The sequence below is a fragment of the Trachurus trachurus genome (genome assembly GCF_905171665.1).
Source record: "Trachurus trachurus genome assembly, chromosome: 15".
In the NCBI taxonomy this organism is placed as follows: domain Eukaryota; kingdom Metazoa; phylum Chordata; class Actinopteri; order Carangiformes; family Carangidae; genus Trachurus; species Trachurus trachurus.
Window position 1 is genome coordinate 1397501 of NC_139906.1, and position 70000 is coordinate 1467500.

The 70000-nt window shown below is 43.8% G+C and overlaps 7 protein-coding genes across 7 annotated transcripts; all 7 read right to left on the reverse strand.

Moving 5' to 3' along the window:
- Window positions 1-15972: 15972 nt before the first annotated feature.
- On the reverse strand, window positions 15973-17634 carry LOC310998538 (tripartite motif-containing protein 16-like; the record flags this gene model as incomplete). Its single annotated transcript, XM_083988646.1, has 1 exon — window positions 15973-17634. One exon carries the CDS (start codon window positions 17632-17634, stop codon window positions 15973-15975), a length of 1662 nt encoding a protein of 553 aa, XP_083844772.1.
- A 1358-nt stretch (window positions 17635-18992) lies between these two features.
- On the reverse strand, window positions 18993-20542 carry LOC310998328 (tripartite motif-containing protein 16-like; the record flags this gene model as incomplete). The annotated part of the gene is made up of 2 exons (XM_083988312.1): window positions 18993-19094; window positions 19220-20542. The coding sequence occupies 2 exons, from the start codon at window positions 20540-20542 to the stop codon at window positions 18993-18995; spliced, it is 1425 nt and encodes a 474-aa protein (XP_083844438.1).
- A 1027-nt stretch (window positions 20543-21569) lies between these two features.
- LOC310998539 (uncharacterized protein) lies at window positions 21570-25932 on the reverse strand (the record flags this gene model as incomplete). Its single annotated transcript, XM_083988647.1, has 2 exons — window positions 21570-23321; window positions 24277-25932. The coding sequence occupies 2 exons, from the start codon at window positions 25930-25932 to the stop codon at window positions 21570-21572; spliced, it is 3408 nt and encodes a 1135-aa protein (XP_083844773.1).
- A 1026-nt stretch (window positions 25933-26958) lies between these two features.
- LOC310998540 (tripartite motif-containing protein 16-like) lies at window positions 26959-28632 on the reverse strand (the record flags this gene model as incomplete). Its single annotated transcript, XM_083988648.1, has 1 exon — window positions 26959-28632. Exon 1 carries the CDS (start codon window positions 28627-28629, stop codon window positions 26959-26961), a length of 1671 nt encoding a protein of 556 aa, XP_083844774.1. The 5' UTR covers window positions 28630-28632.
- A 2204-nt stretch (window positions 28633-30836) lies between these two features.
- On the reverse strand, window positions 30837-35177 carry LOC310998541 (uncharacterized protein; the record flags this gene model as incomplete). Its single annotated transcript, XM_083988649.1, is given in 3 exon segments — window positions 30837-32525; window positions 32528-32578; window positions 33531-35177. Coding segments are annotated over 3 exon segments (3387 nt in total).
- Window positions 35178-36211: 1034 nt separating this feature from the next.
- On the reverse strand, window positions 36212-43090 carry LOC310998542 (uncharacterized protein; the record flags this gene model as incomplete). The annotated part of the gene is made up of 2 exons (XM_083988650.1): window positions 41446-43090; window positions 36212-37884 (listed from the first exon to the last, which is right to left on the reverse strand). Exons 1-2 carry the CDS (start codon window positions 43076-43078, stop codon window positions 36212-36214), a joined length of 3306 nt encoding a protein of 1101 aa, XP_083844776.1. The 5' UTR covers window positions 43079-43090.
- A 10301-nt stretch (window positions 43091-53391) lies between these two features.
- Window positions 53392-55011, reverse strand: LOC310998329 (tripartite motif-containing protein 16-like; the record flags this gene model as incomplete). Its single annotated transcript, XM_083988313.1, has 2 exons — window positions 53392-53563; window positions 53689-55011. 2 exons carry the CDS (start codon window positions 55009-55011, stop codon window positions 53462-53464), a joined length of 1425 nt encoding a protein of 474 aa, XP_083844439.1. The 3' UTR covers window positions 53392-53461.
- Window positions 55012-70000: the final 14989 nt, after the last annotated feature.

Consider the following 70000-nt stretch of genomic DNA (forward strand, 5'->3'; position numbering starts at 1 on the left):
ATTTTATTTGTACAGCCCATTTTTACCACCAGTTTGTCTCAAAGGGCTTTACATCCCATCATAACAACATCCTCTGCCCTTAGACCCTCACATCCACTGAGGAAAAACTCCATGACAACCAGATCATTTACTTAGAGTCACTCACTTTAACTGAAGCTGCTTCCCTGTCCAGATTTACAATGAGCTCTACTTTACATTCCAGTGTTGCAGGCGACACACAGGTTCATTAAAGTGTCATTCTGCCAAAAAAAATGAAAAATTAAAGACAGAGAAGTAATTAATGAGGTTTTAAAAGGCCGAGGAGCCCAGAGTCTCAGGAGGTTTTCAGACCTGACAGTCTGAACTCTGATCCAAGGAGTTTCTGCTCCATCGTCTCCATCTGATCCAGTTGGTTCTGGTCTCACACCACAGAACTGGTTATGACGTCCTGTCCTCATCACCTGCTGCGTCTCCCTACACTTGGCACTGATTGGTTTGTCAACAGGAGTGCGTATGACGTCTGAACCAAGGTTTAGTTTGGTCTGGACTAGGGGTGTTCAGCCAGTGCAGTATTCAGATTCGGATTCTGGCTTTTAAAAAAAACTTCGGATTCGGATTCGTTAAGAAACCGGAAGTCGGCGCACTGACTTCAGCCGAGCTAGTGCTACGCTGAGCTAGCCGGCTAACTTCCGCTTTAGCTCTCGGCTAACTAGAACGGGAATAATATAATTTAATCGTGCGGCTCTTCTAGACTTTCCAAACGTAATCGGACTGAATGGATCAAACTCTGGTAGAGAAACGAGTCGTTTCGCGGGGGTTGTGACACTCAAAAATAATTATCCAGCGTTATAGCCGCTTCTTTTCCCATCTTTTTGTGATGCAATGCATGCTGTTTCTTAGTAATCCTAACGTGAACTAGACACAAATGAAACAGGGTGACTCGGCGCTGCAGCTGGTGTTTGGCGCTCTACTCGTGTTGTGCTTCTATGGCGGTTGCACCAACGTTACGGTGCATTAGCGCCACCTGCTGTGTTGGTGTGTGAACCAGAACCACCTGGTTATGTTGCTGCTGCTGATCCAAACGTTTCTTTTTCTTTAGAAAAAAGCTCCCGAATAATGAGGAGAAACTTCGAACAGAAAAACTGTTCAGGATCAAAGCATTATTCGTGTACATCCGAATTTGTATTCGGGTTCGGGTACACCCCTAGTCTGGACTACGACCACCTCCTTTGGTCGGACCAGATTTCTGGTCTTTGGTCCAGTGGAGCTTTCACACCTGTAAGTCTGGTTCGGATCAAACAGAAAAGTCTGAAAGTCGGGACCAACGAGGTCAGAGCCAAAGACTTGTAATGACACCAAAGTTATCTGGGTGAGGAAATGATCATATTTTATGCTAGAAATAAGGTCCAGATTGTAAAAAAACCCCAGCAATTCCCCTTTAAATTCACTTCAGTAACCTGAGCATTACGTCACCTCCATGAGAAAGTCCTGATGGTGTTTGTTGCTGCATATTACACACACACACACACACACACACACACACACACACACACACACACACACACACACACACACACACACACTCTCTCGCTTGTGTCTCGCTGGATAAAAGACTGTGAATAATGAAAGATGATGAATTTTCATGCTGAGCCACTTTACATGCAGGATGGAGCAGAGTTTCATATAAAATGCTGCTTCTCCATTAAACCCTGAGTCCATAATGCACGTCTTTAACTTTTGATGTGTTGAGAGGAGCTCCTCTGCTTTCTAGGTTCCTGCAGCAACACTTATTCCAACATGACAGTCTTTACCCCGTTTACCCCATATGCTGCTTTCTGCCCCTTCAGCCTCTGTTTTAAGAACATTTTTATCTCGTGTGGCAGCAGCAGCAGAATAAACCCTCGTCTCTCAGGCCGCTCTGTGAAAATTGCGACCTAAATATGTTGTGTGATGTGGTTTCAGCAGCGTTTTTCTTTGCCTCTGGTGGTGATTTTGTGCGTCCCCATGTAAAAGCCCGATCCTGTCCTCTTTGTTCCTCTCATTCACAAAAATACCCTCCGTTTTCATTCAGGTTTCATCTGTCGCTCTGCCACCGTTTCACTTGATCCTCCCGTTCTGTTGCTTCCACACGAGTCTCTATTTTTGGGTCTGTTTGCATGCTTTTATTTCTTTTTTTATCTATTTTTTCTTCCATTCACACTTCACAGCCCGTGATGCTGCTGCTGCTGCTGCTGCTGCACGTGGTCTGGTTTCCCTCCTCCTCCTCCTCCACAAACCAAACCTCCAACTCTGACACTCGTCCTCCTCTTCTCCATTCACAGTATCTGGTTCCCTCTCATCGTCTTTGTTTCTCCAGCTCACAGTCGTTCATTCACACGTTTGACCCCTTTGTCTGCTTCAATCTCCTCTTTCTCCGTCTCCTTGTGAGTTTCATTGCTCAGTATTAATCCATCCCAGTCAAGGCTCAGATTACTGGGAGGATTGGGGGGGGTGAGGGGGTTGGGGGGTCCTGACCTCCACTGATTGAACCCACATCCATCCAAAAGAGGTAAAAACAACAGTTTGGGTCTAACCCTCTTAGAAGGAACTGTAAGAAATCTCTACAAATCTCTTAATACCATTCCTCAAACCCCTGACTTTGGACTGTACCATTTCTTAACTTTGATGTTATTTGAAGGACTCGTCCACCTGCCTGGTTGCTTCCTTAAATCTCTGCAGTAGATGATGATCGAGCCTGTTTCATAAACTTTGTTACCCTCCAGGTTTAGAAACTAGATAGAAAAAGAGGGAGATGAAGTTCTCTTTGTCATAAAAGGACCTGATTAAACTAAAGTTGGACCAACATGACGATAGATGGACATTTATTTTTGGGAGCTGTTTGGTTACAGTTAGTAAAGTGCAGACTCGAGCGTGGTGCATGGACGTGAGCTTGACGTACGCAATGATGCACAGCACACCAAACACACTTATATCATCCTGAAATCATGAGAATAGCGAGAGAAAGGGTTAAAAATAGGGAAACTCCCGCGTCAATCTGGAGTGTTGACAGAATGGATTCTGTCAAGCATCTGTAAACACTAATGTCAGCTACTGTAGTTTCAACTTTAGCCTTAAGTTGCACTTTGGCAAACTAAACTAGTCTGTAGCCGTAGCCTAGCTGGCAAATAAACAATAAACTAAACTAAACGAGCTAGTTTTTAGCTTTAGCTTTAAGTTACAGTTTAGCTAACAGGTGTTAGCTCATTTGCTACTGTAGTTGAGGTCTTGACCCTGTAAAGTAGCTGCCTTGAGGTGAAGTGTAACATAATTTGGTACAATACAATTAAAATTTAATTAAAGGTATAATGTGTAGGAATTCCCCCCATCTAGCGGTGCAGTTGCATATCTGAACGTATTCTTGATGTTGCATTCAGGTGAAATGGGGCAGACGTCAGACAGACAACAGACGCTGCATGTAACAGGATAAACAAGCGTCTATGTAAACAAGTGGCCTGACAACATGTTGTCATGGTGATGTGGTATTGTTTTAGTAAAATGACATCCGGTTGGTTTGCCGACGGCCGTCTGCCTGACTGCACCTGAATGCAACACCGGTGCCTCCGTCCTTCCTCACACTACACAGTGGTGACAGTTTTAACAGGCCGTTTCCGTGGTTACCTACGGTCACGATGCAACATGGCCGCCTCGGTTCGGTGCGTCGCCCACTTATGTATTTGTAACGACTTGTAACAACTCATTCTAAGGAACCAGAAAGCTTTCATTTGTAGCAGCTGTGATTCACCTTCAGTCAAATACGGATTTATGAAAGACAGGTTTGATTTTTGCTGATAAAAAGCCAAATAAGTTACATAGCTAAAGCTTAAACTGGCAGTTAAGATAACTAGCTGGTTGTACGACCCTTTTCCACCAGCGTGACTCGGCTCGACTCGCCACAACTCTACTCATCTATGATGGAAAATGACTTGAACCGAGTTGAGTAGAGCTCTAGTTGTGTAGTGGAGAAGGGCCGTTAGATTTTAAGCTGGTTAGCTGTTAGCATCCTTTCATTTCCAGTGTTTTAATTAATTAATCTTATTAACTGATGCTCAGTAATGAGAGGTGAGAAAATGGATGATTAGTTGTTGCAGTAGGCTACACGTACATAGTTTAATATTTCATTCTGACAGTATTCTGTGTCTGACCTCTGAGCTTCTATAACAGACAGCGTCTATAAATCTCTCAGGAATCCATGAGTTCTATCTGTTGTGCGTCTTGTTTCTCTCTCATGTTTTATTTCACATCTACATCCTGTTCACATCCTCATCATCACATATGCAGCAGTCATGTAGCTGCTGTCACGCTGAGCAGAGGACTCTGTTAGAGGAATGACATGGTGGATTCAGTCGGACTAATCCCATTAACCGCCGGAATAAAATAAAAAAAAACTAGAGCCTGAAGAAAGAGGTGACATCCGGATAAATCACACGGAGAGTTCTCTCACTGCCATGTTCCTGTAATAAATTCATAAGTTCAGAATAAGGAAAGGGTTAATAAAATGAGTCCAGTGGGAGCAGCGTCTGGCCGTCGCCTGCAGAGGAGATTTTACAGAGCGAGGTCGAGTGGAAGTCTGCAGGAGTATTAAGAGTTTGACATGCAGACGATCCCTAAATAAATATGTCTTCAGTCGGAGCTGGGAGGAAAGTGCTTATGAAGCAGCAGCAGCAGCAGCAGCAGCTTCAAAGTGCTCACAAAGCTCTGATTTCCAATTAAAAGGCAGAATCCTTTTATGTTCCTCTGCTCAGAGCTCACGCTGGGATGTCAGGCTGAAGGAGTTTCCTCCTCTATACGTGAGTTTATACGCTCTAAATGAACGGTGATGCAACGACGGTGACTCACGTGGTGAAACACCGACTGACTGAAGGTCTGTAGCTACACACCGGGGACTAGAGCTGCACAGCACCATTCATCTTATCTTCATCTTCATTGTCATCGCAACAGAGATAATAACACAACGTTACCACACAGAGTTGTTTTAGAGGGAAATACATACAAAACCACTGATGCACGTTGCCTTCAGGGACAGTTTTTCATCAACAGTCTCTGTATTTCCCTCTAAAACAACTCTGTGTGGTAACGTTGTGTTATTATCTCATAGCGTGGTGAATGTGCAGCTCACAACTTGTCCACCAGAGCGTTGTGGAGTTGTTGGATTGTGTATTTGATGAGTTTGATGATGAGAGAAACCAAGAAATCCCATAATGAGCCTCCGTAGCGTAGCTCTGAGCAGCTCACGGCTCTGCTCCGCCGTTCTAAAAATAGCTTGCACCGACAATTAAAGCAGAAGTAAGGTGAATGTTTGTGTTAATATAAGTCTTAAATAGTTATATCTTCCGACAGCAATCACTTACATAGAGTGTTTGGTCTGAAACACGGGTCTGTCAGTCACTCTGCTCTGCTCTGAGCCAAGGAGAAAACTTTCCTTGTATCCTACAACCTTTATCCAATGAGGAGAGAGAACGGCATAAAGGGGCAGTCCTCTCTCTGTGTGCAGCCAAGGGATGCGCGTGAATGTGGTGACGTAGGGACGAGGACCAATAGATCCATGACGAGGGCGGGGGCTGCTAACTCCATCGGCTGTCAGGAAGTTAGACAAAACCACCGGATCGCTTACTTCTGCTTTAAAGGTAACGAACCTACTGCTATGACTATAGGGGTTATGGCAATGGGCCAATTTGACAAAATGTTGAACTATCCCTTTAAGTCTAAAGTAGCACATTAACCATATGACATCCTCTGCATGAATCTCCCAGTTATAAACAATGTGTGGAGCTCTTTAAAATCCTCATTTACATATGAACAGACCCTCGAATACCTCCACACAAATCTAGTGATTACCTTCTCCTCATGAGGAGGAGGAGGAGGAGGAGGAGGAGGAGGAGGAGGAGGAAGGAGCTCCTAATGAACATCATTTCATCTTCCTTTGTGACGCTGCCGGTTGCTCATTAGTGGAAATATTCAGAACTTGAATCCCACTCACTGAGACTTCCCCAAAAATATCACAGAGCTGATGAGATGCAGCTCAGATCAGATCAGATCAGAGTGAAGCTGTGTGATGATGAGGAGTCGGTGGAGTTTTCAGCTTCTCTCAGACTTCAAGGAGGTTTTAACCAGAGTAAACAACGTGTTGCCGTGGCGACTCAGGACGTTTCTAGGTTCAAGGTGTTTCTGCTGATCCGGTTGGTTCTGGTTTCACACTAAAGAACTGTTCATGTTGACGTCCTGTCTTCATCACCTACGTTGCTGCGTCTCTTGACACTGAGTGGTTTGTCAACAGGCGTGCATGTATGTATACAGTATATAGCCTACAGTAGTATATATGTTGGAATTGCAGACCTGCATGAATTTGATTTAATTATTATAGTTGAAAGGCCTGGTTCAGGGTAAACCCTTTGAAGCCATTTAGTTTTCTTTTATTGTCTAGTTAGCTGTTATGCTGCACACAACTGGAACAAACTACCAGCAGACCTGAGATCAGCCCCAACCGTCAGCACTTTTAAATCCAGGTTAAAAACATTTCTCTTTTCACGTGCTTATAGCTGAGCTCTTTTAACAACTTTAAACTTTATTTATTTTCTATTATTTTACTTTTATTTGCTCTTGCTTTTAACTCTGTTTTTAGTGTTTTGTTTGTTTTTATTCTGTCTTATGCTTCGTTTAGTCTTTATGTAAAGCACATTGAGTTGCCTTGGTATGAAATGCGCTATAAATAAAGATGCCTTGCCTAGTTTGTCAGTCAGACACAACTGAAAAAGAACATTATGTAGCCTAATCTAAAAGATTGACTGAAAAAATACATGTGGTAGGCTATGTCATGTTTACATGAGTCCTGAGTGTAAAAATGAAACTCTGAGAAGCAACGCTAAACTCTCACAATGGAGACACGCATATGCAGTCCACAAGTACGTGGGTTATTTGTAGCGCTGGTCATTTGGTTTTATAAACGGACCGGTCCAGAGCTAACGGAGCTAAGACACACCTGGTCTCTCTGGTCTCTCTGGACTCTCTGGTCTCTCTGGTCTGGCCTTGTGTCCCATCAGCTGAACAATGGAAGATAACGGTGAACATTGTGAACATGGCCGGTCTCTTTGCATCTTGTAAATCCTCATATTTATCATTCTAACCCAGCAGAGCAGATGACAGATGATCCCTACAGGCCGGTCTCGCCACTTGGCAGCCATCTTGGCAGCCATCTTGGCAGCGCTCCCAGTGAAGTCATGTCGAACTAACAACAACACTCAGCTCCTGTTTAGATGAAAACAAACAGAGACTAAACTTCACTTTCAATCATAATTACAACAACTGGGAGATTTAAAAAGAATCACATGTTTAGAAGCAGCAGCTGCAGTTCCTCTCCTGACCACTAGAGTGAGTCTCATCGTTTCATTTGAATATTCAGTAACACTTTATTTGACGCCTATAACACATTATAACCATACTTAATGAGTTATAATGCAGTTATAGCACTGTATAACTATAGTTATAAACACTCATAAATGATCATAATACTTTATAACAATAATCATAACACACTTTAAAGCATTTTATCATGACTTATAAGGTCAGGTATTATAATAGGTTATAATTGTTAGTAACTCACTGACAATGACCACATCGATAATACATTATTAATATAATTATGTGTTATAACTGGCTTATAAACGTGTATAACTATCATTATCAACACTCATTAATTATCATAAGGCTTTATAATAATAAGCATCACACATCATAGAACATTTTATAATGGTCTATAAGGTCTTAGTATTATAATAGAGTTATAATGCTCTATAATGTGTTATACTCATTGTTATAAAGTCTTATGATAGTTTATAAGTGTTTATAATGATAGTTATACACGTCTATAAGCCAATAATAACACATTATAACTATATTTATAATGCATTATCGATGTGGGCATTGTCAGTGAGTTACTAACAATTATAACGTATTATAATACCTGACCTTATAAGTCATGATAAAATGCTTTATAGTGTGTTATGATTATTGTTATAAAGCATTATGATCATTTATGAGTGTTTATAACTATAGTTATACAGTGCTATAACTGCATTATAAGTATGGTTATAATGTGTTAAAGAGATAGGCGTCAAGTAAAGTGTCTTTATTATTGTACATTTTGTTACAGAAAAATATAACTTTATCACAAAAAGCAATGGCTCATTATTAAATATCAAAGATTAATCACCAACGTGACCGATACTGTTCTATCCACTGTTCCCTCTAAGGTGTTTTACTGCGCAATTGCGCACTGCTCCCCACCTCTTTGCGCAGAAGACAAAAAAGTTGCGCACTCGAATATCCCCGACTAGTTTACGGTTTATTTCTCCCTAATGTGCGCGCTTCGAATTGTGAAATGTATGACCTGTGGGCGTTTATCACTGCAATGAGTGACAGTAACTGTCAGCCAGTCATCATTAAAAAAACATGCCCACGAGGCGCTGCCCAGCCAATACGCAGCGGTTGTTTAGCTTGACAGCCAATCAATGTGTTATGACGAGCAGCCGCTGTTGTGGCGTTTTTGTTATTGCATAGCAATTCAGCCATGGCTAAACGGGAGGGTTGTGAGACTGCCGGAAGGTAAAGAAAAAACGCGCATCGTTGAAAGTGGAGTGGCTGTCACAGTCTGTGGTCACAGTACAAATACGGACGAGGGAACACCGGTGAAACTCGGCGACATATTTTTCTTTTTCAACCGAGACTGGAGTCGTTTGCAAGACGTGCAGTGACGCAAAAGTAAAAGGCGAGTTTTCAGATGGGAAAGTGTGGGCAATGTTTCCATCCCTCTCATTCAGCCTAGGTAATGTTGTCAAAATAATCTGTTATTAACTCATTGAGTGCCAACCACGTAATTTCTCGTTTTTCGTTCCCATGCGTTGAGTGCCAAAAACGTAATTAACGTCTTTTGCAAACGGAGTTCTGTATGTGGATGCAGCAGCTGCTCCGCTCTCACCCGCGAGGCTCCAGCTGCTCGGAGCAGAAACAGGAAGCTCTCAGCTGACTGTCCCGCCCGGTCTTCATCTGGAGCAACACCGTGTCCTCCCCAAAGTCCTCCCGCGGTAAAATCTGATGATCCCTCGGTCAAAGCAGGCCGCCGGCATCACCGACCCGTACCACAGAAGGACCGCGACCACCGGCGGGACCGGTGTTCCTGAGCCGTTGTGGCTGACTGACCCTCACGCTCCGCGGGGAGAAGCTGTGACACGGCACGGTGCGTCTGTGTTATTGTTGTTTAGTGGCGCCCCCCCCCGCCCCCGATGGTGGTTTTGTGAATAGAACAACAACTGTTGTATATATTTATCTTATACGAGCCCTTTGATCCAGAAATGCGAGTGTCAGAAGAGCGACAGACACAAACAGAGCACCTTTCATAAAAGACGCTCTATCTCCTTTTCTAGAAAAAAAGGAGGGATTTTGGTGAAACCCAGCCATGTTTAGCTTGACTTTTCTCAGGAACAGAGGCACGTAGAAACAAACGGTTTGTGGCCACTTGAAGCAGAAAGTTAAACCTTTCAACAGTACAGTATGTAGTACACTTGACTAAAACTTTGGAAAGGAGCGCGACACTCAATGAGTTAATCATTATATTATACATACATATACATATAGCTACATTGTGTGTGTGTGTGTGTGTGTGTGTGTGTGTGTGTGTGTGTGTGTGTGTGTGTGTGTGTGTGTGTGTGTGTGTGTGTGTGTGTGTGTGTGTGTGTGTGTGTGTGTGTGATATAATGATTATAGTGTGGCGCTATATATATATATATATATATATATATATATATGCTTGAGCTTTCGCTCACAGTCGCTCAAGCAGGTCCTCAGGGGAGTTGAATTTCTGCTCAGGAGTTTTGAAAATTAGAGGGAACATTGGTTCTATCTGTATGTTTTATTCTCCTCTAAAAGGTGTTAAATGTTTCTGTAGCACAAGACAAAGGGAGCTGATGATAATCTGGTGTGTAGTATAAATCAACCCCCCCTCAGTGCCTGTGATGGGATGTTAAAGCCGTCCTGTATAACTCATCAGGCTGCAGCAGCGTTTCCTATAATGACATTTTATATTTCCTGTTGTCTTTGTGTCTAAGACAAAACCAACCAACCTTATGGCAGCAGATGAATGTGGAGCTCAACAATGAGCAGCAGCCGTCCAACAGGAATCAACCAGAGGAGCTGCACTGAGCCATGTAGGACATCAATACACACACACCTGTACACACCGGGGACAGGAAGATTAACTGGACACACACAGGCCAGATGTTAGTGCATCGGTAGAACAGCTGTGAATGGATGCAGTTTTGGAAAAAAAAATGGAGATGCAGCAGTTTTTAAAGGTTTGCATCGGTAAAATTCAATATCATTGATCACTGAGTCTTTTCTGCATTAATTTGTACAGGTATCCAACCAAATAAGATGTTATTTGACATTTTCACTTTGCCTAAATAAGATCTATGTTACATTAACATGCACAGCGGATGCATGTGGTCAGGGTTGGTTGGTACTGAAGCTGTTTCCACTCAGGCAGAGATAATGAATGAGGCTTTATTAGTAAAGATATCCAGCCTGAGATGCTGTTTGTTCACAACAGCACTTAATATGACTGAAACTAGTTTACATGTTTATGGACGAGCTCTCTCTGTGAGACAGAGATTTATTTACTCACTGGTGAGTTTGACCTGCAGCATAAAGAGTGCTAAGCTCATACAGATTGCATTTAAAGGGACAACGAGGAGTTTTAGAAAAGTGAAGTGTTTCCTACTACATTTATGAGCCTCCGCACCGTGAAATTCTTTGACCGGTGCAAGACAGACTCATGTTTTTATTCATCAAGAATTAAAGTCAGAGGTTGGAAGACGATCACATACCGTCGTAGTTCCCACCATAAACGGAGATTCGGCGGCGTTATTCTCATGACTCGCCACGAAACCGAAAGTAAAGAAACGCTGGTCGGCTCGCCCAGCATTTCCACCACCACTAATAATAACAAAATAACCATAGAGACAAAACCATATATTTATCTAAAATGGACCATTAACAAGTGGTAACGGAGATTCATCCACATTAATATGAGACTTTTTTATAACCAAATAGAAACTCCTCGTTGTCCCTGTTCTTGTTATTAATGAGCATCCTTAACTCTGTGAGCTAGGATGTGTTTAAAGTCTCATGCACTGGAACATTTAACCATTTAAAATGTTGTAAAATGTATACAGAACTTGTGAACAAGGCCAGTTTGTGAGAAGTCTTATTTGATTAATAAATAATCAAACTCATTGAACTGTCAGTGCATCGGTCGGTGCTGCATATTCATCTCAGATGCATCAGATTGTGGACAGTGTAACAAGATGTTTATTGTATCGGCCTCACGCCAGAGATGCCCAACCCCAACACACACACACACACACCTGACGGACTCTTTAACACAGCCTGTGTGTGTGTAATAAACTGGACGACTGAGGCTCTGGATTCTTTGCCCAAATCCGTCTCTCTGAACTCCCGTTGCCCTTGAAGAGGATCTGACTCCCAGAATATGAAGCTCATCCTGAAAGTCGTTTCTGGAGCGAGACCAAGAGAATCTCCTCCTCCTCCTCCTCCACCTCTCTCCCTCCTTCTCTATCTATGTCCATCTCTCCTTCTGTCTCCTGCTATTTATATCTACCTCTCCCTCTCTCTCTTTCTTTCTTTCTGTCTCTGGGGGGAAATGGATTTTAGGCTTTTCATTCTTTTATGAACGAGTGTGTGTGTGTGTGTTTGAGACGCAGCTTATCTGAGTCTCATCATCCATGATGGATGTGTCGTTGCAGCAGCAGCAGCAGCAGCAGCAGTGTTGACTTTTTTAAGTTTGTGATTCATCGACTCGAACAAAACAAAAAGAAGAAAAACTACAATAAAAACCACAGCCAGTTAAAATCTTTTCTGTGTCTCTGTCTGTTTGACTCATCGGTGCTGCGTTCAAAGACGCCGTCAAGCATCACTTCCTGTTACATGAGCAGCATCAGATCGGAATGAGTTTCATGTTGTTGATGCTTCAGCATCACTGATAAACTGAACAATCCATCCATCCATCCATCCATCCATCCATCCATCCATCCATCCATCCATCCATCCATCCATCCATCCATCCATCCACCTACCTATCTAAACTTCAAACTTTATTTGTATAGCACCTTTTCATACATATAAAAATGCAAGTGCTTTACAATGTTAAAAGATATCTATCTATCTATCTATCTATCTATCTATCTATCTATCTATCTATCTATCTATCTATCTATCTATCTATCTATCTATCTATCTATCTATCTATCTATCTATCTATCTATCCATCCATCCATCCATCCATCCATCCATCCATCCATCCATCCATCCATCCATCCAACCATCCATCCATCCATCCATCCATCCATCCATCCATCCATCCATCCCTCCCTATGCTCTCAGAAACATGGGATGGAGCTCTTTCTTTCACAGTAAAAGCCTCTGAGACGTCTCTCTCCTTCAGCTGCTGCCGCGTTGAGGAAAAACTCAATAAAATGGAACAACCAGGTTGTAAAAGTCGGTTTTTACAGCAGCGACTGAACTGAACCCCCCTCAACCCCCCCCCCCCCCACCCCCCCCCCCCCCACCCCGAGGGGACCGGCCGTCCTCATCACTGTCCCACAGAGACCCAACGACAATATGCTAACGAGACAGCTGTCGTCCTGTCTGTGTCATGTGTCAGTTTGTCATTTTCACTGTCGTCATGTCCTTGGAGAAAGTCAATTAGTCACCGGTTAACGTAGCTCCCCACCTCAGCCCCCACCCCCTCCACCTCCACCACTGACACTTTTATCTGTGAGCTGCTTTCAGGCTTCACCAACACAACCAAGAGCTGATTTAACATCAATAAATCACTGAGGTTTTATACAGTGTTGTTTTATCCATGACATAAAAACAGGACAGTTCAGATTTCACTGGTTAGAGACTGATTTAGATGAGATGAGGGATTTCTGTCCTAAAACTGCTGGACAGAAGTTTAGTTATAGCTATAAGTTTAAGAGTTTTATATCATCACAGATGTTAAAGCAGAAGTAAGTGATCCGGTGGTTTTGTCTAACTTCCTGTCAGCAGATGGAGTTAGCAGTCCCCGCCCTCGTCCCTACGTCACCACATTCAGGCGCATCCCTTGGCTGCACACACAGAGAGGACTGCCCCTTTATGCCGTTCTCTCTCCTCATTGGATAAAGGTTGTAGGATACAAGGAAAGTTTTCTCCTGGGCTCAGAGCAGAGCAGAGTGACTGACAGACCCGTGTTTCAGACCAAACACTCTATAGAAGTGATTGCTGTCGGAAGATATAACTATTTAAAGGGACAACGAGGAGTTTCTATTTGGTTATAAAAAAGTCTGATATTAATGTGGATGAATCTACGTTACCACTTGTTAATGGTCCATTTTAGATAAATCTATGGTTTTGTCTCTATGGTTATTTTGTTATTATTAGTGGTGGTGGAAATGCTGGGCGAGCCGACCAGCGTTTCTTTACTTTCGGTCTCGTGGCGAGTCATGAGAATAACGCCGCCGAATCTCCGTTTATGGTGGGAACTACGACGGTATGTGATCGTCTTCCAACCTCTGACTTTAATTCTTGATGAATGAAAACATGAGTCTGTCTTGCGCCAGTCAAAGAATTTCACGGTGCGGAGGCTCGTAGTGTAGTGTGGAAACACTTCACTTTTCCAAAACTCCTCGTTGTCCCTTTAAGACTTATATTAACACAAATATTCCGCTTACTTCTGCTTTAATTGATGTCTATAGTCTAGAGTTGTTTCCTTCAGAACAAAGATGCAGCTTTGGAACTTTTAAAATGTAACACAATAAAATCATCAGTTGTCAACATTAGTCACACGTTATCGGTCCTAAAGCTAAAGCTTGACTGAAAGAGTCACTGGTTTGTAATTTACGGTGAAAAAACGCAATAATAATGGGTTTTTGGACTCACAGGCTCCTCCTCTTTGTCCCTTAGGTTTCTGCTGGTGACAGATACCATCAGCTGCTGTCAGTGTGAGCCGAACCCTCTACACATTAGATGAATGTCGGCGTCAGACGTCGGCTTTACTCTGCTGATCGGTGTCTCTGTGTCTTTGAGGTTTCACACCAGACGGCTGAGATTAAAGAAAAAGAGGCTTTGTGGGTAAAATGTCAGATCAGTATCAGGTTGTGTAGATGTGAAGTGTCAGGTGTGTTTATCAGTCACCACAGGTTTGATTCCTCCACACTCTCAAAATCCTGAACCACTCCGACGACACAGAGAGACTGAAAACACACACACCAACAAGAAGCAATCAGTACACTGCAAAAACTCAAAATCTTTCCAATAATATTTGTCTTATTTCTAGTCAAAACAATCTCATACTTAAAATAAGACTCATCACATTAAAAGCAGCTTGTATTTAGACACTTTGTACTTCTTTCAAGCAGATTTTCACTTGAAACAAGTAGAAAAATCTGATAGTGGAGCAAGTTTTTCTTTCTTATTACAAGCACAAAAAAACCTGCTTTCACTGGCAGATTTTTCTACTTATTTCTAGTGAAAATCTGCTTGAAAGAAGTAAAAAGTGTCTAAAAAGAAGCTACTTTTAATGTGATGAGTCTTATTTCAAGTAGAATGAGACATTTTGACTAGAAATAAGACAAATATTCTTGGAAAGATTTTGAGTTTTTGCAGTGTAAACACACACACTGACACACACACCGTTTGTTCCAGCCTGTAGCTGTTGGTCCAGATGTCTGTCAGTTTGTGTTGAGCTGCTCCTGAATGTGCAGTTCTCAGCGCTGCACAGCCGTGAACGTCAGGATTCAGTCTGGCTTTGACTCCGCCCCCAAAGGCCAGTTCATCCAAATACAAGTGTAGTGTAATATCCACCTGAACTGTTTGTTTTACTGTAACATCATGCATCATGTTCTTCTGTCTTTCTTGGAACTGAAGGAAAGTGTAAGTGTAAGTAACAGTAATAGATAAGACATGAGTGACTCTTGTGAGATGTAGGCTACCCATAGGAGAATGTGTTTTTGTTGTTCACAGAGCCTTAAAGCAGAAGTAAGCGATCCAGTCGTTTTGGCTAATGCTGCGTTCCAGGCAGGCTTTTGAAACCGTAAATTACAACTTCAAGTCACGACTTGCGACTTTGTAGCGTTCCAGGCAACCCACTCGTGTTTCTCCGACCTGTTTTACCTGTGAAAGTCACTATAACGGCAACTCACAAGTCTGGTTGTTTTATTCTTACCTTATAGACTCAAGAAAACATCCATTCCAGACATGGAAGATGTTGCTCAACATATTTATTTTCAGTTCCCACACAACATATACATACAAAGTGCAAAAATATATATCACACAAAGTTTATTGTCAACAACATTAACTATATATTCAGACATTTCAGTCAGAGAATGCAAACATTGGTCTGTTAGCTGTCATACATCATTCTCTGTAGTGTAATGATCTCATCTATTGATACCTGGAGTTCAACATACACTGATTGTTTCTGTAAAGTTGGAACAAGAGCAACAAAAGGCTGGAAAAGTAAATGATAGGAATAATAAACAGCTGGAGGAGCAACTAGTTAGGTTAATTAGTAACATGGGTGTGATTATAATCATGATGTTTACACTTTGATTAAAGCTCATAGACCTTATTAGTGAGTGGATTCTAACAACAACAACATTTTGATCCGACAAACACGTCAATGTAAATGTGATTGTAGATTTCTTAGTTTGAAACATCAACGCAAGAAGAAATAACAACTAGAGGTCAAAGTCCCGCCCACAATGTTTAATGATTGACAGGTGATCTCTGTGCAGTGCAGAGACACGACAGCAATGAGCTTTTAGCAACAAACATGGAGACTAAAGAAAGTGATGAACTAAAATACAGATTTAAACCAACTGCACCTTCAATGATCTTTGTCTATTTGAGTTTACACAACTCTGCTGTGACTCCATTAGACGGGTAAAGCCAAAGTCCAGCATGTAGAGGCTGAGTGAATGTGGTCTGGACTCTGTGGAGGAGAGTCATGGTTTCAGAGACGCTGTAGAAGGACAGAATACCTGCTCTGTGATCCAGGTACACTCCTACTCTGGAAGACTGAGGACCTGAGACTGGAGTCTGGATGCTGTTGAACCAAAATGTGAAACTGTTGTTGTAACAATCTAATGACCAAGATTTGTCATTACGTCCAAACAAACTTTCTCTGCTGATATTCTTGTATGCGACTGCTACAAAAACTCCTCCTCCTCTCTTCTCCACCTCCCAGTAACAACGTCCAGTCAGACTCTCTCTACTCAGGACCTGAGGATCCCAAGTGAATCTGTCTGGGTGACTAGAATAAGACTGTGGTTGACCCCATGTCACTTTCCTGTTTCCTTCAGATAATAAAAGACATGTGTACGCTGTGTTTGGTTCCAGAGTGATTTCCTGTGAATATCTTAAGAAGTCAGCTCTGGTCCTGGGCTCTGGTGGTGGTGACAGTAAAACATCCACTTGAGTCTCAGTCAGTGAGATGTTTGTCCATGTGTCTCTCAGAAGGTCCTGTAGTTTGTCTCTGAGCTCTGACACAGCTGCTGTCACGTCCTCAAAGTGTCTGAGAGGACGGATGTTGATGCTGGATGAGTGTGTAGATGGACTGAGTGCTGACAGTGAGGGGTAGTTGTGTAGAAACTGGGTGTGATCCTCTGTGTGTGACAGCAGCTTCAGCTCAGCGTCTTTCCTCTTCAGCTCAGTGATCTCCTGCCACAGCTTCTTCTCAAGCTCTTTGACTCCACTCACTTGAGTTTCCTGCTGGGATCTGATCTGCTGCTTCAGCTCAGAGCTTCTTTTCTCCATCAGACGGATCAGCTGAGTGAAGATCTTCTCACTGTCCTCCACTGCTTTATCAGCAGAGCCATTGATGGCCTCCACCTCCTGTTGAAGCACCTTCACGTCTTTCTCTCTGAGCTGGATTCTCTGCTGGATGTTCTGTCGACTCAGCTCCAGCTCTCTCTGCCTCTCAGTCCTTTCTGCTGCAGCTGAGACTGTGTCGTGGCCTCTATGTTCATCCAGGCAGAGGTGACAAATACACTTCTTATCAGTGCGACAGAAAATCTTCAGCACCTCATTATGACGAGAGCAGATGTTCTCCTGGAGCTTCTTGGAGGGCTCCACCAGCTTGTGATTCTTAAATGAAGGAGATTCATAATGAGGCTGCAGGTGTTTCTCACAATAAGAGACCAGACATTGCAGACAGGACTTGACAGCTTTGAGTTTCCTCCCAGTGCAGAAATCACAGGCCACATCTTCAGGTCCAGCATAGCAGTGATCAGCAGCAGCAGCAGCTTGGAGTCCAGTCTTCTTCAGCTCCTCCACTAAAGCTGCAAACATGATGTTTTTCACCAGAGGAGGCCTCGGTGTGAAGGTCTGCCTACACTGAGGACAGCTGTAGATTTTCTTCCCATCCTCTGCATCCCAGTGGGTTTTAATACAGTTGAAGCAGTAGCTGTGTCCACAGGGAATAGTCACTGGGTCCTTCAGTAGATCCAGACAGATGGAACAAGAGAAGGTCTCCTGGTCCAGATGAACTCCTTTCTCCGCCATTTCACCTCTCACAGATGACGACGACGACTGTCTGAGTTTCTGTTGCTCAGAAGTGAAACTAGTCTGAGCTCTGATCTCAACATTATGTGTCTGTGCAGTGAACGGGGCCTGTCAGCTCCTCCTCTTCACCACATGTTGGTTCCACCCATCTTCAAACTGTAGATCTGAAGGGGAGGGAACAAGGTGTGTTTCCTTGTTCCCTCCCCTTCAGATCTACAGTGAACAGGGTGCAGCAGCTCGGTGTGTTTGACAGCAGATAATCAGATATTTCCTCATTCCAGTGCGAGGAGCAGCAGCTGTAAATCTCAACTTCTCCTATTTACAATGAAGTCTGGTTATATTATTGTTACCTTATAGACTCAAGAAAACATCCATTCCAGACATGGAAGATGTTGCTCAACATATTTATTTTCAGTTCCCACACAACATATACATACAAAGTGCAAAAATATATATCACACAAAGTTTATTGTCAACAACATTAACTATATATTCAAACATTTCACTCAGAGAATGCAAACATTGGTCTGTTAGCTGACATACATCATTCTCTGTAGTGTAATGATCTCATCTATTGATACCTGGAGTTCAACATACACTGATTGTTTCTGTAAAGTTGGAACAAGAGCAACAAAAGGCTGGAAAAGTAAATGATAAGAATAATAAACAGCTGGAGGAGCAACTAGTTAGGTTAATTAGTAACATGGGTATGATTATAATCACGATGTTTACACTTTGATTAAAGCTCATAGACCTTATTAGTGAGTGGATTCTAACAACAACAACATTTTGATCCGACAAACACATCAGTGTAAATGTGATTGTAGATTTCTTAGTTTCCACAGTGAGAACAGACCTCAGAGATAAAGGAAGGTCTGGTGATTTCTCTGTTAAGGCCAAAACAACAACAACACACAAACACATCAACACAAATATCCAACAAACATTTAGAGCTCAGAGAAGTTTCTTTTTCCATGTGGAGAAATGTGAGTTCAGGTAAAGAAACGTCATCATGAGCAGTGATCTCCTCCACGGCTCCAGCTCCACCTCAACAAACTCAAACATCAACACAACAAGAAATAACAACTAGAGGTCAAAGTCCCGCCCACAATGTTTAATGATTGACAGCTGATCTCTGTGCAGTGCAGAGACACGACAGCAATGAGCTTTTAGCAACAAACATGGAGACTAAAGAAAGTGATGAACTAAAATACAGATTTTAACCAACTGCACCTTCAATCATCTTTGTCTATTTGAGTTTACACAACTCTGCTGTGACTCCATAACAGTAAAGATAAACTCCAGCATGTAGAGGCTGAGTGAATGTGGTCTGGACTCTGTGGAGGAGAGTCATGGTTTCAGAGACGCTGTAGAAGGACAGAATACCTGCTCTGTGATCCAGGTACACTCCTACTCTGGAAGACCGAGGACCTGAGACTGGAGTCTGGATGCTGTTGAACCTAAATGTGAAACGGTTGTTGTAACAATCTAATGACCAAGATTTGTCGTTACCTCCAAACAAACTTTCTCTGCTGATATTCTTGTATGCGACTGCTACAATAACTCCTATTCCTCTCCACTCCACCTCCCAGTAACAACGTCCAGTCAGACTCTCTCTACTCAGGACCTGAGGAAATGAAGTGAATCTGTCTGGGTGACTAGAATAAGACTGATCTTTACTCATGAATGTTACTTTCCTGTTTCCTTCAGATAATAACAGCCATGTGTATGCTGTGTTTGGATCCAGAGTGATTTCCTGTGAATATCTTAAGAAGTCAGCTCTGGTCCTGGGCTCTGGTGGTGACAGTAAAACATCCACTTCAGCCACTGTCAGTGAGATTTTTGTCCTTGCGTTTCTCAGAAGGTCCTGTAGTTTGTCTCTGAGCTCTGACACAGCTGCTGTCACATCCTCAAAGTGTCTGAGAGGACGGATGTTGATCCTGGATGAGTGTGTAGATGGACTGAGTGCTGACAGTGAGGGGTAGTTGTGTAGAAACTGGGTGTGATCCTCTGTGTGCGACAGCAGCTTCAGCTCAGCGTCTTTCCTCTTCAGCTCAGTGATCTCCTGCTCCAGCTTCTTCTCAAGCTCTTTGACTCCACTCACTTGAGTTTCCTGCTGGGATCTGATCTGCTGCTTCAGCTCAGAGCTTCTTTTCTCCATCAGACGGATCAGCTGAGTGAAGATCTTCTCACTGTCCTCCACTGCTTTATCAGCAGAGCCATTGATGGTCTTTACCTCCTGTTGAAGCACCTTCACATCTTTCTCTGTGTCCTGGATTCTCTGCTGGATGTTCTGTCGACCCAGCTGCAGCTCTCTCTGCCTCTCAGTCCTTTCTGCTGCAGCTGAGACTGTGTCGTGGCTTTTATGTTCATCCACAAGGCAGACAATACAAATACACTTCTGATCAGTGCGGCAGAACATCTTCAGCACCTCATTATGACGAGAGCAGATGTTCTCCTGGAGCTTCTTGGAGGGCTCCACCAGCTTGTGATTCTTAAATGAAGGAGATTCATAATGAGGCTGCAGGTGTTTCTCACAATAAGAGACCAGACATTGCAGACAGGACTTGACAGCTTTGAGTTTCCTCCCAGTGCAGAAATCACAGGCCACATCTTCAGGTCCAGCATAGCAGTGATCAGCAGGAGCAGCTTGGAGTGCAGTCTTCTTCAGCTCCTCCACTAAAGCTGCTAACATGGTGTTTTTCACCAGAGGAGGCCTCGGTGTGAAGGTCTGCCTACACTGAGGACAGCTGTAGATTTTCTTCCCATCCTCTGCATCCCAGTGGGTTTTAATACAGTTGAAGCAGTAGCTGTGTCCACAGGGAATAGTCACTGGGTCCTTCAGTAGATCCAGACAGATGGAACAAGAGAAGGTCTCCTGGTCCAGATGAACTCCTTTCTGCGCCATTTCACCTCTCACAGACGACGACGACTGTCTGAGTTTCTGTTGCTCAGAAGTGAAACTAGTCTGAGCTCTGATCTCAACAACATGTGTCTGTGCGGTGAACGGGGCCTGTCGGCTCCTCCTCTTCACCACATGTTGGTTCCACCCATCTTCAAACTGTAGATCTGAAGGGGAGGGAACAAGGTGTGTTTCCTTGTTCCCTCCCCTTCAGATCTACAGTGAACAGGGTACAGCAGCTCAGTGTGTTTGACAGCAGATAATCAGATATTTCCTCATTCCAGTGCGAGGAGCAGCAGCTGTTAATCTCAACTTCTCCCATTTACAATGAAGTCTGGTTATATTATTGTTACCTTATAGACTCAAGAAAACATCCATTCCAGACATGGAAGATGTTGCTCAACATATTTATTTTCAGTTCCCACACAACATATACATGCAAAGTACAAAAATATATATCACACAAAGTTTATTGTCAACAACATTAACTATATATTCAAACATTTCACTCAGAGAATGCAAACATTGGTCTGTTAGCTGTCATACATCATTCTCTGTAGTGTAATGATCTCATCTATTGATACCTGGAGTTCAACATACACTGATTGTTTCTGTAAAGTTGGAACAAGAGCAACAAAAGGCTGGAAAAGTAAATGATACGAATAATAAACAGTTGGAGGAGCAACTAGTTAGGTTAATTAGTAACATGGGTATGATTATAATCATGATGTTTACACTTTGATTAAAGCTCATAGACCTTATTAGTGAGTGGATTCTAACAACAACAACATTTTGATCTGACAAACACGTCAATGTAAATGTGATTGTAGATTTCTTAGTTTCAAACATCAACGCAAGAAGAAATAACAACTAGAGGTCAAAGTCCCGCCCACAATGTTTAATGATTGACAGCTGATCTCTGTGCAGTGCAGAGACACAACAGCAATGAGCTTTTAGCAACAAACATGGAGACTAAAGAAAGTGATGAACTAAAATACAGACTTTTACCAACTGCTCCTTCAATCATCTTTGTCTATTTGAGTTTACACAACTCTACTGTGTTTCCGAAGTCCCAGTAAAGACCAACTCCAGCATGTAGAGGCTGAGTGAATGTGGTCTGGACTCTGTGGAGGAGAGTCATGGTTTTAGAGACGCTGTAGAAGGACAGAATACCTGCTCTGTGATCCAGATACACTCCTACTCTGGAGGACCGAAGACCTGAGACTGGAGTCTGGATCTTGTTGAACCAAAATGTGAAACTGTTGTTGGAACAATCTAATGACCAAGATTTGTCATTACGTCCAAACAAACTTTCTCCCCCTGCTCTGCTGATATTCTTGTATGCGACTGCTACAATAACTCCTCTTCCTCTCCACTTCACCTCCCAGTAACAACGTCCAGTCAGACTCTCTCTACTCAGGACCTGAGCATACATAGTGAATCTGTCTGGGTGACTAGAATAAGACTGAACTTCATCCCATGTCACTTTCCTGTTTCCTTCAGATAATAACAGACATGTGAGTGCTGTGTTTGGATCCAGTGTGATTTCCTGTGAATATCTTAAGAAGTCAGCTCTGGTCCTGGGCTCTGGTGGTGGTGACAGTAAAACATCCACTTGAGTCTCTGTCAGTGAGATGTTTGTCCACGTGTCTCTCAGAAGGTCCTGTAGTTTGTCTCTGAGCTCTGACACAGCTGCTGTCACATCCTCAAAGTGTCTGAGAGGACGGATGTTGATGCTGGATGAGTGTGTAGATGGACTGAGTGCTGACAGTGAGGGGTAGTTGTGTAGAAACTGGGTGTGATCCTCTGTGTGCGACAGCAGCTTCAGCTCAGCGTCTTTCCTCTTCAGCTCAGTGATCTCCTGCTCCAGCTTCTTCTGAAGCTCTTTGACTCCACTCACTTGAGTTTCCTGCTGGGATCTGATCTGCTGCTTCAGCTCAGAGCTTCTTTTCTCCATGAGACGGATCAGCTGAGTGAAGATCTTCTCACTGTCCTCCACTGCTTTATCAGCAGAGCCGTTGATGGCCTCCACCTCCTGTTGAAGCACCTTCACATCTTTCTCTCTGTCCTGGATTCTCTGCTGGATGTTTTGTCGACTCAGCTCCAGCTCTCTCTGCCTCTCAGTCCTTTCTGCTGCAGCTGAGACTGTGTCGTGGCCTTTATGTTCATCCACAGAGCAGAGATAACAGATACACTGCTGATCAGTGCGGCAGAAAATCTTCATCACCTCATTATGACGAGAGCAGATGTTCTCCTGGAGCTTCTTGGAGGGCTCCACCAGCTTGTGATTCTTAAATGAAGGAGATTCATAATGAGGCTGCAGGTGTTTCTCACAATAAGAGACCAGACATTGCAGACAGGACTTGACAGCTTTGAGTTTCCTCCCAGTGCAGAAATCACAGGCCACATCTTCAGGTCCAGCATAGCAGTGATCAGCAGGAGCAGCTTGGAGTCCAGTCTTCTTCAGCTGCTCCACTAAAGCTGCTAACATGATGTTTTTCACCAGAGGAGGCCTCGGTGTGAAGGTCTGCCTACACTGAGGACAGCTGTAGATTTTCTTCCCATCCTCTGCATCCCAGTGGGTTTTAATACAGTTGAAGCAGTAGCTGTGTCCACAGGGAATAGTCACTGGGTCCTTCAGTAGATCCAGACAGATGGAACAAGAGAAGGTCTCCTGGTCCAGATGAACTCCTTTCTGCGCCATTTCACCTCTCACAGACGACGACGACTGTCTGAGTTTCTGTTGTTCAGAAGTGAAACTAGTCTGAGCTCTGATCTCAACAACATGTGTCTGTGCAGTGAACGGGGCCTGTCGGCTCCTCCTCTTCACCACATGTTGGTTCCACCCATCTTCAAACTGTAGATCTGAAGGGGAGGGAACAAGGTGTGTTTCCTTGTTCCCTCCCCTTCAGATCTACAGTGAACAGGGTGCAGCAGCTCAGTGTGTTTGACAGCAGATAATCAGATATTTCCTCATTCCAGTGCGAGGAGCAGCAGCTGTAGATGTCAACTTCTCCCATTTACAATGAAGTCTGGTTGTATTATTGTTACCTTATAGACTCAAGAAAACATCCATTCCAGACATGGAAGATGCTCAACATATTTATTTTCAGTTCCCACACAACATATACATACAAAGTGCAAAAATATATATCACACAAAGTTTATTGTCAACAACATTAACTATATATTCAGACATTTCACTCAGAGAATGCAAACATTGGTCTGTTAGCTGTCATACATCATTCTCTGTAGTGTAATGATCTCATCTATTGATACCTGGAGTTCAACATACACTGATTGTTTCTGTAAATTTGGAACAAGAGCAACAAAAGGCTGGAAAAGTAAATGACACGAATAATAAACAGCTGGAGGAGCAACTAGTTAGGTTAATTAGTAACATGGGTATGATTATAATCATGATGTTTACACTTTGATTAAAGCTCATAGACCTTATTAGTGAGTGGATTCTAACAACAACAACATTTTGATCCGACAAACACGTCAATGTAAATGTGATTGTAGATTTCTTAGTTTCAAACATCAACGCAAGAAGAAATGACAACTAGAGGTCAAAGTCCCGCCCACAATGTTTAATGATTGACAGCTGATCTCTGTGCAGAGCAGAGACACGACAGCAATGAGCTTTTAGCAACAAACATGGAGACTAAAGAAAGTGATGAACTAAAATACAGATTTTAACCAACTGCACCTTCAATCATCTTTGTCTATTTGAGTTTACACAACTCTGCTGTGTCATCAGGCAAGTAAAGACCAACTCCAGCATGTAGAGGCTGAGTGAATGTGGTCTGGACTCTGTGGAGGAGAGTCATGGTTTTAGAGACGCTGTAGAAGGACAGAATACCTGCTCTGTGATCCAGGTACACTCCTACTCTGGAGGACTGAGGACCTGAGACTGGAGTCTGGATGTTGTTGAACCTAAATGTGAAACTGTCGTTGAAACAATCTAATGACCAAGATTTGTCATTACGTCCAAACAAACTTTCTACCCCTACTCTGCTGATATTCTTGTATGCGACTGCTACAATAACTCCTCTTCCTCTCCACTCCACCTCCCAGTAACGACGTCCAGTCAGACTCTCTCTACTCAGGACCTGAGGATCCCAAGTGAATCTGTCTGGGTGACTAGAATAAGACTGTAGTTTACCCCATGTCACTTTCCTGTTTCCCTCAGATAATAACAGACATGTGCATGCTGTGTTTGGATCCAGTGTGATTTCCTGTGAATATCTTAAGAAGTCAGCTCTGGTCCTGGGCTCTGGTGGTGGTGACAGTAAAACATCCACTTGAGTCTCAGTCAGTGAGATGTTTGTCCTTGTGTCTCTCAGAAGGTCCTGTAGTTTGTCTCTGAGCTCTGACACAGCTGCTGTCACATCCTCAAAGTGTCTGAGAGGACGGATGTTGATGCTGGATGAGTGTGTAGATGGACTGAGTGCTGACAGTGAGGGGTAGTTGTGTAGAAACTGGGTGTGATCCTCTGTGTGCGACAGCAGCTTCAGCTCAGCGTCTTTCCTCTTCAGCTCAGTGATCTCCTGCTCCAGCTTCTTCTGAAGCTCTTTGACTCCACTCACTTGAGTTTCCTGCTGGGATCTGATCTGCTGCTTCAGCTCAGAGCTTCTTTTCTCCATCAGACGGATCAGCTGAGTGAAGGTCTTCTCACTGTCCTCCACTGCTTTATCAGCAGAGCCATTGATGGTCTCCACCTCCTGTTGAAGCACCTTCACGTCTTTCTCTCTGTCCTGGATTCTCTGCTGGATTTTCTGTCGACTCAGCTCCAGCTCTCTCTGCCTCTCAGTCCTTTCTGCTGCAGCTGAGACTGTGTCGTGGCCTTTATGTTCATCCACAAGGCAGACAAGACAAATACACTTCTGATCAGTGCGGCAGAACATCTTCAGCACCTCATTATGACGAGAGCAGATGTTCTCCTGGAGCTTCTTGGAGGGCTCCACCAGCTTGTGATTCTTAAATGAAGGAGATTCATAATGAGGCTGCAGGTGTTTCTCACAATAAGAGACCAGACATTGCAGACAGGACTTGACAGCTTTGAGTTTCCTCCCAGTGCAGAAATCACAGGCCACATCTTCAGTTCCAGCATAGCAGTGATCAGCAGGAGCAGCTTGGAGTCCAGTCTTCTTCAGCTCCTCCACTAAAGCTGCTAACATGGTGTTTTTCACCAGGACAGGCCTCGGAGTGAAGGTCTGCCTACACTGAGGGCAGCTGTAGATTTTCTTCCCATCCTCTGCATCCCAGTGGGTTTTAATACAGTTGAAGCAGTAGCTGTGTCCACAGGGAATAGTCACTGGGTCCTTCAGTAGATCCAGACAGATGGAACAAGAGAAGGTCTCCTGGTCCAGATGAACTCCTTTCTGCGCCATTTCACCTCTCACAGACGACGACGACGACGACGACGACTGTCTGAGTTTCTGTTGCTCAGAAGTGAAACTAGTCTGAGCTCTGATCTCAACAACATGTGTCTGTGCGGTGAACGGGGCGTGTCAGCTCCTCCTCTTCACCACATGATGGTTCCACCCATCTTCAAACTGTAGATCTGAAGGGGAGGGAACAAGGTGTGTTTCCTTCAGATCTACAGTGAACAGGGTGCAGCAGCTCAGTGTGTTTGACACCAGATAATCAGATATTTCCTCATTCCAGTACGAGGAGCGGCAGCTGTAAATCTCAACTTCTCCCATTTACAATGAAGTCTGGTTGTATTATTGTTACCTAATAGACTCAAGAAAACATCCATTCCAGACATGGAAGATGTTGCTCAACATATTTATTTTCAGTTCCCACACAACATATACATGCAAAGTGCAAAAATATATATCACACAAAGTTTATTGTCAACAACATTAACTATATATTCAGACATTTCACTCAGAGAATGCAAACATTGGTCTGTCAGCTGTCATACATCATTCTCTGTAATGTAATGATCTCATCTATTGATACCTGGAGTTCAACATACACTGATTGTTTCTGTAAAGTTGGAACAAGAGCAACAAAAGGCTGGAAAAGTAAATGATACGAATAATAAACAGTTGGAGGAGCAACTAGTTAGGTTAATTAGTAACATGGGTATGATTATAATCATGATGTTTACACTTTGATTAAAGCTCATAGACCTTATTAGTGAGTGGATTCTAACAACAACAACATTTTGATCCGACAAACACGTCAATGTAAATGTGATTGTAGATTTCTTAGTTTCAAACATCAACGCAAGAAGAAATGACAACTAGAGGTCAAAGTCCCGCCCACAATGTTTAATGATTGACAGGTGATCTCTGTGCAGTGCAGAGACACAACAGCAATGAGCTTTTAGCAACAAACATGGAGACTAAAGAAAGTGATGAACTAAAATACAGATTTTTACCAACTGCACCTTCAATCATCTTTGTCTATTTGAGTTTACACAACTCTGCTGTGGCTCCATTAGACGGGTAAAGACAAAGTCCAGCATGTAGAGGCTGAGTGAATGTGGTCTGGACTCTGTGGAGGAGAGTCATGGTTTCAGAGACGCTGTAGAAGGACAGAATACCTGCTCTGTGATCCAGGTACACTCCTAGTATGGAGGACTGAGGACCTGAGACTGGAGTCTTGATGTCGTTGAACCTAAATGTGAAACTGTTGTTGGAACAATCTAATGACCAAGATTTGTCGTTACCTCCAAACCAACTTTCCCACCCTTCTCTGCTGATATTCTTGTATGCAACTGCTACAATAACTCCTCTTCCTCTCCACTCCACCTCCCAGTAACAACGTCCAGTCAGACTCTCTCTACTCAGGGCCTGAAACCAGTCAGTGAATCTGTCTGGGTGACGAGAATAAGACTGATCTTCACCCATTGCTGTTACTTTCCTGTTTCCTTCAGATAATAACAGAAATGTGTCTGCTGTGTTTGGATCCAGTGTGATTTCCTGTGAATATCTTAAGAAGTCGGCTCTGGTCCTGGGCTCTGGTGGTGGTGACAGTAAAACATCCACTTGAGTCACTGTCAGTGAGACGTTTGTCCACGTGTCTCTCAGAAGGTCCTGTAGTTTGTCTCTGAGCTCTGACACAGCTGCTGTCACGTCCTCAAAGTGTCTGAGAGGACGGATATTGATGCTGGATGAGTGTGTAGATGGACTGAGTGCTGACAGTGAGGGGTAGTTGTGTAGAAACTGGGTGTGATCCTCTGTGTGCGACAGCAGCTTCAGCTCAGCGTCTTTCCTCTTCAGCTCAGTGATCTCCTGCTCCAGCTTCTTCTCCAGCTCTTTGACTCCACTCACTTGAGTTTCCTGCTGGGATCTGATCTGCTGCTTCAGCTCAGAGCTTCTTTTCTCCATCAGACGGATCAGCTGAGTGAAGGTCTTCTCACTGTCCTCCACTGCTTTATCAGCAGAGCCATTGATGGCCTCCACCTCCTGTTGAAGCACCTTCACGTCTTTCTCTCTGTCCTGGATTCTCTGCTGGATTTTCTGTCGACTCAGCTCCAGCTCTCTCTGCCTCTCAGTCCTTTCTGCTGCAGCTGAGACTGTGTCGTGGCCTCTATGTTCATCCAGGCAGATATAACAAATACACTTCTGATCAGTGCGGCAGAACATCTTCAGCACCTCATTATGACGAGAGCAGATGTTCTCCTGGAGCTTCTTGGAGGGCTCCACCAGCTTGTGATTCTTAAATGAAGGAGAGTCATAATGAGGCTGCAGGTGTTTCTCACAATAAGAGACCAGACATTGCAGACAGGACTTGACAGCTTTGAGTTTCCTCCCAGTGCAGACATCACAGGCCACATCTTCAGGTCCAGCATAGCGGTGATCAGCAGCAGCAGCTTGGAGTTCAGTCTTCTTCAGCTGCTCCACTAAAGCTGCAAACATGATGTTTTTCACCAGGACAGGCCTCGGTGTGAAGGTCTGCCTACACTGAGGACAGCTGTAGATTTTCTTCCCATCCTCTGCATCCCAGTGGGTTTTAATACAGTTGAAGCAGTAGCTGTGTCCACAGGGAATAGTCACTGGGTCCTTCAGTAGATCCAGACAGATGGAACAAGAGAAGGTCTCCTGGTCCAGATGAACTCCTTTCTGCGCCATTTCACCTCTCACAGATGACGACGACGACGACTGTCTGAGTTTCTGTTGCTCAGAAGTGAAACTAGTCTGAGCTCTGATCTCAACAACATGTGTCTGTGCGGTGAACGGGGCCTGTCGGCTCCTCCTCTTCACCACATGTTGGTTCCACCCATCTTCAAACTGTAGATCTGAAGGGGAGGGAACAAGGTGTGTTTCCTTGTTCCCTCCCCTTCAGATCTACAGTGAACAGGGTGCAGCAGCTCAGTGTGTTTGACAGCAGATCATCAGATACAGCGGGGAAAATAAGTATTGAACACGTCAACATTTTTCTCAGAAAATATATTTCTAATAGAGCTATTGACATGAAATTTTCACCAGATGTCGGCATCAACCCAAGTAATGCACACATACAAAGAAATCCGAACATTAATGTCCATAAATTAAGTTATTTGTAATAAAGTGAAATGACACAGGGAATAAGTATTGAACACATGAAGAAAAGGAGGGGCAAAAAGGTATGGAAAGCCAAGAAAGTAGCTGGAGTTTGTCAGTATTTAGAATGTAATCCTGTCTCCTATCAGTGCAAAGTAATATCTGCTGGTTTAGTCCTGATTGATGCCTTTTAAAAAGGTTTCTCACCACCAAGGTGTCAGACAATAAGTATTGCATGGTGGGCAATGGCAAAGGGCTGTCTAAAGACCTACACAACCTTACTATTGCAAAACAGGAGTCAAAACAATAATCAGAAGGGTTCCCTAACAGTCCAGGACACTGGTGGAGAGCTTCAGAAAGACCTGGGATCAGCAGGTACAGTTGTTTCAGAGAAAACAATAAGTAATGCACTCAACTGCCATGGCCTCCATGTCTTGCATGGTGTGTGTGCATGGAGGCCATGGCAGTTGAGTGCATTACTTATTGTTTTCTATGAAACAACTGTACCTGCTGATCCCAGGTCTTTCTGAAGCTCTCCACCAGTGTCCTGGACTGTTAGGGAACCCTTCTGATTATTGTTTTGACTCTTCTGTCTGAAATCTTTGGTTGCGTAGGTCTTTAGACAGCTCTTAGACAGCTCTTTGCCATTGCCCATCATGCAATACTTATTGTCTGACACCTTGGTGGTGAGAAACCTTTTTAAAAGGCATCAATCAGGACTAAACCAGCAGATATTACTTTGCACTGATAGGAGACAGGATTACATTCTAAATACTGACAAACTCCAGCTACTTTCTTGGCTTTCCATACCTTTTTGCCCCTCCTTTTCTTCATGTGTTCAATACTTATTCCCTGTGTCATTTCACTTTATTACACATAACTTAATTTATGGACATTAATGTTCTGATTTCTTTGTATGTGTGCATTACTTGGGTTGATGCCGACATCTGGTGAAAATTTCATGTCAATAGCTCAATTAGAAATATATCTTCTGAGAAAAATGTTGACGTGTTCAATACTTATTTTCCCCGCTGTATTTCCTCATTCCAGTATGAGGAGCAGCAGCTGTAAATCTCAACTTCTCCCATTTACAATGAAGTCTGGTTGTATTATTGTTACCTTATAGACTCAAGAAAACATCCATTCCAGACATGGAAGATGCTCAACATATTTATTTTCAGTTCCCACACAACATATACATACAAAGTGCAAAAATATATATCACACAAAGTTTATTGTCAACAACATTAACTATATATTCAGACATTTCACTCAGAGAATGCAAACATTGGTCTGTTAGCTGTCATACATCATTCTCTGTAGTGTAATGATCTCATCTATTGATACCTGGAGTTCAACATACACTGATTGTTTCTGTAAAGTTGGAACAAGAGCAACAAAAGGCTGGAAAAGTAAATGATAGGAATAATAAACAGCTGGAGGAGCAACTAGTTAGGTTAATTAGTAACATGGGTATGATTATAATCATGATGTTTACACTTTGATTTAAGCTCATAGACCTTATTAGTGAGTGGATTCTAACAACAACAACATTTTGATCCGACAAACACGTCAATGTAAATGTGATTGTAGATTTCTTAGTTTCAAACATCAACGCAAGAAGAAATGACAACTAGAGGTCAAAGTCCCGCCCACAATGTTTAATGATTGACAGGTGATCTCTGTGCAGTGCAGAGACACAACAGCAATGAGCTTTTAGCAACAAACATGGAGACTAAAGAAAGTGATGAACTAAAATACAGATTTTAACCAACTGCACCTTCAATCATCTTTGTCTATTTGAGTTTACACAACTCTGCTGTGGCTTCATAAGCATAGTCAAGACCAACTCCAGCATGTAGAGGCTGAGTGAATGTGGTCTGGACTCTGTGGAGGAGAGTCATGGTTTCAGAGACGCTGTAGAAGGACAGAATACCTGCTCTGTGATCCAGGTACACTCCTACTCTGGAGGACTGAGGACCTGAGACTGGAGTCTTGATGCTGTTGAAGCAAAATGTGAAACTGTTGTTGGAACAATCTAATGACCAAGATTTGTCGTTACGTCCAAACCAACTTTTTCTGCTGATATTCTTGTATGTGACTGCTACATAAACTCTTCCTCTCCACTCCACCTCCCAGTAACAACGTCCAGTCAGACTCTCTCTACTCAGGACCTGAGGACATGAAGTGAATCTGTCTGGGTGACGAGAATAAGACTGAACTTCTCTCATGAATGTTACTTTCCTGTTTCCCTCAGATAATAACAGCCATGTGTGTGCTGTGTTTGGATCCAGTGTGATTTCCTGTGAATATCTTAAGAAGTCAGCTCTGGTCCTGGGCTCTGGTGGTGGTGACAGTAAAACATCCACTTGAGTCTCAGTCAGAGAGATGTTTGTCCTTGTGTCTCTCAGAAGGTCCTGTAGTTTGTCTCTGAGCTCTGACACAGCTGCTGTCACGTCCTCAAAGTGTCTGAGAGGACGGATGTTGATGCTGGATGAGTGTGTAGATGGACTGAGTGCTGACAGTGAGGGGTAGTTGTGTAGAAACTGGGTGTGATCCTCTGTGTGCGACAGCAGCTTCAGCTCAGCGTCTTTCCTCTTCAGCTCAGTGATCTCCTGCTCCAGCTTCTTCTCAAGCTCTTTGACTCCACTCACTTGAGTTTCCTGCTGGGATCTGATCTGCTGCTTCAGCTCAGAGCTTCTTTTCTCCATCAGACGGATCAGCTGAGTGAAGATCTTCTCACTGTCCTCCACTGCTTTATCAGCAGAGCCATTGATGGTCTCCACCTCCTGTTGAAGCACCTTCACGTCTTTCTCTCTTTCCTGGATTCTCTGCTGGATGTTTTGTCGACTCAGCTCCAGCTCTCTCTGCCTCTCAGTCCTTTCTGCTGCAGCTGAGACTGTGTCGTGGCCTTTATGTTCATCCAGGCAGAGGTGACAAATACACTTCTGATCAGTGCGGCAGAACATCTTCAGCACCTCATTATGACGAGAGCAGATGTTCTCCTGGAGCTTCTTGGAGGGCTCCACCAGCTTGTGATTCTTAAATGAAGGAGATTCATAATGAGGCTGCAGGTGCTTCTCACAATAAGAGACCAGACATTGCAGACAGGACTTGACAGCTTTGAGTTTCCTCCCAGTGCAGAAATCACAGGCCACATCTTCAGGTCCAGCACAGCAGTGATCAGCAGGAGCAGCTTGGAGTCCAGTCTTCTTCAGCTCCTCCACTAAAGCTGCTAACATGGTGTTTTTCACCAGAGGAGGCCTCGGTGTGAAGTTCTTCCTACACTGAGGGCAGCTGTAGATTTTCTTCCCATCCTCTGCATCCCAGTGGGTTTTAATACAGTTGAAGCAGTAGCTGTGTCCACAGGGAATAGTCACTGGGTCCTTCAGTAGATCCAGGCAGATGGAACAAGAGAAGGTCTCCTGGTCCAGATGAACTCCTTTCTGCGCCATTTCACCTCTCACAGACGACGACGACTGTCTGGGTTTCTGTTGCTCAGAAGTGAAACTAGTCTGAGCTCTGATCTCAACAACATGTGTCTCTGCAGTGAACGGGGCCTGTCGGCTCCTCCTCTTCACCACATGTTGGTTCCACCCATCTTCAACCTGTAGATCTGAAGGGGAGGGAACAAGGTGTGTTTCCTTGTTCCCTCCCCTTCAGATCTACAGTGAACAGGGTGCAGCAGCTCAGTGTGTTTGACAGCAGATAATCAGATATTTCCTCATTCCAGTGCGAGGAGCAGCAGCTGTAAATCTCAACTTCTCCTATTTACAATGAAGTCTGATTATATTATTGTTACCTTATAGACTCAAGAAAACATCCATTCCAGACATGGAAGATGTTGCTCAACATATTTATTTTCAGTTCCCACACAACATATACATACTAAGTGCAAAAATATCACACAAAGTTTATTGTCAACAACATTAACTATATATTCAGACATTTCACTCAGAGAATGCAAACATTGGTCTGTTAGCTGTCATACATCATTCTCTGTAGTGTAATGATCTCATCTATTGATACCTGGAGTTCAACATACACTGATTGTTTCTGTTAAGTTGGAACAAGAGCAACAAAAGGCTGGAAAAGTAAATGATAGGAATAATAAACAGCTGGAGGAGCAACTAGTTAGGTTAATTAGTAACATGGATATGATTATAATCATGATATTTACACTTTGATTAAAGCTCACAGACCTTATTAGTGAGTGGATTCTAACAACAACAACATTTTGATCCGACAAACACGTCAATGTAAATGTGATTGTAGATTTCTTAGTTTCAAACATCAACGCAAGAAGAGATGACAACTAGAGGTCAAAGTCCCGCCCACAATGTTTAATGATTGACAGCTGATCTCTGTGCAGTGCAGAGACACAACAGCAATGAGCTTTTAGCAACAAACATGGAGACTAAAGAAAGTGATGAACTAAAATACAGATTTTAACCAACTGCACCTTCAATCATCTTTGTCTATTTGAGTTTACACAACTCTGCTGTGTCATCAGGCAAGTAAAGACCAACTCCAGCATGTAGAGGCTGAGTGAATGTGGTCTGGACTCTGTGGAGGAGAGTCATGGTTTCAGAGACGCTGTAGAAGGACAGAATACCTGCTCTGTGATCCAGATACACTCCTACTCTGGAGGACTGAGGACCTGAGACTGGAGTCTGGATGCTGTTGAACCTAAATGTGAAACTGTTGTTGGAACAATCTAATGACCAAGATTTGTCGTTACGTCCAAACAAACTTTCTCTGCTGATATTCTTGTATGTGACTGCTACAATAACTCCTCTTCCTCTCCACTCCACCTCCCAGTAACAACGTCCAGTCAGACTCTCTCTACTCAGGACCTGAGGACATGAAGTGAATCTGTCTGGGTGACTAGAATAAGACTGTGGTTGACCCCATTTCACTTTCCTGTTTCCTTCAGATAATAACAGGTATCTGTTTGCTGTGTTTGGATCCAGTGTGATTTCCTGTGAATATCTTAAGAAGTCAGCTCTGGTCCTGGGCTCTGGTGGTGACAGTAAAACAGCCACTTGAGTCTCTGTCAGTGAGACGTTTGTCCATGTGTCTCTCAGAAGGTCCTGTAGTTTGTCTCTGAGCTGTGACACAGCTGCTGTCACGTCCTCAAAGTGTCTGAGAGGACGGATGTCGATGCTGGATGAGTGTGTAGATGGACTGAGTGCTGACAGTGAGGGGTAGTTGTGTAGAAACTGGGTGTGATCCTCTGTGTGCGACAGCAGCTTCAGCTCAGCGTCTTTCCTCTTCAGCTCAGTGATCTCCTGCTCCAGCTTCTTCTCAAGCTCTTTGACTCCACTCACTTGAGTTTCCTGCTGGGATCTGATCTGCTGCTTCAGCTCAGAGCTTCTTTTCTCCATCAGACGGATCAGCTGAGTGAAGATCTTCTCACTGTCCTCCACTGCTTTATCAGCAGAGCCATTGATGGCCTTTACCTCCTGTTGAAGCACCTTCACGTCTTTCTCTCTGAGCTGGATTCTCTGCTGGATGTTTTGTCGACTCAGCTCCAGCTCTCTCTGCCTCTCAGTCCTTTCTGCTGCAGCTGAGACTGTGTCGTGGCCTTTATGTTCATCCACAGAGCAGATATAACAGATACACTTCTGATCAGTGCGGCAGAACATCTTCACCACCTCATTATGACGAGAGCAGATGTTCTCCTGGAGCTTCTTGGAGGGCTCCACCAGCTTGTGATTCTTAAATGAAGGAGATTCATAATGAGGCTGCAGGTGTTTCTCACAATACGAGACCAGACATTGCAGACAGGACTTGACAGCTTTGAGTTTTCTCCCAGTGCAGAAATCACAGGCCACATCTTCAGGTCCAGCATAGCAGTGATCAGCAGCAGGAGCAGCTTGGAGTCCAGTCTTCTTCAGCTGCTCCACTAAAGCTGCTAACATGGTGTTTTTCACCAGAGGAGGCCTCGGTGTGAAGGTCTGCCTACACTGAGGACAGCTGTAGATTTTCTTCCCATCCTCTGCATCCCAGTGGGTTTTAATACAGTTGAAGCAGTAGCTGTGTCCACAGGGAATAGTCACTGGATCCTTCAGTAGATCCAGACAGATGGAACAAGAGAAGGTCTCCTGGTCCAGATGAACTCCTTTCTGCGCCATTTCACCTCTCACAGACGACGACGACGACGACGACTGTCTGAGTTTCTGTTGCTCAGAAGTGAAACTAGTCTGAGCTCTGATCTCAACAACATGTGTCTGCAGTGAACGGGGCCTGTCAGCTCCTCCTCTTCACCACATGTTGGTTCCACCCATCTTCAACCTGTAGATCTGAAGGGGAGGGAACAAGGTGTGTTTCCTTGTTCCCTCCCCTTCAGATCTACAGTGAACAGGCTGCAGCAGCTCAGTGTGTTTGACAGCAGATAATCAGATATTTCCTCATTCCAGTACGAGGAGCAGCAGCTGTAGATGTCAACTTCTCCCATTTACAATTAAGTCTGGTTATATTATTGTTACCTTATAGACTCAAGAAAACATCCATTCCAGACATGGAAGATGTTGCTCAACATATTTATTTTCAGTTCCCACACAACATATACATACAAAGTGCAAAAATATATATCACACGAAGTTTATTGTAAACAACATTAACTATATATTCAGACATTTCACTCAGAGAATGCAAACATTGGTCTGTTAGCTGTCATACATCATTCTCTGTAGTGTAATGATCTCATCTATTGATACCTGGAGTTCAACATACACTGATTGTTTCTGTAAAGTTGGAACAAGAGCAACAAAAGGCTGGAAAAGTAAATGATAGGAATAATAAACAGCTGGAGGAGCAACTAGTTAGGTTAATTAGTAACATGGGTGTGATTATAATCATGATGTTTACACTTTGATTAAAGCTCATAGACCTTATTAGTGAGTGGATTCTAACAACAACAACATTTTGATCCGACAAACACGTCAATGTAAATGTGATTGTAGATTTCTTAGTTTCAAACATCAACACAAGAAGAAATGACAACTAGAGGTCAAAGTCCCGCCCACAATGTTTAATGATTGACAGCTGATCTCTGTGCAGTGCAGAGACACGACAGCAATGAGCTTTTAGCAACAAACATGGAGACTAAAGAAAGTGATGAACTAAAATACAGATTTTTACCAACTGCTCCTTCAATGATCTTTGTCTATTTGAGTTTACACAACTCTGCTGTGGCTCCATAACCAACCCAAACTCCAGCATGTAGAGGCTGAGTGAATGTGGTCTGGACTCTGTGGAGGAGAGTCATGGTTTCAGAGACGCTGTAGAAGGACAGAATACCTGCTCTGTGATCCAGGTACACTCCTACTCTGGAGGACCGAGGACCTGAGACTGGAGTCTTGATGTTGTTGAAGCAAAATGTGAAACTGTTGTTGAAACAATCTAATGCCCAAGATTTGTCGTTACCTCCAAACAAACTTTCCCTCCCTGCTCTGCTGATATTCTTGTATGCGACTGCTACATAAACTCCTATTCCTCTCCACTCCACCTCCCAGTAACAACGTCCAGTCAGACTCTCTCTACTCAGGACCTGAGCATACATAGTGAATCTGTCTGGGTGACTAGAATAAGACTGAACTTCTCTCATGAATGTTACTTTCCTGTTTCCCTCAGATAATAACAGCCATGTGTTTGCTGTGTTTGGATCCAGTGTGATTTCCTGTGAATATATTAAGAAGTCGGCTCTGGTCCTGGGCTCTGGTGGTGTTGACAATAAAACATCCATTTGAGTCTCAGTCAGTGAGATGTTTGTCCATGTGTCTCTCAGAAGGTCCTGTAGTTTGTCTCTGAGCTCTGACACAGCTGCTGTCACATCCTCAAAGTGTCTGAGAGGACGGATGTTGATGCTGGATGAGTGTGTAGATGGACTGAGTGCTGACAGTGAGGGGTAGTTGTGTAGAAACTGGGTGTGATCCTCTGTGTGCGACAGCAGCTTCAGCTCAGCGTCTTTCCTCTTCAGCTCAGTGATCTCCTGCTCCAGCTTCTTCTGAAGCTCTTTGACTCCACTCACTTGAGTTTCCTGCTGGGATCTGATCTGCTGCTTCAGCTCAGAGCTTCTTTTCTCCATGAGACGGATCAGCTGAGTGAAGATCTTCTCACTGTCCTCCACTGCTTTATCAGCAGAGCCATTGATGTTCTTTACCTCCTGTTGAAGCACCTTCACATCTTTCTCTCTGTCCTGGATTCTCTGCTGGATTTTCTGTCGACTCAGCTCCAGCTCTCTCTGCCTCTCAGTCCTTTCTGCTGCAGCTGAGACTGTGTCGTGGCCTTTATGTTCATCCACAAGGCAGACAAGACAAATACACTTCTGATCAGTGCGGCAGAACATCTTCATCACCTCATTATGACGAGAGCAGATGTTCTCCTGGAGCTTCTTGGAGGGCTCCACCAGCTTGTGATTCTTAAATGAAGGAGATTCATAATGAGGCTGCAGGTGTTTCTCACAATAAGAGACCAGACATTGCAGACAGGACTTGACAGCTTTGAGTTTCCTCCCAGTGCAGAAATCACAGGCCACATCTTCAGATCCAGCATAGCAGTGATCAGCAGGAGCAGCTTGGAGTCCAGTCTTCTTCAGCTCCTCCACTAAAGCTGCAAACATGATGTTTTTCACCAGGACAGGCCTCGGTGTGAAGGTCTGCCTACACTGAGGACAGCTGTAGATTTTCTTCCCATCCTCTGCATCCCAGTGGGTTTTAATACAGTTGAAGCAGTAGCTGTGTCCACAGGGAATAGTCACTGGATCCTTCAGTAGATCCAGACAGATGGAACAAGAGAAGGTCTCTTGGTCCAGATGAACTCCTTTCTGCGCCATTTCACCTCTCACAGACGGCGACGATCGACTGTCTGGGTTTCTGTTGCTCAGAAGTGAAACTAGTCTGAGCTCTGATCTCAACAACATGTGTCTGTGCCGTGAACGGGGCCTGTCGGCTCCTCCTCTTCACCACATGTTGGTTCCACCCATCTTCTTCTTGTAGATCTGAAGGGGAGGGAACAAGGTGTGTTTCCTTGTTCCCTCCCCTTCAGATCTACAGTGATCAGGCTGCAGCAGCTCAGTGTGTTTGACAGCAGATAATCAGATATTTCCTCATTCCAGTGCGAGGAGCAGCAGCTGTTAATCTCAACTTCTCCTATTTACAATGAAGTCTGGTTGTCAGGGGTGGACCGGGACAAAAATTTGGCCCTGGACTTTTTGGTCCAGACCGGCCCACTATCTGCACGGGGATATTTTGCCAACTAGCACCGTTGATGTACATACAAACACACAAGCTCTTAATAACACCACGACTAAACGATATACAATATACAACAAAGTAGAGGAATAGTGTGGAATAAGTTAAGTTTGGACAAGATTACATGCACATAATGAGTCTGCATGCAATCAGAACTTTGGCTAGTTGGCTAAAGTATGGAAAACAATAGTACAATGATCTGAAAAATGGACAAACACTAATTTTATCTTAGAAAGACAGTACAGCTCAAAATAACAATGAAGCATGACAAGATATACTTGTAATTTGTGTACTGCATCATGAGTAACATGCAGAATGATGTTTTACTGTAACAGTAGTTAATAAGTGTTTTATTAATTTTAACTGTATAATGTTAAACTGTTGAAAGGACAATAAACCATAAACACTGACTGAAAAAAATATGGAAAGCATTTGTTAAGTTGTTAGCTCAATGTCCTTCATGACCAAATTTGAGTGAGGTCACTTTAATAAAAGCAACTAATCAATTAATCAGGATAGTATATGAATATAGTTATTGTTTTCCAATACTTTAGATAACTAGATTTAGCTGTAACACACCACACCATCAGAGTTATTAGCTGTAGCTATTTATTATGTCAAGTAACGTTCATAGCAACCATTCTGGACCATTTACAGTATTTTAATGAATGTTTATCCACACCATTCTGGAAAGCACATACCTGCTTAACAATCACTACCTCCTTCACATGGTGGAGAGTCTTCCTCAACACTTATTTTTTCAGCCTCCTCCTGCACCATAAGGGCACTGGTAATGGGAGCTTCACTCCCTTCAGACTCACGTGAAGGACCTGCTGCTGAAGCTGCAGCATCGGTGCTTCTAGCCCTGGCCAGGCCGGGCGGCCCCTGCAGCAAACACCTGCTTAATTGTTGTACTTTAAGCAGTCTGTGCTGCTAGAGCTTTTCTTTTTCTGTTACTTTCCTCCATTTTTCCGCGCTGCCTTTGGGTTTTTTTTTACTTTTCTTTTCCGTTTTCGTGCGCTGGTGTTTTTGTTTTTTTCTCTCTCTCGCTCTCTCTCTCTCTCATCATGACTCCTCATCATTAAAAGTGATTGGACGAGGGGGGGTCTAGAACATGCGTGGGTGGGACTCCTGGGCCTCTGTAGCCTCTCATAGGGCCATTGGGCCAGGTAGACAAACCACTGGGCCAATCGTCACCTCTCTGCTGTGTCTGCAGCTGAGCACTGTGGGCCGAGCTGATGCATGTCTCTCTCCCTGGGCCGGGAGAGTTTCAATAGGCAAGGCATGGCGAAAAAAAAAAGTTAAATAAATAAATAAATAAAAAAAACGGCCGCCTATCGGCCCATTAGTGACCGGCCCACCGGGAAAACTCCCGGTACTCCCTATGGCCAATCCACCCCTGCTGGTTGTATTATTGTTACCTTATAGACTCAAGAAAACATCCAAACAAGTCATGGAAGATGTTGCTCAACATATTTATTTTCAGTTCCCACACAACATATACATACAAAGTGCAAAAATATATATCACACAAAGTTTATTGTCAACAACATTAACTATATATTCAGACATTTCACTCAGAGAATGCAAACATTGGTCTGTTAGCTGTCATACATCATTCTCTGTAGTGTAATGATCTCATCTATTGATACCTGGAGTTCAACATACACTGATTGTTTCTGTAAAGTTGGAACAAGAGCAACAAAAGGCTGGAAAAGTAAATGATAGGAATAATAAACAGCTGGAGGAGCAACTATAGGTTCATTAGTAACATGGATATGATTATAATCACGATGTTTACACTTTGATTAAAGCTCATAGACCTTATTAGTGAGTGGATTCTAACAACAACATTTTGATCCGACAAACACGTCAATGTAAATGTGATTGTAGATTTCTTAGTTTCAAACATCAACACAAGAAGAAATGAAAACTAGAGGTCAAAGTCCCGCCCACAATGTTTAATGATTGACAGGTGATCTCTGTGCAGTGCAGAGACACGACAGCAATGAGCTTTTAGCAACAAACATGGAGACTAAAGAAAGTGATGAACTGAGGGCGCTTTCACACCTAATAGTTCGGACCAAGGTCCGGACTTAATTTTTTTTTTTTGTTACATTGTTTCCATATAGTCCAGCAAAGTTCGCTTTCACACTGCTATTATGACAGCGGACTAAAGGATCTACCGACGTCATGACGGATGAGCGTGCGTCTGACGTTAGCGCATAGAAAGTGCTCTGAAAAAAAAAAAGAAAAATATGTGTTAAAAAAAAAAAAAAATATATATAGCCTACTGCTGGAGAGCACGCTGTGGTTTGTAATCGCGAGTGAGTTTAGAGCTGATGAAAGGAGAGAAAAAAAGAGGTGCCGCGGCGAAATGCTCTCATTGATCAGAGTGGCAGCGATCAGCGATCAGCTGTTTTGTGTAGTGGAGGGGAACACACACACGCTATGCACAAACGCGCGACCCTCCTGTCAGATGCGGCTGCATCTCTCCAGGTCACTTGTGTGTGAGTGTGAGAGAAATAAAAGCTCTGACTTACTGGGGCAGACGTTGTTTGGTGTCACCCGCTGATCCGTCTTTTTCAGACTTTTTTCGGCGGAAAGAATATATATTCGGGTCATTATATAAAAAAATAGGCTTGCATGTATCGTTTGGGGATTTATATTAAACACTCTACTGTTTAATTCCGTGTAAACGTTTACAAGTGTAGCCTACACTGACACACCCATCCCTCTGACCAAATCTGGATATAATATGATCTCCTCTCCCCAAGTGTTGCCGCTGGTTGCTGCGGCTCCTCTTTCCTTTTTTTCTGTTTATTTACTTTTTTCGGCACAAGCTCATCTGACGTTATTTCCTGTATTTGGTCTGATAGTTCGAACCTTCCAAAAAAAATGCTTTCACACTACGCAGCAGCGGACCTTGGTCCAGGATAGTCCGGACCGAGACTACCTTCTGAGGCTGGACCAAAGACTCGGTCTTTAGTCCGGACCGTGGTCCGGGGGAGCTTTCACACCTGTCAATTTGATCCGAACTATCTGGAAAGTCCGAAAGTCCGGACCAAACGAGGTAGGTGTGAAAGCCCCCTAAAATACAGATTTTAACCAACTGCACCTTCAGTGATCTTTGTCTATTTGAGTTTACACAACTCTGCTGTGGTTCCATAACAAAGCCAAAGTCCAGCATGTAGAGGCTGAGTGAATGTGGTCTGGAGGAGAGTCATGGTTTCAGAGACGCTGTAGAAGGACAGAATACCTGCTCTGTGATCCAGGTACACTCCTACTCTGGAGGACTGAGGACCTGAGACTGGAGTCTGGATGTTGTTGAACCAAAATGTGAAACTGTTGTTGGAACACTCTAATGACCAAGATTTGTCATTACGTCCAAACAAACTTTCTCTGCTGATATTCTTGTATGCGACTGCTACATAAACTCCTCCTCCTCTCCTCTCCACCTCCCAGTAACAACGTCCAGTCAGACTCTCTCTACTCAGGACCTGATAATACATAGTGAATCTGTCTGGGTGACGAGAATAAAACTGAACTTTACTCATATATGTCACTTTACTGTTTCCCTCAGATAATAACAGACGTGTATATGCTGTGTTTGGATCCAGAGTGATTTCCTGTGAATATCTTAAGAAGTCAGCTCTGGTCCTGGGCTCTGGTGGTGACAGTAAAACATCCACTTGAGTCTCTGTCAGTGAGATGTTTGTCCTTGTGTCTCTCAGAAGGTCCTGTAGTTTGTCTCTGAGCTCTGACACAGCTGCTGTCACATCCTCAAAGTGTCTGAGAGGACGGATATTGATGCTGGATGAGTGTGTAGATGGACTGAGTGCTGACAGTGAGGGGTAGTTGTGTAGAAACTGGGTGTGATCCTCTGTGTGTGACAGCAGCTTCAGCTCAGCGTCTTTCCTCTTCAGCTCAGTGATCTCCTGCTCCAGCTTCTTCTCAAGCTCTTTGACTCCACTCACTTGAGTTTCCTGCTGGGATCTGATCTGCTGCTTCAGCTCAGAGCTTCTTTTCTCCATCAGACGGATCAGCTGAGTGAAGGTCTTCTCACTGTCCTCCACTGCTTTATCAGCAGAGCCATTGATGGCCTCCACCTCCTGTTGAAGCACCTTCACGTCTTTCTCTCTGTTCTGGATTCTCTGCTGGATGTTTTGTCGACTCAGCTCCAGCTCTCTCTGCCTCTCAGTCCTTTCTGCTGCAGCTGAGACTGTGTCGTGGCCTTTATGTTCATCCACAAGGCAGACAAGACAAATACACTTCTGATCAGTGCGGCAGAAAATCTTCAGCACCTCATTATGACGAGAGCAGATGTTCTCCTGGAGCTTCTTGGAGGGCTCCACCAGCTTGTGATTCTTAAATGAAGGAGATTCATAATGAGGCTGCAGGTGCTTCTCACAATAAGAGACCAGACATACCAGACAGGACTTGACAGCTTTGAGTTTCCTCCCAGTGCAGAAATCACAGGCCACATCTTCAGGTCCAGCATAGCAGTGATCAGCAGGAGCAGCTTGGAGTCCAGTCTTCTTCAGCTCCTCCACTAAAGCTGCTAACATGGTGCTTTTCACCAGGACAGGCCTCGGTGTGAAGGTCTGCCTACACTGAGGACAGCTGTAGATTTTCTTCCCATCCTCTGCATCCCAGTGGGTTTTAATACAGTTGAAGCAGTAGCTGTGTCCACAGGGAAGAGTCACTGGGTCCTTCAGTAGATCCAGACAGATGGAACAGGAGAAGGTCTCCTGGTCCAGATGAACTCCTTTCTGCGCCATTTCACCTCTCACAGACGACGACGACGACTGTCTGGGTTTCTGTTGCTCAGAAGTGAAACTAGTCTGAGCTCTGATCTCAACAACATGTGTCTCTGCAGTGAACGGGGCCTGTCGGCTCCTCCTCTTCACTACATGTTGGTTCCACCCATCTTCAAACTGTAGATCTGAAGGGGAGGGAACAAGATGTGTTTCCTTGTTCCCTCCCCTTCAGATCTACAGTGAACAGGGTGCAGCAGCTCAGTGTGTTTGACAGCAGATAATCAGATATTTCCTCATTCCAGTGCGAGGAGCAGCAGCTGTAAATCTCAACTTCTCCCATTTACAATGAAGTCTGGTTATATTATTGTTACCTTATAGACTCAAGAAAACATCCATTCCAGACATGGAAGACGTTGCTCAACATATTTATTTTCAGTTCCCACACAACATATACATACAAAGTGCAAAAATATATATCACACAAAGTTTATTGTCAACAACATTAACTATATATTCAGACATTTCACTCAGAGAATGCAAACATTGGTCTATTGGCTGTCATACCTCATTCTCTATAGTGTAATGATCTCATCTATTGATACGAGTTCAACATACACTGATTGTTTCTGTAAAGTTGGAACAAGAGCAACAAAAGGCTGGAAAAGTAAATGATAGGAATAATAAACAGCTGGAGGAGCAACTAGTTAGGTTCATTAGTAACATGGGTATGATTATAATCATGATGTTTACACTTTGATTAAAGCTCATAGACCTTATTAGTGAGTGGATTCTAACAACAACATTTTGATCTGACAAACACGTCAATGTAAATGTGATTGTAGATTTCTTAGTTTCAAACATCAACGCAAGAAGAAATGACAACTAGAGGTCAAAGTCCCGCCCACAATGTTTAATGATTGACAGGTGATCTCTGTGCAGTGCAGAGACACGACAGCAATGAGCTTTTAGCAACAAACATGGAGACTAAAGAAAGTGATGAACTAAAATACAGATTTTAACCAACTGCACCTTCAATCATCTTTGTCTATTTGAGTTTACACAACTCTGCTGTGTCTCCATAACAAACCCAAAGTCCAGCATGTAGAGGCTGAGTGAATGTGGTCTGGACTCTGTGGAGGAGAGTCATGGTTTTAGAGACGCTGTAGAAGGACAGAATACCTGCTCTGTGATCCAGGTACACTCCTACTCTGGAGGACTGAGGACCTGAGACTGGAGTCTGGATGTTGTTGAACCAAAATGTGAAACTGTTGTTGAAACAATCTAATGACCATGATTTGTCGTTACCTACAAACAAACTTTCTCTGCTGATATTCTTGTATGCGACTGCTACAGAAACTCCTCCTCCTCTCCACTCCACCTCCCAGTAACAACGTCCAGTCAGACTCTCTCTACTCAGGACCTGAGGATGTGTAGTGAATCTGTCTGGGTGACTAGAATAAGACTGAACTTCTCTCATGAATGTTACTTTCCTGTTTCCTTCAGATAATAACAGATGTGTGTGTTGAGACCCAGATATAACATTTATTATTTAATTTACATTTTGATATTTTACATTTTTATAATTCAGATGCCAGTCAGCTAAAGAACTGAAAAAGTAAACAGAAGCTATTTAAACTGTATTTTCATTGTGTTTATATTTTATATTTTTCGGACTGAGGTCAGAGGTGATGTGATGTCATCAGCGGGCGCACAGCAGAGTTGTTTTTGTTTACATGATGCCTCCCTGCGTTGGTGTAAGCCTCGTAAAAAAAAACGAATGTAACCGGGACAAATAAAGTTGCCAAACGTGAGACGGAGTCATGTCTGCTTGAGGGTGCAACATAAACTTGGTGTTTCCGCCCGGTTGGAGGTTTTTCTTCAGCGCGAAGCAAGACGAATGACGAGCAACCAACACGGACATTGTAAGAGCTAATGCTAGCTGCTAACCAAGCCTGCAGACATCTAAAGCCACATACAGTGAAGGTAAACGTTTTCTATCATGACGGAGCTGCAACAGATGTCGCCAGAGTGGGAACGTATTGTGGCAGAGATAGAAGAAAAGTTACTGACACTGAAAGCACCGGATTTGAATGATGTGTGTGCAGCACTTGGTCTTACAGTGGAGGAACGTGATAAAGACTTACCTCGCAAGTTGAGAAGGCTTATTCTTCAGTATGTAGAAGGAGAAGATATTATCTCACTGGAGGATGAAGGAATGTCTGTTTTGTTGGGATTAAATGACAAACTTGACGAATTAAAAGAGAAATTTGAGGATAGCGACGAACTCCTGCCTCAAAGTGCAGTACAAGAGCACCACCATGTGGACAAAAATGAAACAGCATCTAATAATACAGACGGACAAAGGGAAAGTGGTTCAAACCTGAATGCAACAGCCGCTGTAGCTAGCCAAAATGTGTCTTTTGTCCATCCACTGTACAGGAGAGAGTTAAAAATAACTGGACAAATTGGAGAACCAAATCAAAAGGACAAATTAACCTACTCAAGTTTGGAGAGACAGATTCAAAGGGCACTAAAGAAAGGATATGAGGAGGGAGAAGTTGTCGAGGCTGTTATTCAAGCAATAGCTCCAGGAACAAAACTGAAGAGTTACTTGGAGAGTAGAATAGATCTGACACTGCAAGCCCTCAGACAAATTCTACGGACTCATTACATTGAAAAAGATGCTACAGAGCTGTATCACTCCCTCACACGTGCAGTTCAGGACCCCAAAGAGACGCCCATACAGTTTTTGATGCGAGCCATGGACCTGAGACAACAAATTGTCCTCGCTTCAGATAGAGTCAAGTCTGGTTTGAAGTACAGTGCAGAACTAATTCAAAATCAGTTCCTTCAAACGGTAATGACTGGTCTTCATGATGACACTATTCGAACGGACATAAAACCATACTTACAAAATCCCAAAGTTACAGATGAAGTCCTTCTGGAGAAAATGACAGCTGCATACAGCCTGGAAATGGAAAGAAAGAACAAGCTGTCAACCACATCAAAAGCAAAAATGATCAGAGTGGCGGCAATTGGTGAAGAAAATGAACAAACTGAACATGTGCCAAAACCAAAGAATAAAAGTGGTGAAACAAACAAACGTGATACACTCATGGAGAAGGTTGATCAAGGTAACAAAGCCATATGTGAAGCTATTCAGAACCTCACCACACACATCGCAAGTCTTCAACAAGTCCCTCAGTCTCATGTTCAACAAAGGAGAGTCAGTGAAGAGCCAAGTGGAAAATACAGCGCACGGCCTAGGACTGTTAACAGCAGACAATGTCGGAAATGTCAACAGTCCAACCCTGACAGAAAATGTGATCACTGTTACAAGTGCGGCAGCACAGAACACTGGGCATCAGGATGCCGAATGAAAAACATCACAGCCAGCACAAGCAAAATTGAAATCCTGCAATGTCCAGCTGAAAACTCAGACAAAGCAGAACTTTTCAGTCTAAGAGCACCTCTCACTGGTAAGCAGCTGCAAACGGCGAAGCTGGTTGGAAAAAGATGTCTAGTTCGAGCTTCTTTAGGAGGAGTTGACACCACAATACTGTGGGACACCGGTTCACAGGTATCAATTGTGGGAACCAACTGGAAAACAAAGTACCTACCAGACGTTGAAGTGAGACCAGTGACTGAGCTGCTTGAAGATGGATCATTGGAGCTTTCGGCTGCGAATGGAACTGATATTCCATATAAGGGATGGATGGAAATTGAAGTCACCTTATCCAAAGATGCTGTAGCTGGAGTGAGCGACAAACCTGTCCTGGTACCCATCCTAGTGGCCAACAGTGACATTGAACGCCCGATCATCGGCTTTAATGTAATCGAGGAACTGGCCCTGACCAATGACACAAGTGGAGACTGTATTTCATCGGGTCAGATGGTTAAGAGACTGTGCACAGCCCTGGAGGTAGGCCACAGAACTGCAAGAGCTGTTTTATCTGTTTTGAAGAAGCAAAAGCCTGAAAACCAGCCCCACTTAGCCAGAGTAGGCAGACAACCAGTGACTATCCCAAGGAACAAAGTGATGGTTGTACAGTGTGGTCGGCTAAACAAGAGTGTGGTGAGTGCATCACACGTAGTGTTAGAGCCAAACCTTGAGGCACCATGGCCATCCGGCCTAGCCATTAGAGAACAACTGATTAAGCTTCCTTCAGAAGATAATGGTAAAATTGAAGTGACTGTGGAAAATATAACTGATAATGATATTGTGCTTTGCAGTCGCACCACACTTGGCCTGTTGCACAGTGTTGTTGCCATCTACCCATTGCAGACAAAGTCGGCTGAGGAACAGACACCACAAGCTACAGACAGCAGCGCTGCTCCGCCTGCACAGCAGTTGAGTGGAGAATCACGAGGTGAGCCCTGGGATCCGCCTGTGGACCTGAGTCATCTGTCAGAAGACCAGCAACAGCAGGTAAAACAAATGCTCAGGGAAGAATGTGATGTTTTCGCAAAGGATGACTGGGATACAGGGTGCATTAAAGATTTGGAAATGGAGATACAGCTAAAAGATAATGTGCCTGTCCAAAGAACATACAATGCAATCCCTAAACATCTCTATCAGGAAGTAAAAACACACATACAGGACTTACTCAACCAAGGCTGGATCCAGAAGTCCTGCTCCTCGTACTCCTCGCCTGTAGTATGTGTCAGGAAGAAAGATGGGAGTCTGCGGCTGTGTATAGACTACAGGCTACTGAATGGGAAAACACTGCCTGATCGTCATCCCATCCCGAGGATTCAAGAGATTCTTGACAACCTTGGTGGCAACTCCTGGTTCACGGTGCTGGACCAGGGAAAAGCATACCATCAGGGCTTCATGAGTGAGAAAAGCAGACCCTGCACCGCGTTCATAACACCATGGGGACTTTATGAATGGGTGAGGATCCCATTCGGGCTGACCAACGCCCCTGCCTGCTTCCAACGCTACATGGAGGGATGCCTGAGAGACCTCAGAGACGAGGTATGTGTCCCATATTTGGATGATGTATTGGTTTTTAGCTCCAGCTTCAATCAACACATTCAAAATGTGAGACAGGTGCTCAGACGACAGCATGAGTGTGGCATAAAACTGAGACCAAAAAAATGTGACTTTTTCAAAAGTGAGGTCTGTTATGTAGGTCGTGTTGTCTCTGCAGAGGGATACAAGATGAACCCTAAAGAAGCAGAGGCGGTTCAAGCACTGAAGCATGAAACACCAACTACTGTGCGAGAGGTGAGAAAACTAATGGGCTTCCTTAGTTATTACAGATCTTACATACCAGACTTTTCTAGGACAGCCAAGCCCCTTTATGAACTCTTAGCAAAGCCCAAGTCTGACGTGAAGCAAAGTCAAAAGAAAAAGGAGCTTAGCCGCAAATCTGCTCAGTTGCCACCTTCTCATCCAGTCCAGTGGACAGCGCTCCACAAAGAAATACTAAACAAAATTGTGGACCAGTTGACAAATCCACCAGTCATGGCGTACCCTGATCTAGAGAAACCCTTTGTGCTACATGTGGATGCCTCTGAAGAAGGCCTAGGTGCAGTTTTGTACCAGCGTCAAGAGGGTGTTCTCAGAGTGATAGCCTATGGATCAAGGACCTTAACAGCAGCAGAGAGGAATTACAAGTTACACTCTGGCAAATTAGAATTCCTGGCGCTGAAATGGGCCATAACAGAGCGGTTTCGGGACTATCTTTTCCATGCACCCCACTTTACAGTTTACAGTGACAATAATCCCCTGACGTATGTCACAAAGTCAGCAAAACTGAATGCAGCTGGACACCGCTGGGTGGCAGAGTTAGCGGATTATAGGTTTACATTGAAATACAGACCTGGAACAGCAAATAGAGATGCAGACTTTCTGTCACGCCGACCAGAATCCATTGAGGATGTCATCCAAGAATGTACTGAAGAGTGTCAACAGGAAACCGTCAAATGCATCGGGAAAGCCCTGGACATAGACGAGACAGGAGAAGTGAATTGGATCTCTGCTGTTACTTGTAATGAAGATGCGCTGCCAGAAGGATGCAACATCTCAGAGCCAATTCAGCCTCTTGCAGCAGACGACATAAGGGCAGCTCAAAATGCAGACCTAGTCATAAACAGAGTAGTGACTTTGAAAAAAACATATGTCCATCTGAAACATAAAGACAAGTTGAGAGAGAATGAAGGCGTCCGACAACTTCTCAGGGAGTGGCCCCGTCTGCAGATAGATGGTGATGGCATCCTCCGAAGAGAAACTGCAACAAGGAAGCAGCTAGTTGTTCCTGAGTCTCTGAAACCAGTTGTGTACAAACATCTACATGAAGAAATGGGACACTTAGGTGCAGATAGAATGGTGGCTCTAGCAAGAGAACGCTTCTTTTGGCCTAGGATGAGACAGGAGATGGAACATTATGTTACTAAAGTGTGTCGCTGCATTAAGAGAAAGAAACCGAACAGAGTAACCAGAACAGTCATACAGAGTATAGAGACTTCTGCACCGTTTGAGATGATCTCCATCGATTACTTACATCTGGACAAGTGTAAGGGAGGTGAGGAATACATACTTGTAGTTGTTGATCATTTTACTAAATATGCGCAGGCATATGCAACAAGAGACAAGTCTGGGAAGACAGCAGCCAGAAAGCTTTTTGATGACTTTATCATGCGTTTTGGTTTCCCATCCAAGATACACCACGACCAGGGAAAAGAGTTTGAAAACACTGTCTTCCACAAGCTCCAAGATTACTGTGGTATTCGTCACTCCCGCACTTCTCCATATCATCCTCAAGCAAATCCTGCAGAGCGCTTCAATAGAACACTGCTTGGAATGCTGCGTACACTGGAGGAGTCTCAGAAGTCAAGGTGGAAGGAGCACCTTAACAAAGTGGTCCACGCCTATAACTCAACTGTGCATGAGGCAACAGGATTTTCTCCATTCTTCCTTCTCTTTGGTCGTGAACCAACACTACCAGTGGACCTGATGTTCCCCAGAAGAGGAGAGGAGAGAAACCAGTCACAGGCTGGCTATGCAGAGAAATGGAGAGAAGTCATGCAAGAAGCCTATGCCATTGCAAGGCAGAATATGAAGAAAAGTGCTAAAAGAGGACAGAAACATTACAATCAGCGTGCATGGAGCTCGACACTTGAGTCAGGTGATCATGTCCTGGTGAGAAACCTCACACCCAGAGGTGGCACTGGAAAACTGCGCAGCCACTGGGAAGACGTGATTTATGTTGTCAAGGGAAGGAAAGGCCCTGATAGTCCAGTGTATGTGGTTGAGCCATTGCAAGGAACTGGGAGAAGACGTGTGTTACACCGAAACCTACTCCTGCCGTGCCCCTACCTGGTTGAAGAGCCAGAGGCGGATGAATCCAACCTGAAAGAGAAAAACAGTGGAAACAAAACAAAACAAAGAACAGGAAGACAACATACACGCAAGCACAACACTTACCCAGCTCACACAGACAGTTCCAGTGAAGAGGAGTATCACTTGTGGACAGCAGTGAGACATGCAGATCTGCCCCTCAATGCAGAAGCAAAAGAGTTCTGCCCCAAGAGTGACACGCCCAGAGACAGACCTGAGGTGGCGTTTATACCTGAGGAATGCTCTGAAGAGGAACATGTGGAGGACAGACATGGCGTGGAGGAAAAGAGTGACACTCCAGCTGTGGAATCCGAGGATGAGCAGAGCGATGCTGAAACACAGAGGGAAAGGCCTAAGAGAGCTCGACAGCCCAGGCGTGTCTACACCTATGACCAGCTAGGCCAGCCAACCTTTCAACAGCTGAAAACCTGCCCTGTCGGTGTGAGAGAGCCCTCTGAGACCAGCCATGACCTGCTGACCAGATCATCATCCATGTATCCTTTTTGTCATGAATAGAGATTCACACACACACAAGACAAGTTAATAAGTTAGTTTATTTCTGATATGTTACATAAGTTATAGTCCAATTTGGTAATTGATACACGTTACAGAATATTAAAAAAAACAAGTTATCTGAACATTTATTTTAATAATAAGTACAGAAAATGGGGGGTTATCATTCTAGTATTTTGTAGGCAAGACGGTAGTGTGGTACATACTGTAAAGTAGGAATTAGTAGTGTGTACAGAATAGACTTAGTACATGGCTATGAAATGTGTTAACACACAGTTCTGGGTGTATATGGTAATTTCCTTGTCCCATTTGTGAAGATTTGGGGGGCCCACCAATGCTTCTATGGACTATGCACCCTTCAATACATATGGACTATGAACATTTGATCCTGTATTGTGGCCATGAGAGACTTTTGCAAAGAAAAAAGAATGGATTATTAAGATAGTACAACCTCATCATCCTGTAAATGAAAAAATGTGCCGTGTGTTGTACATACCTGTTTACTTACCTTTTCACAAAGCGTTCAATAGTTAAGTGATAAAGAAAATGTTTGGCAACATTTTATTTAGTGGGGGAGGGTGTTGAGACCCAGATATAACATTTATTATTTAATTTACATTTTGATATTTTACATTTTTATAATTCAGATGCCAGTCAGCTAAAGAACTGAAAAAGTAAACAGAAGCTATTTAAACTGTATTTTTATTGTGTTCATATTTTATATTTTTCGGACTGAGGTCAGAGGTGATGTGATGTCATCAGCGGGCGCACAGCAGAGTTGTTTTTGTTTACATGATGCCTCCCTGCGTTGGTGTAAGCCTCGTAAAAAAAACGAATGTAACCGGGACAAATAAAGTTGCCAAACGTGAGACGGAGTCATGTCTGCTTGAGGGTGCAACATGTGCATGCTGTGTTTGGATCCAGTGTGATTTCCTGTGAATATCTTAAGAAGTCAGCTCTGGTCCTGGGCTCTGGTGGTGACAGTAAAACATCCACTTGAGTCTCTGTCAGTGAGATGTTTGTCCATGTGTCTCTCAGAAGGTCCTGTAGTTTGTCTCTGAGCTCTGACACAGCTGCTGTCACATCCTCAAAGTGTCTGAGAGGACGGATGTCGATGCTGGATGAGTGTGTAGATGGACTGAGTGCTGACAGTGAGGGGTAGTTGTGTAGAAACTGGGTGTGATGCTCTGTGTGCGATAGCAGCTTCAGCTCAACGTCTTTCCTCTTCAGCTCAGTGATCTCCTGCTCCAGCTTCTTCTCAAGCTCTTTGACTCCACTCACTTGAGTTTCCTGCTGGGATCTGATCTGCTGTTGAAACAATCTAATGACCATGATTTGTCGTTACCTCCAAACAAACTTTCTCTGCTGATATTCTTGTATGCGACTGCTACAGAAACTCCTCCTCCTCTCCACTCCACCTCCCAGTAACAACGTCCAGTCAGACTCTCTCTACTCAGGACCTGGTGAAGGACCTGGTGAAGTGAAACTAGTCTGAGCTCTGATCTCAACAACATGTGTCTGTGCAGTGAACGGGGCCTGTCGGCTCCTCCTCTTCACCACATGTTGGTTCCACCCATCTTCAAACTGTAGATCTGAAGGGGAGGGAACAAGGTGTGTTTCCTTGTTCCCTCCCCTTCAGATCTACAGTGAACAGGCTGCAGCAGCTCAGTGTGTTTGACAGCAGATAATCAGATATTTCCTCATTCCAGTGCGAGGAGCAGCAGCTGTAGATGTCAACTTCTCCCATTTACAATGAAGTCTGGTTGTATTATTGTTACCTTATAGACTCAAGAAAACATCCATTCCAGACATGGAAGATGTTGCTCAACATATTTATTTTCAGTTCCCACACAACATATACACACAAAGTTTATTGTCAACAACATTAACTATATATTCAAACATTTCACTCAGAGAATGCAAACATTGGTCTGTTAGCTGTCATACATCATTCTCTGTAGTGTAATGATCTCATCTATTGATACCTGGAGTTCAACATACACTGATTGTTTCTGTAAAGTTGGAACAAGAACAACAATAGGCTGGAAAAGTAAATGATAGGAATAATAAACAGCTGGAGGAGCAACTAGTTAGGTTAATTAGTAACATGGGTATGATTATAATCATGATGTTTACACTTTGATTAAAGCTCATAGACCTTATTAGTGAGTGGATTCTAACAACAACAACATTTTGATCCGACAAACACGTCAATGTAAATGTGATTGTAGATTTCTTAGTTTCAAACATCAACGCAAGAAGAAATGACAACTAGAGGTCAAAGTCCCGCCCACAATGTTTAATGATTGACAGCTGATCTCTGTGCAGTGCAGAGACACAACAGCAATGAGCTTTTAGCAACAAACACGGAGACTAAAGAAAGTGATGAACTAAAATACAGATTTTTACCAACTGCACCTTCAATCATCTTTGTCTATTTGAGTTTACACAACTCTGCTGTGACTCCATCAGACCAGTAAAGACAAAGTCCAGCATGTAGAGGCTGAGTGAATGTGGTCTGGACTCTGTGGAGGAGAGTCATGGTTTTAGAGACGCTGTAGAAGGACAGAATACCTGCTCTGTGATCCAGGTACACTCCTACTCTGGAGGACTGAGGACCTGAGACTGGAGTCTTGGTGCTGTTGAACCTAAATGTGAAACTGTTGTTGGAACAATCTAATGACCAAGATTTGTCGTTACCTCCAAACAAACTTTCTCTGCTGATATTCTTGTATGCGACTGCTACATAAACTCCTCCTCCTCTCCACTCCACCTCCCAGTAACAACGTCCAGTCAGACTCTCTCTACTCAGGACCTGAACATATGTAGTGAATCTGTCTGGGTGACTAGAATAAGACTGAACTTCATCCCATGTCACTTTCCTGTTTCCTTCAGATAATAACAGACGTGTGTTTGCTGTGTTTGGATCCAGTGTGATTTCCTGTGAATATCTTAAGAAGTCAGCTCTGGTCCTGGGCTCTGGTGGTGGTGACAGTAAAACATCCACTTCAGCCACTGTCAGTGAGATGTTTGTCCACTTGTCTCTCAGAAGGTCCTGTAGTTTGTCTCTGAGCTCTGACACAGCTGCTGTCACATCCTCAAAGTGTCTGAGAGGACGGATGTCGATGCTGGATGAGTGTGTAGATGGACTGAGTGCTGACAGTGAGGGGTAGTTGTGTAGAAACTGGGTGTGATCCTCTGTGTGCGACAGCAGCTTCAGCTCAGCGTCTTTCCTCTTCAGCTCAGTGATCTCCTGCTCCAGCTTCTTCTGAAGCTCTTTGACTCCACTCACTTGAGTTTCCTGCTGGGATCTGATCTGCTGCTTCAGCTCAGAGCTTCTTTTCTCCATGAGACGGATCAGCTGAGTGAAGGTCTTCTCACTGTCCTCCACTGCTTTATCAGCAGAGCCATTGATGGCCTCCACCTCCTGTTGAAGCACCTTCACGTCTTTCTCTCTGTCCTGGATTCTCTGCTGGATTTTCTGTCGACTCAGCTCCAGCTCTCTCTGCCTCTCAGTCCTTTCTGCTGCAGCTGAGACTGTGTCGTGGCCTTTATGTTCATCCACAGGGCAGATATAACAGATACACTGCTGATCGGTGCGGCAGAACATCTTCAGCACTTCATTATGACGAGAGCAGATGTTCTCCTGGAGCTTCTTGGAGGGCTCCACCAGCTTATGATTCTTAAATGAAGGAGATTCATAATGAGGCTGCAGGTGTTTCTCACAATAAGAGACCAGACATTGCAGACAGGACTTGACAGCTTTGAGTTTCCTCCCAGTGCAGACATCACAGGCCACATCTTCAGGTCCAGCATAGCAGTGATCAGCAGCAGCAGCTTGGAGTCCAGTCTTCTTCAGCTGCTCCACTAAAGCTGCAAACATGGTGTTTTTCACCAGAGGAGGCCTCGGTGTGAAGGTCTGCCTACACTGAGGACAGCTGTAGATCTTCTTCCCATCCTCTCCATCCCAGTGGGTTTTAATACAGTTGAAGCAGTAGCTGTGTCCACAGGGAATAGTCACTGGGTCCTTCAGTAGATCCAGACAGATGGAACAAGAGAAGGTCTCCTGGTCCAGATGAACTCCTTTCTGCGCCATTTCACCTCTCACAGACGACGACGACTGTCTGAGTTTCTGTTGCTCAGAAGTGAAACTAGTCTGAGCTCTGATCTCAACATCATGTGTCTGTGCAGTGAACGGGGCCTGTCGGCTCCTCCTCTTCACCACATGTTGGTTCCACCCATCTTCAAACTGTAGATCTGAAGGGGAGGGAACAAGGTGTGTTTCCTTGTTCCCGCTCAGTGTGTTTGACAGCAGATAATCAGATATTTCCTCATTCCAGTGCGAGGAGCAGCAGCTGTAGATGTCAACATCAATATACCACACAATCAACGAGGATGAGGTGTGTCTGTTTGTGGCTGAACACCTAACTCTAACACCTGAACACATGCTGGGTTAATTAAGCATGATGCATTGTGGGATTTCAGCATGTGTTTGAATCCAGGATCTATCGCTCCTCTGTGATAAATGATGTGGCAGATGATTGACGGCGTGGGAAACATTGGGACATGGGAACATTTGTGGTATCAGCTGCTCCAGCACCAGATGGCTGAAGGGTTTTTTTATTTTAATATCCAATATGGAGGTTATAGCGCTCAGACTGAAGCTGGTGCTGCTCCAAATTATACGCTCTTCAGTCGCTGTGGAGATGAAATATGGAGCTGATTGACTAAGGAGGTCGTTTAGCTCAGACTGATTAATTTATCTCTGAGTTGTTTTAGAGGGAAATTCATGCAAAACCTCTCATGTGCGTTGCCTTCAGGGACAGTTTTTCATCAACAGTCTCTGTATTTCCCTCTAAAACAACTCTGACTGGTAACGTTGTGTTATTATCTCATAGCGTGGTGAATGTGCAGGTCACAACTTGTCCACCAGAGCGTTGTGGAGTTGTTGGATTGTGTATTTGATGAGGGAAACCAAGAAATCCCATGAGCCTCCTTCTCTGAGCAGCTCACGGCTCTGCTCCGCCGTTCTAAAAACAGCTTGCACCGACAATTAAAGGTTCGAACCTACTGCTATGACTATAGGGATTATGGCAATGGGCCAATTTGACAAAATGTTGAACTATCCCTTTAACTGTGTTTCTATTATTTTAGGCGTTTTAATTACTTGCAACAACCTTAATGATGACAGGAAGGACTCAATGCACCACTCAAAATAAATTTATTTGCAAACAAAAAGCGCTCTCAAGGAGGATAATAAAATACAACAAAAACACTTGGAGGAAAGATTATAAACCCAAAAAACGTGACGAGGACTCTCTGAACATGAGGTGGTAGGGGGGGGGCAACGGTGGAACCAATCAGGGAAAGGGCACAGAGGGAGGAAGTCAGGATCTGGAAGGAGGAGAGGCAAAGGTGAGTAGAAAATAAAACAGGAAGTGCAGGACAGGACATGAGTGACTTGACTAAACTAAAACATAAAACACCAACACATCAAACTAATCAAGACATTAAGAAAATTAACAAGAGACAAAACATTCCTGGTGGCCCATTGTTTAACCTGTTCACGCAGGGCCCCCTAGTGGTTGGGACGCCGGCGTCCCAAATTAACACATGAAGGGCGTCCTTAACTCATTGAGTGCCGCGCTCCTTTCCAAAGTTTTAGTCAAGTGTACCGGCAATTTAGACCATTTTTGACTTTTTATGTAGAGCCATAGTGTATTCTATATTATTGCCACCAACACATACTGCAGCTCAATTTAAAGGTGAAACTTTATGCTTCAAATGGCCACAAACCGTTTGTTTCTACGTGCCTCCGTTCCTGAGAAAAGTCAAGCTAAACATGGCTGGGTTTCACCAAAATCCCTCCTTTTTTTCTAGAAAAGGAGATAGAGCGTCTTTTATGAAAGGTGCTCTGTTTGTGTCTGTCGCTCTTCTGACACTCACATTTCTGGATCAAAGGGCTCGTATAAGATAAATATATACAACAATTGTTGTTCTATTCACAAAACCACCATCGGGGGCGGGGGGGGCGCCACTAAACAACAATAACACAGACGCACCGTGCCGTGTCACAGCCTCTCGCCGCGGAACGTGAGGGTCAGTCGGCCACCGCGGCTCGGGAAGACCGGTCCCGCCGGTGGTCGCGGTCCTTCTGTGGTACGGGTCGGTGATGCCGGTCTGCTTTGGCCCAGAGACCATCAGATTTTACCGCGGGGGGACTTTGGGGAGGACACGGTGTTGCTCCAGATGAAGACCGGGCGGGACTGTCGGCTGAGAGCTTCCTGTTTCAGCTCTGAGCTGCTGCAGCCTCGCGGGTGAGAGCAGAGCAGCTGCTGCATCTGCGCTGCATCTGCATGCAGAACTCCACTTGAAAAAGCCGAGTTATGACAGCTCATGATCTGGAAGTTTTTATCATGAGACTTTGATCGTCATCTATTTCAGTTCTCCTCGTCGTAGAGTCCCCAAATTTACATATAATGTGTATTAAAGTGTCTATTTTCATAATTTAAAAAAAAAGCAAAAAACGTAAAATCTCGTTTTTGGCACTCAACGCATGGGAACGAAAAACGAGAAATTCCGTGGTTGGCACTCAATGAGTTAATACAACGAAAAGTAGGTAGTGAAAACACAGACCTTTTAAGGACACTTTCGGCAACATGTAGAAAAAAAAAATGAAGTTTCTATAGTGGGGCAGATAACTGCAAAATTACAGGAGAATCGTTCACTTCTGGAAACAAGCACCAAAATTGGCACACATTGCTCTTTTGATAAAACCTGTTGGCCACCTAAAAATTAAAGATGGCAGCCATTTTTCAAGATGGCCGCCATTGAATACACAGTAATATCAAAGATATTCAATAAATGGAAAGATACTCCATGAGCGGCTGCTCCAATGATATGAAATGGTTTCACTTCCTGTCTCTCTAAATGGGCGTGGCCAACCATCACCACCTCGTCTGTGAACGTGTGTGTGGTTTTATACAATTTGTGGGTAGATGAAAGTGAGATATTTATATTTTCTTATGATAACATTAAATATTTACACTACTAACAGTCATATTTAGCATGACAAAAATAATTTAAATCTTTTTCACGAGAGTTCGCGGTCGTTTGTTTGACGTTGCCATGGAGATCTGTGCCAAATCTGGAGTGTGTCGTCGTAGAGACAGAGACAGGTCTGGAACAAAGTGGATTTTCTCCTGATGTGTCCGTCTGAAAGTTGCCATTTTGGTGTCAAACTGTTCAGAAGAGATGTGGCTTGTGAAAAATGAGTCAAAAATTTACTTCAGTGACTGTGGGGAGAAAGGACAGACCATAATCTGTGTTCACGTTCAATTGTCCCATTGGAGTCAATACACTCTATGCTGCCTCTGGTCTCCCTAACTGTACGTTCACACGAAAAGCTTCCAAAGCGTCAAAAGCGCTCGAGGGTGGGCATCAGACAAGACAGCTCCCAAAACGGCAAATATTTTCAGCTGCTTTGGCCGCTCGTCAGGTGACTGACGTCAAAGTTCGATCGCGCTGGTCATTGGGGAGCCGAAATACAAAAAAAAGGGAAAAAAAGGCAGCCGACGGACATCTCTATTCTGACAGGCTGCCGCCGGTTGCCGCTTAACCGCGTCATAGCTAATTACCCTAAAGTTAAACCTGGCTCAACTTCTCATTTGGAAGCTTTGGACGCTTTGGAAGTGTGGCAACGCCTGTTGACGCTTTGGACGCTCAGTGTCGCCGGGCGCTCATTGAAAATGAATTGACTTCCGGTGTTTTTTGACGCTTTGGAAGCTTTTGGTGTGAACGTACAGTAAAGGGGCGTGGCCGTGCAGAAGCCCACGTGACATGCATACAGGAAGCTGACTCGTCATGGAAGGTCTTGGTTTATAAACCGTCTTTGTTAATATTGCATTTCGGAATACAATCGCAAAGACTTGTCCTATTTTAATTATCTTGGTATCAAATACATTTTTTATGCAGAATCCAAATTTGGACCCATGGACTTACTCACTGGCCGCCATCTTTAATTTTTAGGTGGCTAACGGGTTTTATCAAAAGAGCAATCCCTAAGGAGTATGTGTGCCAATTTTGGTGCTTGTTTCCAGAAGTGAAAGATTACAGTTATCTGCCCACTACGGTTTTTTCACAGTCACTGAAAATGTCTCAAACAATATCAGACTACGGCAGCCCACAAGCGACGTCACGTCAACAACGAAGGTGATTTAAACATATATGTACCACCTGTACACCTCTTCTTTCACCACCAAAAAAATCGTATACCTATACAAACAAAAGCAAAGAACAAAAATGCAGTTTTTACCCCATCAAAGTTTTAAACAAGCCTGCTCACTCAACACAAACAAACCCGGAAGTCATTTTCGAGTGCCGAAAAATACGGACAATCAATAAAAGACCCACTAAGACACTGAATAAAATTACAAGCTTACCCTCTTTTTAAGGCTGAAGATGTGCTCGACAAGGATGCATGGCTCGATTTTATCCATCGTGACCAGATAATCCATCATAGGTTAGGCTGGTTCCTGTGGTTCCCTCTCCCCCTAGTGTCAACAAGTAAGCAATACAAGTCTCCACAAAAAGTGTGTTTTTACTGCCCCAGTTTTAATGTAATAATGTTTTATTCTATGTTTCCATTCTATTTCAAATGTCCATGTTAATTTAAGCCATCACTGGTGGTTGTGGGATGTTTACTTCTGGAGTTATAAAGGAAAATAATATAATACAGGCGAAAATAGGTAAATTCATGTTTGGATGGGTTTTGGACACCAAATAAAGCCACCCATCAAGTGTGTGATTGGCCCCAATAGGTTATCTGTTGGAAAAAAAAAAATCTCACTAAAATCTTGCAGTGTGCATTTTAGCCAAATTGGACAATTTTGGACAGGATTTGCACACTGGACATCGCCAAGGGACACTGTTTGGAAAAACTCTATAGTGCCTCAGTAGTTTTACATATCAACCTAAAATTTGGTACATATGTGGACAGGGAGTGTGTGAACCATATATGTAAAATTCAACCTGTTTTATAATTAGGATTTTGAAATATCACCTTTTCACCCAAAATTTCAAACTTCAGAAGCTCAGTTTTTTATGGAATGACTCAATTCAACATTTTATATCTATATAGATGTAAAGGGACAAAGGTTGTCTTTCATTTAAGCCATAAACCATAGTTGTGGGATTAGTACTTCTGTAGTTATAAAGCTTTAATTGCAGTGATACAAAAACAGGCGGAAATTGCCAAAAATGGCCTCTGCATGAAGAGGTTAAACTGTCTGCTCTGTAAAGCACATTGTGGTTCCACATAGATATATACACTGACTAGATGCCGCAGGCAGCTCCAATGAGTGGAATGCGTCAACGCGGTGGCCATCTTGGGTAGGGGGATGGTCTATCATAGGGCTGGGAAATCGGCCCTATATTCAGATCATTCGATCGTGGACACTGTCGATCTGTCAATCGGGGGGGGGGGGGGGGGGGGGTGCAATTACGTCAGCTTTAAAAAAAAAAAAAACTTGCTATATAGTTCCGTTCATTCATCTCCGCATAGCGCTCACTCTCCGTTATTGTCGTCCACACACACAAGCGCGCATGCATGACGCGCGGGTCGGGTTTTTTTTTCCAACCCGCGGGTCCCGCATCTATGAAGTATTTTGACGCCCCGCACCACCGCATCTATTTTCACAACCCGTCCCGCCGCTATTAAACGTCAGACAGCGGCTTTTTACTTTGAAAGGGCAGACAGAGGCGCTGCGTTGCCGGTAGCTTGTTAGTGTGGAGCTCGTGAGGAGGAGAGTCTCTGGGCCTGTCCCATTCCTCCACACTTGGCTCAGTGCGCTTGGTTACCACTTTGGTGACGTTTTGCCGGCGGAACGTATATTTACATATAGTGTGCAGCATGGATTAAGTGGACAAGCGTGTGGGGGGAGATTTAAAAACAATCGGGACACACTTGACAAGTGCAGCCTGTGCCATTGCGCACACTAGCACAACTACGACACACAGCAACAGTTTTAATAAACAGTTGGATGCTGCTGGATCACAGTTTCATCTACTCCAAAAGTGTCTCTATGCGCAAGATTCAGATCATAAACATGTAAGCCCAACTCCGTGAGTAAATAAAACAAAGAAAAACGAAAAACATGAACAGAGCATGATGAATATAAAATATGACATTAAAAAGTCATAATTATGAGATAGAAAGTTAATTTCATTTTATTGAGATTAATTCAATCGCATTTCCTAAACGTGACTTGTAGCTCTGGGTGACGGCGGACTTCACCGTGGTGCATTGTGGGATTTATACTTGGCCAAATACCGCTCGGATGCGGTCTTACCATAAGTGTGGGTAAAGTGCAAATCAAGCGGCTGCACTTTCAGTCGTTGGAGAAATGGGACACACTGCGCACTAGGCTTGGGCAGTATCCTTACTTACTTATCCACATTTTGATACCGTCAAACTTCCTCCACATTTTACCACGGTATACGGTATTACCGTGACTAATTAAAAATGATGACGTAAGTGGCATTACCAAACATTGGCTTGTGTATTCACCATTCAGAAACTGAATACTAGGGCTAAACATTAGCAGACCAAAATCTCATTGGTCGATTGGTCGCAGGAAAAAAAAACAACATTTGGAGCCCTGTCTTGTCAAAATTATATGACCGAACTGTATATGAAAGGCTATAGGGCTTTTATTTTGAAGGGCCAGATACAGGAAGTCATGACACGCACTCGCTGTCAGTTTTTTTTTTTTTTTTTTTTACACGGCACGGCAGGTCCGGTCCCTTTTTTTTTTTTTTCTCTTGTCAAGAGCGACTTTTTCCAAGTTTCTGGTTTGGAGACGCATCACTGGTGTTTTCAACGATTAGCGGGACCCGTCCCACAGGCTCACCGGCGGTCTGTCTCACAGTGTCACGGAGCACAGACATGATAGTCCCCGCTGCAGTCAGAGTCGCGCACCGCTCCACGCCGCGGACCCCCCACCCCACCCCACCCGCCGCAGCTCAGTCACTCACGCTCATCTACTGTGTTTATTGGTGATAAACAGGCATAACGGTAAAACCTGACCGACTTTTTGAAACTAATCAAGTTAATAAACTGTGTGCAGAGCGATCTGGCTGTGTGATGTGTGTGTGAGTGACTATGAGGAACGTGTCCGACGGGGGAGCGGAGGGGGGGGGGGGCTAAAACTAAGGCTAAAACATGTTAAACTAACTTAAAATTCAACCACACATAAGTGCTACTGGACATATAATTAATTTTAGACATTAAATTACTTTTTAGGGCTGCCCCCGACCAAAGATTTTGTTGGTCGACCAGTAGTCGTCACTTATGGTGATTAGTCGACTAATCGACCCCCCACCTTGAGGGGAAAAAAAAAAAAAAAAAAAAAAAAAAAATTTATAATTTTTTTTTTTGTGTGCCCGCGGTCAGGTTGAGAATTAATTAATTAATGCTCGTGACTCCGGCCGTGTTGGGTCCGAGATTCAACAACAAGCCGGTCGGGTTTCACCGTTATTACCCGCAGAATGCCTGTTTATCACCAATAAACACAGTAGATGAGGAGGGTAAAAAGTTACTGAGCTCAGGCTGTGTGACGGGGGTGCGGGGGTGGGGGTCCGCGGCGTGGAGCGGTGCGGGCATAGACATGTCTATGGGTGCGGGTCTCTGACTGCAGCGGGGACTATCATGGATCCGCTCCGTGACACTGACCGCCGGTGAGCGCTGTGGGACGGGACCGGAGCTCAGACAGCACCCGCTAACGGTGACAGCGGTGATACGAGAGAGACTGCCGTGCCTTGAAAAAAAAAAAAAAAAAAAAAAAGTGTCACGTCACGACTTCCTGTATCTGGCCCTTCAAAATAAAAGCCCCATAACCTTTCCTATACAGTTCAGTCATTGATGTTGGCTTAATTTTGACAAGACACGGCTCCAAATGTTTTTGTTTTTTTTCCTGCGACCAATCGACCAATGAAATTTTGGTCGGCTAATGATTTTTTGGTCGACCAGTGCTTGGTCGACTATTTGGGGGCAGCCCTATTACTTTTATTTAATATTTAATCCTTATCTCCTGGATAAGTGCATTGCATTTTTTCATGACGGTATTGAAACTGATACCGTTGCTATTTTTAAATACCTGCAGTTTACGGTATTACCGTAATACCACCCAAGCCTACTGCGCACTGACACTAAGAACATGAACGCGCACGCCAAGAGACCAAGTGTGTAAGTGTGATCGAGTGTGCATATTGGGACAGGCCCACAGTGCAGCCGCAGCGAGTGCAGCAGCCGCCGCAGCAGCCGCCTGAAAAGTGAGAAGGAAAAAAAAAAAAGATGCAACAGGGTGTGTAATTTAGAGTTTAATATTCACTCCTCTGTTGCACAGATCCAAGGGCTCTGTATGCAGACATGTTGCTCCACGAAACATTTTTCAAGTAGCTACACAGTAGAGCGCAGGTTCTAGAGATTATTTCTTTAAAGAAGAAGTGCGTGATATATTTGTGTTAATATAAGTCTTAAATAGTTATATCTTCCGACAGCAATCACTTACATAGAGTGTTTGGACTGAAACACGGGTCTGTCAGTCACTCTGCTCTGCTCTGAGCCGAAGAGAAAACATTTATCGTATCCTACAGTTTTTATCCAATGAGGAGAGAGAACGGCATGCAGGGCTGTGTGTGCAGCCAAGGAACGCCGTGAATGTGGCGACGTAGCGACGAGGACTGTTATGGTGCGTTCAAGGAAACTCGTATTTTTCCGACCTGTGAAGTGGTACCAGTTCGATCTGGTGCGAGTTCACGGGTCAGAAGTTACGAGTGGCCGTTATAGTGACTTTCACCGGTAAAACAGGCCGGAGAAACACGAGTGGGTTGCCTGGAACGCTACAAAGTCGTAAGTTGTGACTTGAAGCTGTAATTTACGATTTCAAAAGCCTGCCTGGAACGCAGCATTAGCGAAAACGACCGGACCACTTACTTCTGCTTTAACATCTTATAGCAGTAAATTAATTAAAGATCACCATTTGAAAAAAAAAAAAAAAAAAAAAATCACGATCGTCCCTTCGATCGCCGATAGACTATCCGATCGAAAATCACTCCATCCCTAGTCTAACCATTAAAATCGCCATAACTCAACGAATATTCAACCATTTTCAAGCCGTTTTATGTCACACTGCAAAAACTCAAATAATTTACCAAGAATATTTGTCTTATTTCTAGTCAAAACAAATCTCATTCTACTTAAAATAAGACTCATCACATTAAAAGTAGCTTGTTTTTAGACACTTTTTACTTCTTTCAAGCAGATTTTCACTTGAAATAAGTAGAAAAATCTTGTTTGAAACAAGTGAAAATTATCTGAAAACAAGTTCATTTTTAGGTGATGAGTCTTATTTTAAGTGGAAAGAGATTAGTTTAGACTAGAAATGAGACATTTTGACAAGAAAGACAAATATTCTTGGACAGATTTTGAGTTTTTGCAGTGCAGACATACATTTATGATACAACAAAAACATTTTTTTTGAAAATGTATATTATTTTTTTATAATTGTTTAAAAATGTATTAAACATACACTTACATACTCAGACACCCACCCACATGCATAAATACACTGAAATGTGTTCTACAAGGGTCTGACTGCTGGTCAGACGTATATTACGTCTATGGTCAGAACCCCGGACCAAGATGGCGGCGCTATTGACGTACGCTGAGAAGCAGAACGCAGCATCTAGTCAGTATATAGTATATCTATGGTGTTTCCATATGGAGTGAAATGTTCTATATAAATAAAGTTTTGCTTACTTGCTTGGGGGGCAACAGTGTGAGCAGGGGCAGCCACACTTCCCTCCCCCCTCCCCTCCTCCCCAACCCACCGAAGGCACAGGGAGGCGACGGCGACGCTCTCGTTCAGCGGGGAGAACGCCAACACATGGAGGCTGAGTGGAGCTGTGGGGAGCTGTGGCGGCGCCTGGCCGGGTCCCGTGGGCAGAGACCAGACCACCAGCCTACTGTCATTTTTGTACTGGTGCTCCCTGAACTCCCTCTTCTCCCTGGGAAATTAAATTTAAAAAAATTGGAAGAAATGAACGAAGGCAAAGAAAGCTATGATTCTAATTTAGTTCATACTTAAAGCAGAAGTAAGCGATATTTTTGTGTTAATCTAAGTCTTAAATAGTTGTATCTTCCGACAGCAATCACTTCTATAGAGTGTTTGGTCTGAAACACGGGTCTGTCAGTCACTCTGCTCTGCTCTGAGCCCAGGAGAAAACTTTCCTTGTATCCTACAACCTTTATCCAATGAGGAGAGAGAACGGCATAAAGGGGCAGTCCTCTCTGTGTGTGCAGCCAAGGGATGCGCCTGAATGTGGTGACGTAGGGACGAGGACCAATAGATCCATGACGAGGGCGGGGGCTGCTAACTCCGTCGGCTGACAAGACGTTATGGTGCGTTCAAGGCAACCCGTAACTCGTGTTTTTCCGACCTGTGAAGTGGTACCAGTTCGATCTGGTACGAGTTCACGGGTCAGAAGTTACGAGTGGCCGTTATAGTGACTTTCACAGGTAAAACAGGTCGGAGAAACACGAGTGGGTTGCCTGGAACGCTACAAAGTCGTAAGTTGTGACTTGAAGCTGTAATTTACGGTTTCAAAAGCCTGCCTGGAACGCAGCATTAGCCAAAACGACCGGATCGCTTACTTCTGCTTTAACACACAGGAAACAGTGGATCATTTCCCCAGGTACCTGGTGTCTGTCTTATTGGTTGGCCCTCTGCCTTCCATCAGCGCCAATTCCTCGTCCACTGGAGAGAGAGAGCGAGAGAGACTTTCTGGTTACGGATTATTTTACAACAAACTGCTGATTTCTCTTCATGAAACGTGATGTTTTAAACAGGTAGAGGTCATATTTTTTTCTCATGGCGCAATTCAATCGGATCACAAAATAAAACTTTGACTCCGTTCAATTGACCCTTTGTCAAGGCCCCGCCTCCCACGGTTACTGTTGCTAGGTTGGACAAACAATGGTCACGGAAGGGTTAACTCCCATTGGAAACCATTGAAAATTAGGCAGATTTAAATTGCTTGTAAGGAAAATTTTAATTAACTTATACATCAGAAAAATAGTGTCCATGATAGAGGACAGACAAGAGCGATTGAACGGGCATTACCCGACTTTTCCAAAAAATGGGGAAAAAAATCATTGTTTTGGTCACTCACTAGCTAGTAGCTAACGACGCTCGCTAACGTTAGCTACAAGCTAATCTCTGCCGATCTCCCGTTTCTCCTCGTAAAACGTCACAAAGTTCAAAAGACATTAGCAGCGGTAATGTTACATTTGCTAGATAATTTTGAAGGTATCAGATCTTTGAACACGACCAGATAGGTAAAACTGGGATAGTTTGGACAGTAGCACAGAGTGGTTTACAGTGTCAAAGGCCCTGCGTAAATCTAAAAGCCCCCACCACTCCTCCCTTATCAAGACTAGCCTTGGTCTCGAGAAAGAGACAGCAAGCGGTTTCCGTAGAATGGTTAGCTCTAAAGCCGAATTGCCTAGGATGTAACAGACTCAGCTTGTTCAGGTGTGCGGATAACTGTTCAGCAACAACTTTCTCAATCATTTTAGATATGACTGGCAGTATGCTGATGGGTCTGTAATTGCAAGTTTCGTGGTGATCGCCAGATTTAAAAATGGGTGTTACAATGGCTGTCTTGAGGGAGGAGGGAAATATATTCTCATCGAGTGATCTATTTATTACACACGTAATTGGAAAGGCTAATGTATCTTTGTGTTTTTTTACTAATGCTTGGTCAAGGCCCCACGAGTCCTTAGCTCTGGAGTTGGAAAAGGACGATAACATTTTGGCTACCTTGACTTTACAAGTATGTGTGAAATTTAGAGAGAGCTTTTCATTCATGGGAATCATTACCGGCTGTACTTCAGTAAAAGGACGACTAAGAGCTAGGACAGAATCAATAAAATAATCATTAAAAATGTTTGCCACTGCTAAGCGGTCTTTTTGTGTGTCCTGGATTCCTGATGTGGAGATTGTGCTAGTGTGGTTGTTAGTGTAGAGCTGTATGGGTCCACGTTTGTGTTGCTGCTTGCCTGATAGTTGGTCTATACGATGCTCCCCAGCTAGCATCGTGGTGGTGGCCCGGTGTCTGCTGGTTCAGCCGCCGCCGCTGGTGGAGGGCCGGGGCCGGTGGCCAGCGACGCTAGCTCCCCAGCTAGCATCGCAGGTGGTGGTGGCCCGGTGTCCGCTGGCGGAGTAGTGTGTGTAGCGTAGGGCTGTAATCAACCAAAGAAATTGTTGGTTGACTGAAACCCTGAAATTGCGACTAAAAATCGACTCGAATTAGACAAATCTGAAATTATTGAAGAAACATTACTATTTCTGTGTGTGTGTTTTGTGTTGCCATGTGTTGTATTTATTCAGTTTGGGGGAATCACAGTGTCTAGAAAGCATCAGTGGCTCAGCTGACAGGGACAGCTAACGGTAGCTAAGCTAACGGTAGCTAAGCTAACATCAGGACGTCAGCTGTTAAAACCCTCCCGTTGTGGGACACGACATGAAACTACTCCAGTTAGCTCAGTCATGTTGGAACTCAGATATCCGCTGGAGAAAATATTTTTTCATGGAGCGTTTATTGAGTCACTGAGTTATTAAAGTTAAACAGGTAGCTAACCGTTAGCCCGGCTAATCTATGATAACCATGACTAATTACAAAAATGTGCACACGTAAATAGTAATGTTTGTCCAATCATTGGTTTTATAAACTTTACAAACATCAGATTAGTCTAAACGGTGATATAGTAACATGAAAAAGTAGATAAATATAGTGAAACTCTCATCCATCACTATTGTTCTCATGCTGGTTTTCTACCCGGAAGTAGTTGTAAACAACAAGGAGATTCGTCCTATATAAATAAAGTTTTGCTTACTTGCCTGAAGGGGATGGGGGGGGGGCAACAGTGTGAGCAGGGGCAGCCAGACTCCCCTCCCCCCTCCCCCCCGGCCCGAAGGCACAGGGAGGCGACGGCGACGCTCTCGTTCAGCGGGGAGAACGCCAACACATGGAGGCCGAGTGGAGCTGTGGCGGCGCCTGGCCGGGTCCCGTGGGCAGAGACCAGACCACCATCCTGCTGTAGCCTCGCGTCATCTGGCTCTACAGAGAGAAGAGCCGGGTGTCTGTTAAAGGACAATTCCAGGCAAATTCAACTCGGGGCTGTATGTTCCTATCATTTTAGGTCTAAAAGAAGGAATCTGAAGGTTTTCAGTTTAACTGCTCCTGTTTTGCGGTAGTTGTGTCTGTCCCCGCATCGCCACGGCAGCAATGAATGGGAGTGGATGTAAGTTCTGCTGTTTGGACTGTTTACATCCCTCAAAGCCGCAATTTTTTTCCACAGACAGCGTCAGATGGAGACTCAAACATGCAGCCAGAAGTTTATTTACTTCAAGCAAGCCGACATGTTTGTAAAACTAGATCTAATTCAAAGTCTGGCGGAGTCTCGCACGAGACCCAGTTGCCGTGCGCGGTGTGTTCAGGTGCAGTGGGAAAAGTGTCATAAACACAGGAAGATAGATAGATAAGCTTTATTTCGGTGTCACTCCACAACACACAATAAAAATCCAGAGACAATATAAAAATACAGTAGTGATTACAAAATGACCCGTTCCCCCTTGACAAAATTAAAAGTGTTGGGGACCACTCAAAAAGAGAGTTGTGAGACACCAACTACTAAAAACATGAATAGAAACGCACATTATGGTACCATACAAACAAAAACAAACAAAAAAACAAAACAAAAAAACAAAGCAAAACAATTATTTTATGAACTGGAACTCATAAGAGACAGTCTTCTATTGAGGATGAGGTGGCAGGCTTTGGCACATTCATTAATACAATGTTTACCAGCTAAAATGACACACAATTTATTCATATCATCAAAATCATTAAAATTAAAATAAAACTTAGAAAGTGTACTAAATAGATCAGCACGAATGTCACACAATGTAACACAGTGCAAAAGAACATGGGCTTCTGATTCAATGGAGCCAGAATCACATAAAACACAGTAACGTCTCTCCAATGGGGTGTTTGTGTATCTACCAGTTTCTATTGCTAAAGGAGCGACTCCACATCTAAATTTAGGAATATCAACTCTTGACTTGCTTCAAGTAAAAAAAACTTCTCGGCGCATGTTTGAGTAGCCACCTGACGCTGTCTGTGGAAAAAAAATGTACACTTGAAGCAAGTAAAGAGTTGATATTCCTGTGTTTATGACACAAACGGGAGCTTCCCACTGCACCTGAACACACCGCGCACTGCAACTTGGGTCTCGACTCCGCCAGACTTTGAATTAGATCTAGTTTTACAAACATGTCGGCTTGTTGAAGTAAATAAACTTCTGTCTGCATGTTTGAGTCTCCATCTGACGCTGTCTGTGGCTTTGAGGGATGGAAACAGCCTAAGCAGCAGAACTTACATCCACTCCCATTCATCGCTGCCGTGGCGACGCGGGGACGGACACAACTACCGCAAAATCAGATTCCTTCTTTTAGACCTAAAATGTTAGGAAAATACAGCCTTGAGTTGAACCGCTAATTTTAGTGGGAAAACAGCTATAGTAATGTTTGTCCAATCATTGGTTTTATAGACTTTACAAACATCAGATTAGTCTAAACGGTGATATAGTTAGATATGCGAAACTCTTGTCCGTCACTATTGTTCTCATGCTGGTTTTCTACCCGGAAGTAGTTGTAAACAACAAGGAGATTCGTCCTATATAAATAAAGTTTAGCTTACTTGCTTGAAGGGGATGGGGGGGCAACAGTGTGAGCAGGGGCAGCCAGACTTCCCTCCCCTCCCCCGGCCCGAAGGCACAGGGAGGCGACGGCGACGCTCTCGTTCAGCGGGGAGAACGCCAACACATGGAGGCTGAGTGGAGCTCTAACCTTCCTGCAGGTGGAAATCGCCAAAGTAATTACAACAAAACAAATTTCTGTGGCTAACAAATTAAAAAGGGATAGTTCACCCAAAATTGAAATTTCACTCATTATCTCCTCCCC